The sequence below is a fragment of the Impatiens glandulifera genome, chromosome 1 (genome assembly GCF_907164915.1).
Source record: "Impatiens glandulifera chromosome 1, dImpGla2.1, whole genome shotgun sequence".
NCBI lineage: Eukaryota > Viridiplantae > Streptophyta > Magnoliopsida > Ericales > Balsaminaceae > Impatiens > Impatiens glandulifera.
The window spans coordinates 112627700-112679405 of record NC_061862.1 but is presented as its reverse complement, the minus strand read 5'-3'; the positions used below and the strand labels follow the sequence as shown (position 1 = coordinate 112679405).

The 51706-nt window shown below is 32.7% G+C and overlaps 2 protein-coding genes across 2 annotated transcripts; one reads left to right on the top strand and one right to left on the bottom strand.

The window, feature by feature from the left end:
- The first annotated feature begins 21622 nt into the window (after positions 1–21622).
- On the top strand, positions 21623–23772 carry LOC124920271 (chlorophyllase-1-like). Its single transcript, XM_047460759.1, has 2 exons — positions 21623–21872; positions 22948–23772. The coding sequence occupies exons 1-2, from the start codon at positions 21660–21662 to the stop codon at positions 23626–23628; spliced, it is 894 nt and encodes a 297-aa protein (XP_047316715.1). The 5' UTR covers positions 21623–21659; the 3' UTR covers positions 23629–23772.
- Positions 23773–39040: 15268 nt separating this feature from the next.
- On the bottom strand, positions 39041–48841 carry LOC124919592 (chaperone protein dnaJ C76, chloroplastic). Its single transcript, XM_047459861.1, has 7 exons — positions 48527–48841; positions 48369–48449; positions 48132–48169; positions 47890–47969; positions 46715–46798; positions 41183–41291; positions 39041–39468 (listed from the first exon to the last, which is right to left on the bottom strand). The coding sequence occupies exons 1-7, from the start codon at positions 48815–48817 to the stop codon at positions 39327–39329; spliced, it is 825 nt and encodes a 274-aa protein (XP_047315817.1). The 5' UTR covers positions 48818–48841; the 3' UTR covers positions 39041–39326.
- Between the last annotated feature and the right edge of the window lie 2865 nt (positions 48842–51706).

Sequence of the window (51706 nt, the reverse complement as noted above, 5' to 3'; positions counted from 1 at the left end):
TTGGTGGTTGTTTTGTTGAAGGATAAGAGATGTGTGAAACTGTGATTGTGATTGGTGGTTGGTTTTTGATGAATAATAAACATTTGAAAATGTGATTAAGATTGGTGATTGGTTTACCGAGGGATAAGAGGCATGTAAAAATATGATAAAGAGACATATGAAAAAGTGTGAGGCACAATATGTCAACTAATTAACTAATTGGTAATAAATATTAAATACAATATATATATATATATATATATATATAAATTCACAAAATTATAAAATTATTTCAACAATCTCAAATGGTCTAACGGTTAAGTTGTTCACATTTTATGTTTAAGACCATGTTTCGAATACAAAAATTGCAAAATTAAATGTGAGTATTATAAATATTTGATAGATCGATGTTAAAGAATGCATTCTTGAGTATAACATATGGAGACACAACTTTTAAACGAGACATAAAGGGCATGTGCAAGTGTGAGAACACGAGATTGATGTTCGGTGGTGGGTGGTTTGTCAGACGATGGGATAAAGAGGCATATCAAAAAGTGTGAGTCACAAGATGATGGTCAATTGGAGAGGGGGGGGGGGGGTTTAGTGGTTGGTTTGACGAGTTATAACATGTGTGTGCTTAATTGGTATTGGTTGTTCATTTGTTGAAATGGGGGTAAAAGAGGTCGTCTAAGATTGGTGGGTGATTTGTCAAGAAGATAAAGAGGCATATGAGGGGATACATAGGCATGTGAAAAATTATGAGTCACAAGATGTGAGTGAATTGAGGGATTAGTGGTTGATTTGATGAGGGGATAAGAGGTGTGCAATCGATTGGAAATTGGTCGTTAATTTGTTGAAGTGGAGGTAAAAGAGGTCGACTAAGATTGGTAGGTAGTTTGTCGAGGAAATAAAGTGACATATAGAAAAGTGTGAGTCATAGGTCGACTAATATGTGGTGGATAGTTTTCCAAGTAGATAAAGAGGCATATGAAAAAGTGTGAGTCACAAGAGGTCAACTAAGATTTGTGGGTGGTTGTCGAGGGGATAAGAGGTGTATGAGGTCACAAGATGAAATATCGATTGACATTTAGTGGTTGGTTTGCCGAAGTGAGGGTAAATATAATCAGTTTTCTAAACAAATTAGATATTAATGGTTAAAAATATATGAATGAGATGTTGATTGACCGAAGTGGTCGATTGGGGGATTGATTGTTGATTTGTTGAAGTGGGGGTAAAAGAAGTTGCGATAAGAGTAAATATAATGAGATGTGAGGTGGGGATTTATGGTTGATTTGTCTGGATAAAAAGTCGATAATAAAAGGAGATATCGATGGTTAAAAATATATAAATGAGATGTTGATTGACCGGAGTATAAAAGTGTGTGTGAGATCACAAAATTAAATGTCAAAATTAGGATTAGTGAGTGGTTTACCGAGGGATAGAGAGGCATATGAAAAGTGTGAGTCACGAGATGAAAGGTCAATAGGAGAGATTGATGTTTGGTTTGACGAGGGATAAGAGATGTGTGAAAGTGTGTGTAATGTCATAAGACGAGATGAGATGTCGATTGAGATTTAATGGTTGGTTTGCCAAAAGGGGGGAATAATTTAAGAGGTTGGTATTGTTAAAAATATATGAATGAGATGTTGATTGACCGAAATGTAAAAGTGTGTAAGGCCACAAGATTAGAGGTTGATTGTAATTGATGAGTTATTTATCGATGGGACAAAGAGACATATGAAAAAATTTAAGTCACAAGATGAGAGGTCGATTGATGGATTATGTGGGGTTGACGAGAATAAGAAGTGTATAAATGTGTGTGAGGTCACGAGATGAGATGTCGATTGAGATTTGGTGGTTGGTTTACCAAAGTGGGGGTAAAAAAAGAAGTCTCGGTTATATAAAAGAAGATGGTAATAAATGAGATATTAGTGGTTAAAATATATGAATGAGATGTTGAATAATCGAATTTTAAAAGTGTGCGAGGTCATGAGATTAAAGGTTGATTAAGATTTGTGGGTGATTTTCCGAGTGAATAAAGAAGAATATGATAAAGTGTTAGTCACTAGATAAGAGGTCGATTGGTGGTAAAAGAGATCGTGATAAGGGTAAAAATCATGAGATAAGAGGTGAGATTTGTAGGGATAAGAGATCGGTAATAAATGAGATATCAGTAATAAAACATAATATGAATGAAATTTTGATTGATCAAAATGTGAAAATGTGTGAGCTTACGATACTAGAGGTCGATTGAGATTGGTAGTTAGTTTGTCGAGTGTGATAAGAGGCATGTGAAAAATGTGAGGTCATGATATGAGAGGTCGATTGAGATTGATGGTTAATTTGACGAGAGATAATATGTGTGTGAAAGTGTGTGAGGTCACAATATGAGATATTGATTGTGTGATTGGTGGTTGGTTTGTCGAAGTGGTGGTAAAAAAGGTCACGATAATGAATAAGAGATCAATAATAGTGTAAAGCACGTCTAACATTATTTTAGATAAGAGTAAAATGTATGACAAAACTTTAAATAAAATCTCTGGATCAATCTATAGTAATTAACAAGATAAATCGTGTAATTGACTCAATTCTTATTAAGAAAAATATTACATTTCTTTAAAGTGTTTTTCAGCTCATAAAATTATTTTTTGAACTTTAAATATTTAATAAATTTAAAAATATATGTTAATATTAAATTTTGGATTGAATTTAATTTTTATAAATTAAAATAAATTTTAAATTAATTAAATTTGAATAATATTAATTTTATCTAAAATATTTACAAATGAATAATATTTTATTTATATTCTCGTGCAACTATAGGACTACAAATGAGTCAAGCCGCTCGTGAGCTGCTCGCAAATCGTCTGGTCAAAGCTCGACTTGATCTTAACTTTGACTGAGTTCGAGTCGATCTCGAGCCAACTCGTTTAATATTCGAGTCGAGCTCGAGCTCATATAATACTGGTTTGATGGCTTGTCGAGTTTTTTCGAGCCTAATAATATATAATATATAATTTTATTTATTTTAATATTAAAACATAAAATCTAAAACAAATATTTTTTTTCTTCACTCTCTTTTCAAAGTCTATATGGCAGGCCCACAATTCACATTATTATATCTTATGGCTAAAATTAAAAAAAAACATAATTCTCTAATACATAATCATATCCTACATACTTTTCATATTCACTATTTTTCTTACTTATTCACAAAAGTTCTTCATTTTCTTCATATTATCTATAATTTACTCAATTTCTCACTCATTCACAAAGTTTTTTCATTTCTCCATACTATTTCTCATTTATTCAAATGACGTGGCACAAAACAGACATCGCTAGGAAATCGACAAGAGACAAGGAGTTGACGAAGTAACTAGCGATGAAGGCGGCTATAAAATCTTCTCCAGCTACCGAAGGTGCGAAGAAGTCTCACATGTTTCGCTAGGAACAATTGCTTTGAGAGATATCCATAAGTACCAAAAGAGTATGAAACTTTTGATCCGTAAACTTCCATTCCAAAGATTTGTTCGTGAGATTGCACAAGATTTCAATACAGATATTAGGTTTCGGAGCTTCCCCAAAGTTGTTCTCCAGGAGGCAGTTAAGACTTATTTAGTTAGTCTATTTGAAGACACTAATCTCTACGTCATCCACGCAAAACGGGTGACTATTATGTCTAAAGATATTCAACTTGCGAGACGTATTCGTAGTGAGAGGACTTAGAGACTTTATAGGTGTTTAATGATTATGTTAATAGTCATATTTTTGTTGATTATCAACTAGTTTCTCTCAATAGACTCCACTTAAAATGTCTATTGTGCCTTTGTTAGATCGATATATTATGTTATTTGTTATTGTTGATTAAATATTAATTTGCTTTAATTGATTTTTCATTTTAAAATATTATGTTTTAATGTTGAATAAGTATGAAAATTTGATATTTTCATTTTGAAAATAAATTTTGGTTTGAATTCAAGCTCGAATTCGAGTTTAAAATTTAGTTTTAGTTCAAATTTTCGAGTCAAACCGAGCTTGTAGATAAATAGTCGAGTCGAGCTTGAGTCCAAATTTAGAAACTCATTCGAGTTCGAGTTCGAGTCGAGCTAATAAATAATTAATCGAGTCGAGCTTGAGTTTAAGCTGATTCGAGCTCAGCTTGACTCATTTGCAGCCCAATGCAAATGCAAATACACGATATTCATGCTAGTTGTTTTAGTTTGATAAGTTTAATTTTTCTTATTATTTACTTAAAAATATATATATAATTAATTAATTATAATTTGTATATAAATTTTCATTCAGATAATATATATTAATTATAATTGTTAATTTAATATTTTAATTTAATAAAAACTATATATATATATATATGTTGGAATGAGCGCAATTTATTGCCTAAAAAATATAACAATTTTTTTTCTCCCTTTTAATATGTTCGCCATCGATGTGATGTCACGTACTTTTCTAATTCATTCTCTCTCAATTCCCTACATGAAGCGTATCCACCCAAGAGCTTAGGTGGGCACACTTAAATTTTTTTCTTTTATATATATTTTTTTTCTAGGATTATCTTATCATTTTATTTACAATTTAATTAGATAAATATCTTAAATTATTAATTTAATATTTTAAAAATTCAGTATTATTTATTTAAAAATTTTATATTTATATTTTTAATTCTCACCAGAGATATAATCTCGTATATTTTTTTTTATCTACTTAATTTATGGTTAATTTTATTATATTTATAACTAATTTGATTTTATTATGTTGGATTAAATATTTTAACTTTGAGAATTTAATTTTTTTAATTTTTTTTAATTTTTTTTATTATTTCTTTATAACTTTTTAATAATACATTTATTTAGTTTTAACACTACAAAGCAAACATTTTCAGTAATAAAAATATGAATACAGAATTTCGTAAAAAAAATAGAGAATGATTTTTTTGCCGAGTCTTTGATAATCTATATTGAACGAAATTTATGTAAGAATATATATTTTATTATAGATGAATTTTATGTTTTAAAATTCAGTAGAGTTTAACTTAGGTAAATATTATAATATAACATTTTTTTAATATATAATTTATCACACAAAATTTAAGCTCACCCTGATGCAAATTCCGGATTCGTCCTTGCTCACCTATTATTTCTCTGTCAAAGATATGCTAGTTATTTAAATAAATATATATATATATATATATAATATAATTATATTTCATTTGTAAAAAGTCTTATCTAATTATTTATTAATTGTTCTAGATACTTAGTTATGATTTATTTGAATGTATTCCCTTGTAAAAAGTTTTATCTGATTATTTATTAATTGTTCTATATACTTAGTTATAATTTATTTGAATGGATTCCCTTCTAAATAAATATATATTTAATATAATTTATATTTCATTTGTAAAAAGTTTTATCTGATTATTTATTAATTGTTCTAGATACTTAGTTATGATTTATTTGAATGTATTCCCTTCTAAATATAAAAATAATTGAACTGATTAGTGAATTTATGTAATACAAAAAAATAGTGAATGGTTTGGATTCACTATATGAGTTAATAAAATTTAGCCATATCAATGAGGTTAAATGATCACATACTTTGACTGGAATTAAGAATTGAATTTAAATTGCAATTTTAAATTGGTGTGAAAACAGAAAAAACAAAGCCCGATAAAAAAGATTCAAAAGGTAAAAAAACCTATAGCTATGTGTTAGGGTCTCCAAATTAAGGCATCGGTCTTAAAACAATTCCAGCAACCTTTCTCGGCACCCTTTCTCGGTCCTATTGTGCACATGGGCCAGATTTCTGTTTGTTATTTTAATATTTTGTTTTGCTTTCCCTTTCTATTTTACAAACCGAATTCTGTTATTTTTTAGTAGTTGTTGTAACCGAATATTCTGGGGCAAGACAATACCTATATAAGGCTGATCTTTCTTCCCCAAGGACCCATGAATGGAATAATGAAGATATGAATTTCGCCCGCATTAATCTATTATTATTTATTATGGACTGTTTGGTATAGACCAATAGTATTTCTCTTCTCACCATTGGTTCTTCTATCCCCTCATCCCAAATTCTCTATTAAAAACCTTCCGCTTCCCTTTGATTATAGAATTTCCACCGGTCCTAGAGATCAAGAACTTGATTCTTGAGATCAAGAACCCATAAATACACCTTACGAAACAAGTCGTAACATTCTTGGTATCAGAGCAAGACGATCCTCAAATGAAAGAAACCCGATAGTAACCAAAGATGGATGCTCTTAAGACCCTACTCGAAGGCCTGACCCAACAATATGCCTCCATGCAAGCTTCCCTGCAACAACACATGACTGAACAGGTTGTTGTGCACAATTCCTTTCAACAAAATATGGACAGAAGGTTCAATTCTGTTGGAAAAAACTTGACATCCATTGAAAGTGGTACGTTTAATAATGGCCAAGATCCCTGCACCCGACCCTATATTAATGCTTCTTACTACCTTCCTTCAATCCGGCTCACAAATGTTAATATTCCTGAATTTGATGGGACTAATTTGGACGGCTAGCTCATATTTGTCGAGCAAAACTTTAGGGTGGGCAAGACGAATGATGCCACAAAACTGGACATTGTCCGCACTCACTTTTCAAAAGAGGCAAGAACGTGGCATGACTCATATTTGTAGAACCGCAACCATATGGAAGCCTTGACGTGGGGTGTATTCAATAGAGATCTCTTGCTGCGATTCGGTCGCAGACCCTTGTACAACGCTGAACCGCCGTTGTTGCCCAAACCATGCAATGTTAACACAGCCTGACCGAGCACAAACCGGAAAATCGATCCCAAGGAAGACCTGTGTTATACTTGCAATGAAAATTGGGAGCCCAATTATAGGTGTAAATCCAAAATATTCATGGCCTCGGCTAATCAGCAAGAAGTCCAAGAAGTCCATGAACCCGTCCAAAATCAGGTTTTTATGATCCACCTTTGCTGCTTGAGACAGGGGACGAACATGTCATTTCTTTGCACACATTCACGGTCCAGCAGGGTACCCCTCGGTCGCAGGTCAACATAATACAAGGCAACCAGCTAGAAAAGACCTTGGAAAATTATAATGTTGCTGTCATAGTACAAATAAAGAGTAAGAACGAATGCCAAATTGTTTCACTTGTTTTGGAAGACACTCCTGAAAATTTCCATCACATAATCAAAGGGCTTAACCAGCAACCCAACAACCGACCACAAGCTAGGAAGGTTACTAGAAGACATGGCTATGTTGTTGCACATGTGTTGCTGGTTCAGAAAAGGGACTGGGCTTGGTTATTTGAAGACATTATAGAGTATGCTCGGGAGAAAAATGGTCATTTTTCTGCACTTGGCGTGTTGGGCCGAAGGAAGGACTGATTGTGGAGCGGGAAGACTGAAGGCTTTTAAAGAAATACGGTCCTAGACTCCGACTCTTGATGGACCTGCTGAAAATCCGACCGGACAACAAGAGAAAAAAGTTCTCTTTTAAGATAGGGGCATGCACATTAGAGGCTCGCCAGGCCACGGTCTTTTTCGTCGAGGGCGACAAATTTTGACGGGGGAGATAATGTTAGGCTCTCCAAATTAAGGCATCGGTCTTAGAACAATTCCAGCAACTTTTCTCGGCACCCTTTCTCGGTCCTATTGTGCACATGAGCCAGATTTCTGTTTGTTGTTTTAATAATTTGTTTTGCTTTTCCTTTCTATTTTACAAACCGAATTCTGTTATTTTCTAGTAGTTGTTGTAACCGAATATTCTGGGGCAAGACAACACCTATATAAGGCTGATCTTTCTTTCCCAAGAACCCATGAATTGAATAATGAAGATATGAACTTCACCCCCATTTATCTATTATTATTTATTATGGACTGTTTGATATAGACCAACATTATTTCTTTTCTCACCCTTGGTTCTTCTATCCCCTCATCCCAAATTCTCTATTAAAAACCTTCCACTGCCCTTTGATTATAGAATTTACACCGGTCCTAGAGATCAAGAACTTGATTCTTGAGATCAAGAACCCATAAATACACCTTACGAAACAAGTCGTAACCGAGTTAAGTTCAGTTCAACTCGTCATATATAAGGCAAGTAGTTCGGGCTTGGTCGGTACTCAAAAAGGCAAATAACTTCAAGCCTTGTCCCGCTCCGACGGCCCGACGAGTCATATACTTTAAAGTACCCTCCCTGCAGTGTGCCCTTCCTTTCATTATTCGGTCATGCAATACTTATTGAATACAAAGAACCAAATGCATTTCGACTCCGTCTCCGTTCTAAATCGACTAGAGGGTTCAAATCGATGTAATTGAACACCGCTCTGTGGGTATTAATTAAACATAGGGTAAGTGGGAAAGGGGCAACATATCTTACTAATTATAAGTGAGGGGGTGAGATAGGCAACAAGTAGCTTTCTTCCAAACCGGCCCGGCCGTGAAGAAGAACGAGATCGTTGTCGGTGTTGACTTGGATCTCGGAGCGAATGCTTCGATTCATAAGCTTTCGAGCCCAACCTATTTTTATTCGAACTCCCTTTACTTGTAGGAGTACATCTTGGATCTGTCGATTATGTTATGGTCGGAGTCCTACTCATGGTGACTTGGTCGAATTGGGAGAGGCTGTAGGTATTATTGCAGGTCAATCTATTGGAGAACCTGGGACTTAATTAACATTAAGAACTTTTCATACTGGCGGAGTATTTACCGGGGGTAGTAATTCTCCGTGGGTCTACGTGGTTGGTAGATTTCGACTGTTTTATCATGGCCTAGCTTGAGTGCTAAAAAACCCATGCATCTTACCAGAGACATACCCGGCGTACGAAGCAGGAGGAAATCGGTACCCGCGAGGTTGGCGAAGTCGGCACAAGAAGTAGGCGGAGTAGAGGCAGCAGTTGCGGGTTTAGGTGCGGCTAAATTGGAAAGTGTACCGACTATTTTTTCGTGAAAGGGCCGCTTCGCTTGCTTCTTGTATTTATCCAATTCTTCATTCCTCTCCGTCGAGCTATTAAAGGTGAAGGGAGGGGGGGTTTACATACAACCGAGTTTTTTAGTGGTTTATGATTGAATCTCAAAGGAATTCTTATCATTTGGTAGATCCAAGTCCATGGCCTATTTCGGGTTCAATCGGAACTTTGGCAACCACCGTAGGAGGTGTGATGTACATGCACTCATTTCAAGGGGTGCAACACTTCTCAGTTTGGGCCTTCTATTTATCCTATATATCATGTTTGTATGGTGGCGCGATGTTCTGCGTGAATCCACGTTTGAAGGACATCATACCAAAGTAGTACAATTAGGACTTCGATATGGTTTTATTCTGTTTATCGTATCGGACCACTTGATAGATGAGGCCAAAGTCAGGAAAAGTAGAGTATTCATCCTCTCAAAGCCCTACTTCCTCTTTCAACTTCTGAAGAAGGAAAACAAGACGACTGAGAGCATCAACTACCTTAATCTCAACACCAGAACGATGCTTAAACCTGATGTCGTAGGTTCAAATCCTACAGAGCGTGATTCCGAATCAACAGACCCCACCCATTACCGAGATATGACAACTCTTTTTTTAAGAAATAGTCTCATTGTAGAGAATCCATTTTTTATTTTGGAACGACCAACTAACACTTTAACTTTTTTAACTTATTAAATTAATTTACATTAATTGCACCAAATATATCGAATGATAAAAAGTCTCGCACGATCGCTCGAAGAAAGAAAATCTTCGCTATGTTTGGATTAGAATTTAGTAGGTATTATATGATAAGTTTACTCGTTTGTATTATTTTGTTTTTTTATATTAGAAAGTTGGTTAATTAATTATTTGTTTAAATTTATAGGGTGATATGAAATTTATCAACACGTTAATAATAGTTTTAGTTTTTTTAGATTCTTAACACTTCATTATAAACTTGGTGTATATGTTCAAATATTGAGAAATTAGTATATGTTTCAAATTTAGTATAGATTTTTAATGCAACCACAATTTTTTTAATTTAAATATGTAATTTTTTTAAAAACGATCTATAGTTAATTATTTATTATTTTAAAGCAATGTCAATAGAGTATATGACTTGATATTACAAACTAACAAACGAATTCATATTAGTTGAAATACCTCATTACCAACCTATACATCCTAATTTATTTATTTTGTATTATCCATTTAATTATTAGAGCTTAGGAAGATATTCAGGCGAGTTCTTTCAACTACAATAAAACCTCGATAAACTAATAACCTTGATTAATTAATAAATTTTTATAGTCCTAACTCGAGATCATTAAAATAAATTAATAATTCGTTAAATTTATAAAATAATATATTTTTATTAATGCATATAAGTCCCCTATAATATATAAATTCATAATTCAATATTACATTAAAATTATAAATATTTATTCTAAGATATACTTTTATAATAAGACTTTAAGGTAATTTATTCTAAGATGTACGGTCATGGTTGATCTTTTAACACCTTTAAGATAAGACGCCATGATATTACTGTATACAACACTTGTAGATATTACTATATTTTTTAGTTTCTACTTATACAATATTATATACGGTATACGTACATGACTACTATATACTACTATATGTACATGTACATGAATGTGTTTATTTAATTATTATTTATATTCATGAACCTAGTTTAAATTCATGAATGAATTAGGTTTAATAATATTCATGATTGTATTTAATTTATTTAAATTTATGCATCTATAATTTAATTACATTTAGGAATTTATTTAATTTACTAAAATTCATGAATATCTCGATAAATTAATAAATTATTAATTTTATTAATTTATCGAATAATTAATATTTCAATTAATTAATAATTTTTCCCGATCCCAGATGTATTAATTTATCGAGCTTTTACTGTAGTTATATAACTTTCTTAGAGTAATGATAAAGAGAACGACGTTGGGCAGATACTACACAACAATCGTTCACCTGACATTTACGTGGAAAAAAAATAAGTTACAGTGAAATTTTTTTTATCATATAAAATTTTAGAAAAAGAAAGTCATGTTCGAAATATAATGTTCCAGATCAAAGTCATATTCAGAACGAAATGCTCCTGAACATGACTTTCTCTTTCTACCTTTCTCTCTAACATTTTGCATTTATAATTTTATCTCTTCAACTTCTTATATAATAATTTTTTTTACCACCGTGACTTATTTTTTTTACGTGCTTGTCAAGTGGGGTCGCTGAAGAGTCGTTGCCCCCATCGTTACTCTCTCTATCATTATTCATTTTTTTAATATTATCAAGGCCTTGTTCGTTTGGAATTATTTAAATAACTCAACTCACTCAACATCTTTTCACTCACTCTCTCATCAATCACATCACTCAATTCATTACTCAAAATACTAAAATATTATTTATTTTAAATTACTATTTATTATTTTATTATTATATATCAATACCTTTTAAGTAATTTTATCAAACATATTCTCACCTCTTCAAAATAATCACAAATTATTATTTATTTTTTCTCCTCTAAATTATTAGAATAACCCAAATTCGAACCAAGCCCAAGATTCTAGATATTTTAATTATTACTTTTCTAAACATTATAAAGAGAATAATTGGAAAAAAATGACAAAGGTTTAATTTGGATAAAGAAAAATTGTTTTTATAGTAAGAAACTAGCATGATCCTTATCTACTTATCCATCCTTAGTTAGATTTCCTTTTAAGTCATTTTCAATTAAAATATCTTTTTGTCCCAAGAATACTGAATTTTTTTGATAATTAAATATAAATGATAATGACACACTTGCATTTTTTAAACGTGAGCATGTAGGCTTTGTGTCGTTGCCAAAATATATTTGAACACTCTCCCTCTCATTTGAATTTATTCCCTTCTAAATACAAAAATAATTTAACTAATTAGTGAATGCTTTGGATTCACTATATGAGTTAACGAAATGAAGTTGATTATAAAATTTAGATATATTTGAATATCAACGAAGTTGTAATGTTTTAAATGATCACATGCTTTGACTGGAATTAAGAATTGAATTTTAAATTACAATTTAAAATTGTTGTAGCTATATTTGGGTTAGAATTTAGTAGGTATCATGTGATAAGTTTACTCGTTTGTATTATTTTGTTTTTTATTTATATTAAAAAATTGGTTAATTAATTATTTGTTTAAATTTATAGGGTGAAAGAAATTTAACAACACATTAATAATAGTTTTAGTTTTTCTAGATTCTTAACCATTATTTATAAACTTGGTGTATATGTTCAAATATTAAGAAATTAGTATGGTGGCTAGTTTAAAAACTCAACTCCATAATTAGAGTTAGGGAACTGGGTTTGAACGATTTATTTTTGTAATTTACTTAAAATTATTTTTATTTTAGTAAATTATGTTAGATTTATTGGACTAATATATATAAATAAGGTGTTTGGGCTATTGTTTATTCAGAACCCAATTGATAAAGTGATCCACTAAAGTATTTTGGTTATTGGGCTAAGTCATGTTTGGTTATTAGTATGGTACGATTTATTATGTGTAGAAACCGTCAATTTATTTATTATTTATGATGGTAAAATAATAAATAAATAAATAAATATAAAAGGGTTGTGGTTCCCCGATTCACAAGAAGCCAGTTTTCATTTTCTCATTAACCTCCATCGTAAGAGAGAAGAAGGGAGAAAACCGCTTGTAGAATTGGAAGAGCAAACCCAAACTCAAAGATCTTCATCATGAATTTAGGTACGCTTCCGCTTGTTTAATCAACTTATGGACATAGAGAAATTTATGTATTAGGATTGTGATTCATCCATGTTAGATATTATCGATTTATAAGATTATAGATTAAAGTCTGAAAGAAAAGAAATCTAATATGTATTTGTTTAGAATCATGAATTTAGGACTAAAGAAAATTCCTACAATTGGTATCAGAGCCAATCTCTATGTTAGTTTGTTGATATTAAGATTTTTTTTTTATGATATCATATTATGATTAAATCATGAATTAAGATATCTAGTAAAGATGATTTGAAGAAGAATGATTTTTTTAGGGTTATCGTAGTAAAGATGATTTGAAGAAGAATGATTTTTGGGTTTGCGATTCTGGTTATCATTATTTTCTGTAAATCTTTAATTTATTATTTAAATAATAAATTAAATATTAAGTTTTTAAAAGTTCAAAATTTTAATTATTTATTTAATAAATAAAGATTTTATTATAAATAAATCATATAACCTCAATTAAGGAAATATATAACCGATATATATTATTGAGATATATATTATTGAACTCTAATTAAGGATATATATATTATTAAATATATGTATTTTCAGAAAATGTAACCGATATATATTATTGAGATATATATTATTGAACTCTAATTAAGGATATATATATTATTAAATATATGTATTTACAGAAAACTGTAACCGATATATATTATTGAACTCTAATTAAGGATATATATATTATTAAATATATGTATTTACAGAAAACTCTGTAACCGATATATATTATTGAACTCTAATTAAGGATATATATATTATTAAATATATATTATTATGTGATATATATTTATTTATTTGGAACATAAAAAATATAATTAAAGAATTATATATATATATATATATATATATATTTAAAGAATTATATTTAAAATATATATACGGGTTATATACCTCTTTCATAATATTATTATGACGTAAATAAAATAATATTAAGAAAATAATTAAGAATTTAAGGAATTAAGAATTTAATTAATAAATTCAATTCGGCTTTTGAGATTTAAGGAGTTTATTATTCTAACTAATCAATTGAAACAACATATTACCAAAGTAATCTGTCTTGTGAATGTTGATTCGGTATATAGATTTTAAATGATAAATACGTCTGTAATTCATGCGGATATTATATCGGTCCAAAGATAGATTAATATTGTCGGGCCGAATTACAGAAGTACCTGTGATGATGAATATGTGACGATTATTCGGTTCCATGTGAACAATAATTCAATCCAAAGATAGAATCATTGTTTGACAGGATTTATTGTCAGTATTTGATCATTGCACAAAATATCACTTACAAGTTAATATTTCTGTCCAAAGACTAAATATTAATGTTGTGCTAGATATTTTTTTTTTGTTGATGGAAAAATCTCAATGTGAATTTATTAATCAAGATGTGAAAAAATGTTTTCATAGTATTTTTTGTTTAATTTCAGTTAATGCTTCCGCATCTACAATATCTGCCAATGTCAATTCTATTCCTATACTGAATGGAAATAACTTTAAGGATTGGAAGGATAATGTTTTGATTATCCTCGGGTGTTTGGATCTAGACCTTGCGCTTAGGATTGATCGACCCATTATTACGGATCAAGATTCCCTTGTTGAAAAACAGGACCTTGAAAAATGGGAAAGATCAAATCGCATGTGTCTAATGATCATTAAGCGAGGAATTCCAGAAACGTTTAGGGGTGATATCTCTGAAGTCACTAATGCTAAGGAATTCATTGAGGAAATTGAGAAACGTTTTGCAAAAAACGATAAGGCTGAAACAAGCACGCTTCTTGCGAGTTTGACCTCAATGAAGTATAAGGGAAAAGGAAACATAAGGGAGTACATAATGGAAATGTCTCACCTTGCTTCAAAACTAAAAGCACTAAAGTTAGAGCTTTCTAATGAATTGCTCGTGCATTTGGTTTTGATCTCTCTTCCTGCACAATTTAATCAGTTTAAGGTCAGTTATAACTGTCAGAAGGAGAAATGGACTCTTAATGAGTTAATTTCATATTGTGTGCAAGAAGAAGAGAGATTGAAGCAAGATCAGACTGAAAGTGCTCATTTGGCTTCAGGAAGTAATTTCAGAGATAAAAAGAATAAAAGGAAGAACCCTAAAGAAGCTGCAGGTGGTCCCGTGCAAAAGAAACAACAAACTAAAGAAAATGAGGAATTTAGTTGTTTCTTTTGTCGGCAATCCACACACTTGAAGAGGGACTGCACTAAATATCACGCATGGCGTGCAAAGAAAGGTGAATCTCTTACTTTAGTTTGCTCTGAGGTTAATTTAACTTCAGTACCGAGTCACACTTGGTGGGTAGATTCTGGTGCTACTACTCACATTAGTGTTTCTATGCAGGGTTGCCTGAGCTGCCGAAAGCCAAGTGATGATGAAAGATTCATTTTTGTGGGCAATGGCAAATTAGTTGAAGTTGAGGCTATTGGGAATTTTAGATTATTATTAAGAACTGGTTTTTATTTGGATTTGAAAGACACTTTTGTTGTACCGTCTTTTAGACGGAATTTGGTTTCTATTTCTGTTTTGGACAAATTTGGTTATTATTGTTCATTTGGAAATGGTCAGTTTAGTCTTTCTTTAAATTCAAATATTATTGCAAATGGTTCTTTGTCAGTTTATGATAATCTATATTTACTTGATACAATTGCCTCATATAATGAAACTTTGCATACAAGTCATCGCGGTACTAAAAGAAAATTAACAACTGAAAATTCTGCATCAATTTGGCACAAGCGTTTAGGTCATATATCTAAACACAGAATTGAAAGGCTTGTAAATGATGGAATTCTTGATTCTCTTGATTTTTCCAATTTTGAGGTTTGTATTGGATGTATTAAGGGAAAGCAAACAAACGTAAGGAAATTGGGTGCCAACAGAACTACAGACGTCTTAGAACTCATTCATACTGATATTTGTGGGCCATTCCCTACGGCTTCTTGGAATGGTCAACGATATTTTATTTTGTTCATAGATGATTATTCAAGATATGGCTACCTTTATCTCATTAGTGAGAAGTCCCAAGCACTGGACGTGTTTAAGGCATACAAAGCTGAAGTAGAAAATCAGCTTGGTAAAAGAATTAAAGCTATCAGATCCGACCGTGGTGGTGAATACTATGGTCGATATGATGGATCAGGAGAACAACGTCCAGGACCATTTGCTAAATTCCTAGAGGAATGTGGAATTGTACCTCAATACACTATGCATGGTTCTCCTCGCATGAATGGTGTATCTGAGAGACGAAACAGAACTCTTAAAGATATGGTAAGAAGCATGATTTCTCATTCTACTTTACCGGAATCTCTCTGGAGAGAAGCAATAAAGACTGCAGCATATATTCTCAATAGAGTTCCAACTAAAGAAACAACTAAAACTCCTTATGAGCTTTGGACCGGTAAAAAGCCAGTCCTAAAGCATTTTCATATTTGGGGATGTCCAGCAGAAGCAAGGCCTTATAAGCCTCATGAAAAGAAATTGGACTCCAAAACAGTTAGTTGTTACTTTATTGGATATTCTGAGAAATCAAGGGGTTATAAGTTTTTTGTTCCCACGAACAGAACTATTTTTGAGACGGGAAATGCAGTGTTCTTTGAGGATATTGAGTTTGAGGGGAGAAATACTAAGGAATTTGTATTTGAAGAGGAATTTGTTCAAATTCCTATAATTGCTACTGATGATAATCATGAATTTATTTATGATATTAATCAAGAAGTAATTCCAGAACTTCAAGACAATAATACAAATTTTCCCATTGAAAATGAGGTAAACATTCCTGAAGAACAAACTCAACAACCTCAAGAACAAATGCCATTACGGAGATCCACGAGAGAAAGGAGAAATGCTATTTCGGATGACTATATTGTATTTCTCCAAGAACATGAGGATAGCGTTGAAATGATGGAAGATGATCCTATCAACTTACATCAAGCAATGCATAGTTCTAATTCTCATAAATGGATTATTGCCATGAATGAAGAAATTAAGTCTATGGAAGACAATGACGTTTGGGATCTAGTCTCATTACCTGAAGGTGCGAAACCTATTGGTTGTAAATGGATATTTAAAACCAAAAAGGATTCAAAGGGTGATGTAGAAAGATATAAGGCACGTCTTGTTGCAAAGGGTTTCACTCAGAGGGAAGGTATTGATTTTACAGAAACCTTTTCCCCTGTTTCGACAAAGGACTCTTTTAGGACGATCATGGCATTAGTGACGCATTTTGATCTTGAGCTACACCAAATGGATGTTAAGACTGCGTTTCTAAATGGAAACATTGATGAAACAATTTTTATGAACCAACCAGAAAATTTTGTGGTGGGAGATCCAAACAAAATGGTTTGTAAACTAAAGAAATCCATATATGGTCTCAAGCAAGTTTCTCGTCAATGGTATCACAAATTTCATGAAAGTATTATCTCGTTTGGTTTTGAGAGTAATTTAATTGATGATTGTGTATACCACAAATTTAGTGGGAGCAGACATATTTTTCTGATTTTATATGTTGATGATATATTGCTCGCTAGCAATGATACAGGCTTACTGCATGAAACTAAAAGATTTCTTTCAACTAAGTTTGAAATGAAAGATCTTGGTGATGCCTCTTTTGTATTAGGAATTCAGATACATCGAGATCGTTCTCGAGGTATACTTGGATTGTCACAAAAGAGTTACATTGAAAATGTACTAAAGAGATATGGCATGCATGATTGTAAATCAGGAAACACCCCCGTTGTTAAAGGAGACAAATTTTGTCTTCAACAATGTCCTAAGAATGATCTTGAAGTTAAAGAAATGCAGAAAATTCCTTATGCATCTGCAGTAGGAAGTTTGATGTATGCACAAGTCTGTACTCGACCAGATTTGGCATACATTGTCGGAATGTTAGGCAGATATCTGAGTAACCCTGGTATGGATCACTGGGTAGCAGTCAAGCGGGTTATGCGTTATTTGAAAAGAACTAAAGACTACATGCTCACATATAAGAAATCGGACCAACTGGAGATCGTTGGATATTCAGATTCGGATTTTGCTGGATGCCAAGACAGTCGGAGATCCACTTCAGGTTATATCTTCATGCTTGCTGGAGGAGCAATCTCATGGAAAAGTATTAAACAAACACTCATTGCTTCTTCCACTATGACCGCTGAATTTATAGCATGTCATGAGGCATCCAATCATGGAATGTGGCTGGGGAATTTTGTCACTGGGCTAAAGATTGTGAAAGGAATTGAAAGACCACTAAAGTTATTCTGTGACAATAAATCAGTAGTCATGTATTCGAACAACAATAGGAGTTCAACTAAGTCAAAGCACATTGACATCAAGTTCCTAGTTGTTAAAGAAAGAGTTCAGAGTGGTCATTTATATATAGAACATATTGGTACAAACTCTATGATTGCGGATCCGCTAACTAAGGGATTACCACCCAAGGTCTTTTTGGAGCATACTGCTCAAATGGGTGTTATGTTATTTGAAGATATTCAGATTTAGTGGGAGTTTGTTTCTATATATATGTATGTTATAAAGACTTATTGATTACTGCAGTTTATGGATAATAAAGAATTTTGTTACACTCTGTTTATAGAAAATTTTGATCTCATTAGGGACCAGTTAGAAGTTGACATGATGGATCACACTGGATGTCATTTCTATGCTACACATCCGTACTATGATCTATGTCATTTAATTATATTGATATTCGTGATCATTGATGGGTTGAATTACGAACTAATGTAATTAAACCGCTTTGGTTCAATGTTGATATGATTAATGGACGAGATTGATTTAGAGTGACTTTAAATTATGATAGCCACATTATTTGCGCATAAAGATGAACACATGTAATTATATATATTGTCCAAGTGGGAGATTGTTAGATTTATTGGACTAATATATATAAATAATGTGTTTGGGCTATTGTTTATTCAGAACCCAATTGATAAAGTGATCCACTAAAGTATTTTGGTTATTGGGCTAAGTCATGTTTGGTTATTAGTATGGTACGATTTATTATGTGTAGAAACCGTCAATTTATTTATTATTTATGATGGTTAAATAATAAATAAATAAATAAATATAAAAGGGTTGTGGTTCCCCGATTCACAAGAAGCCAGTTTTCATTTTCTCATTAACCACCATCGTAAGAGAGAAGAAGGGAGAAAACCGCTTGTAGAATTGGAAGAGCAAACCCAAACTCAAAGATCTTCATCATGAATTTAGGTACGCTTCCGCTTGTTTAATCAACTTATGGACATAGAGAAATTTATGTATTAGGATTGTGATTCATCCATGTTAGATATTATCGATCTATAAGATTATAGATTAAAGCCTGAAAGAAAAGAAATCTAATATGTATTTGTTTAGAATCATGAATTTAGGACTAAAGAAAATTCCTACAAATTAATTTTAATTAATTTTAATTATGTATATATTAATAAATTTAATAATATTTGTTTGTTCAACTACACTGTATTTATAACCACAATTTTTTTAATTTAAATATGTATTTTTGAAATAGTTAATTATTTATTATTTTAGAGCAATGTCAATACAGTATATGATTATTGATATTACAAAATGACTAACGATACATTAGTTAAAATATCTCATTACCAACTCAGACCATCTCCAACGGGCACGCAAATCCCATTATGCGTGCCCATTCTTCCTCCAACCGGATCCCATACTTAACGCAAAATGCGTTTTACTGATTCTCTCCACCGGATCCCATACTTAACGTAAAATGCGTTTTTACTGATTCTCTCTCCACGCCAACGTATATATGCGTTGGTACTGTTCCTCCCCATTTTTGGTCATTTTTTCAAAATAGCCCTAATCTATTTTATTATTATTATTTTTTATATAACTGTAAATATTTATAATACAAATTGATCATTCAACTTATTTTTTTCACTTTTAAAATAAGAAGTTATAATATTTTTTAATTAAATCATTAAATTGTATTATAGTTGATATTTTATTTAATTTATTTTATATTTTTACTTTATATTTTATAAATAAAATTTTATAATTGTATTATACTTGAATTGATACATTAATGTTTTTTTATTAATAATATTTGTTTTAATATAATATGTTTGTTTATTTAAATGTATTATTGAATTATTTGTTGGTATGAATTGTTGATATATAATTAATTTTATTAAATGAATGAGAATAGATTGAGGTTAAATATGTAAAGTTAATAAATATATAGATAAAGTTAATAAGGTTAAAAAGTTAGTGTAAGAAAAGAATATTTTAAGAATATTTTTTTGAGTTTGAAAATAGGTTTTTGGGTTGGAGATGAATTAGTGTTTGATGTGATGTTTACTGTATTTTAAGTTTGAGAATGAGTTTATGAGTTGGAGATGGTCTTGTACATCATAAACCTAATTGATATTACCTAATAAAAAACCATTTTTATTTTTTATTTTTTTTATTATCCTTTTAATTTTAAGAGCCTAGAAAGATATATCAGGCTAGTTGGGATTCTTACAACTAGTTATATTTCTTAATGCTATCTAGATTCTAGATATTTTAATTATTATTTTTCTATTGATTATAAAGAGAAGAATTGACAATAATAAATTTATAAGATTTAGTTTGGATAAAAAAATTTGTTTTCATGGTACGAAACTAGCATGAACCTTATCTAGTTATCCATCATTAGTTAGATTTCCATTCAAGTCATTTTCAATTAAATTATCTTTCTGTCCCAAGAATACTGAATTTTTTTGATAATTAAATATAAATGATGATGACACATTTGAATTTTTTAAACGTGAGCATTTAGGCTTTTTTTTGGTTGCGGCTATTTGAACGTAGCTAGTGCATTTACACATATAACGAGTACAAAAATTACGATAAAAATATCATAATAATTTTAATTTTATTTTTAACCGTTTTAAGTTTATGGACGAGTCAACCCACAATACGACCCAAATATCTATTTACTCTCACATATATATCTAAACTAACCACAACTCTCGATGCGACAATCCAGACACTTTAAAATTAAGTATTATTATATTTATAGATTAAGAATCGAAGTCTGTCATACGCCTTCTGCAAATCAACCTTGATTGCCAACAAGTGCATTCCTTGCTTCCGTCTCATTCTATAGATAATCTCTTGAGCCAGAATTACACCGTTTTAGGACTTTGGGGATGACAATTTGAAACCGTCCCGCGAAAACCGAACCGAATTGTTTCGTTTGAGATGTTTTTTCCCCGAAACCGAATGGAGATGGAACGGGGATGGTATTTGTGTGACTCACCCCAATTCTGTCACAAACACTATAAACACAATTAAATATATAAAATGACTAATATATTTATTTATTAATTATATTTTATAAAAGTCGTAAGTTTATTTTTTTATAATAATATAAAATTTCAATATATATTATATTAAAAAAATTATATAAATTTTTTTATTTTAAAAATATTTTATTAATGGTTGTCCCGCGGAGATTCTCCTAAACCGAACTAAACCGAATGAGCGGAGATAGTATTAAAAAATTCTCCGAAATAAAAGCGGAATTTGATGATAAATGCATTTTCTGTCCCGAATCGCTTCATTGTAATCCCTGACCATAACCAAAATATATATATCAAAGTACTTTTTTTTCTCGTTCGTCAGATTTAGGAGATTATAATTTAATTCATTAAATAAAATATTAAAATACTTTTTATTTATTATTATATATTAATACTTTTAAATATTTTATTAAAAAATTATAATAATATAGTCCGAGGTAGGAGTCATTATTGCCAGCTAAGAACACATAAATATCCATGTATAAATAATACACTAGCCACACAAATATTTTAGGGGAGAAAAAGGAAAGAAAAGAAAAATACCGAGGGAAGAGAAAATGGGTACGAATGTGTTTGAAAAAGGAAGCTACTTGGTGGAAAGTTTAAGTGTGAAAAGTTCAGAATCAAAGCCAATTTTGATTGTGACGCCGACAGAGGAAGGAGAGTATCCAGTTTTGCTTTTCTTCCATGGCTTCTTAATCACTGACTCTGCTTATTCTAAGCTACTCCACCTTATCTCTTCCCATGGCTACATTCTTGTGGCTCCCCAGGTATCTATCACTCTTTTCAACTTGTATTAAATTGTTAAATCCTCGAAAATCTGGCTTTAGTTGAATTAAATAAAAAAGAAAAGAAAAGAAAGGAGTTTGGGAAGAGTATATTTATCTATATATTTTAAATGTTGAGATTGGGTGAGTCATAAGGGCTTGTCTAGAAAATGATTTTTTTCAGGGTTTTTTTTAATAAATATTTACAGAAAACTAGTTTTTGGGTTTAGTTATCAAAAATATCATATTATATATATATATATATATATATATATATTTATATATATATATTTATATATATATATTTATCTCTTTTTAAGAGTTAATAAAAGATAATTTTGATGGTTGAAATGATGATTGTATTTTAGGATAAAATTTTGGAAAAGACTAAAAATCAAACGAGGACTTGTTCAGATTTGTTTTTCTAAATATTTGATTATTTAAAAATTAATGATTTGGGATTATTTTCAGAAGGTTTAAAAATATTTTTGGAAAATATTTAAATTTATTAATATTTAATGATAGAATAAAAATAATATTTATAAGTATTTTCACAAATTAGTTGAGTGAATTATGAATAAAAAAAAGTAATGAGATGATATTTTTAGATAAGATTATTTCAATAACTATATCCGAATATGCTCTTATTCTTTTTTTATTTTTATTTTTATTAATTATAAACATATTTACTTTTTAATAAATAAAATAAGAAAATTCTATTGATTATATTAAATTTGATAAAACTAAAAAAAATCAGTCAAAGTCAATTAATAAATAAATAAATAATGATTTCAATTTAATTATCAATATATATATATAGACTAAAACTAAATAAATTGAAAAAAAAATGTACCATACTAGGAGATTCATGAAAAGAACAAACATTAAGAGGGAAGAATATGTGAATAATGATAGTGATGGAGTTTATATATTAAAAATGAAAAAGAGTCTCGAGCTGGTTATGTTGACTCTAAATATAGTTAGACTAAATTAATTTCCAAATTTTGTTATTGGACACATGGCATTTTGGAGTCTTAAAAAAAAGCCAAAATATTTACATATGTAGTGGTGTTTTCAGTTGAGCACAAGCATATTCACAAGCGGAAACGAGGAAGTAAAATCCGCAGCCGGCATAACAAACTGGCTAGTCTCCAGCCTCGGCACCATCCTCAGTTCAAACAACTTCAAATCAGTGCCTAACCTAAACAAAGTAGCCCTGGCCGGCCATAGTCGAGGCGGTAGGAACGCATTCGCCCTTGCTCTAGGCTATGGAGGCAGCTTAACTCTAAAGTTCTCCGTCCTAATTGGAATAGACCCCGTAGCAGGGTTAAGTAAGTGCCTCCAAATGGAACCAAAGATCCTCACCTACAATCCTAAATCCTTCAATATCGGGATTCCTGTTGCTGTTCTTGGGACGGGTCTAGGAATAGAGTCTAAATGTTGTGGTCTTATGCCAGCATGTGCGCCTGAAGGAGTGAACCATGATGAATTCTTCGATGAGTGTAAGCCACCGCGTTGGCATTTCTTGGTCAAGGACTTTGGACATATGGATATGTTGGATGATAGTTCGAAGAAACTATCTAGTTGTATTTGCAAAAGCAATGGAGGGGATTGGGAACCATTTAGGAAGTGTTTGGCTGGGATCTTGGTTGCTATAATGAGGGCGTGTTTGGATGATGTTAAAGAGGATATTCAAGTTATTGTTAATAATCCCTCTGTTTCTCCAACACCAATTGATGTGCAATATGAGGAAGAATAGAATTTAAATAATTCATGGAGGTTCATTATTTGTTATTTGTTGTATTGTTCAAGTACTTTGATTATGTTACTTTTTTATCTAATGTCAATTTGTGGAGTGTCTCATGCCTTGTAAGTCAATAAACCTTGTATATTTTGTCATGAATTTTAACTCTAATTTATGTTTTGAAATCTAATTATGTTAATGTTTGTTTGTCAATTTTGAACACTTAATTTTTTTTTTTATTTAACATTTAAAATTTACAACTAAAAATTTGAAGAGATGTAACTTATATTTTTTTAGAAAAACGGTTTAATTTCATTTTATTAAAAAAACCCAAAAAGTGGGAGGGTCGATAATTAAAATTACTAAGCAAATCCTAGTTTTGATTGTAAGATGACAAACAAACGATCCAAAAGTTTCTAAATGATAACAGTTAAACCACATTACAAACACATATTAAAACGAACAAAGACTACAATCTATACAATGTGTTATCTTCATGTCCGTCTTTTTGACCATATTGCCTTCTTCCATGACCCCTTCCTCTCTTGTTCTTCATGAAGGAAGATTAAATTGAAGCAGATGATGATATTTGTCTGCTACCATTGTTTAATTTTCCTTTATATAAACCCGTACTAATATGATAAAAGATATTCTTCTTCAGGATTTCAGAGTTTTTGTCATTATTTTTATCTGCTTCAGTTTTACATGTTTTAAGATTAACAACCTTAATTTTTTCTTCGCTTTTCCCCTCTGTTATATCTTTGATTTCATCTCCTACAAAGATGAATATACTATAGAAGAATTAATAATTATTAATGTCAATTAATTGGGTATAAAGTTAGTTAAAGTTAAATTGATGGTATGGTTTGATAAAGGAAGCTATAACTATATATTGGTTACTTAGTATTAGTTATAGAGTTTGTGATATATTATGTATTTGAAATTAGTTCAAATACCTTTTAGAATAGGTATGAGTTTTTTTTACCTATATTGAATTTTGTGAAAGTATAAATACTCAATAAAAAATCACAAATCCCTTGCATGTTTTCTCTCTCATTCTTTTCTTGTTCTTAATTCTCTTACTCTCCGTAACCGCTCATAATTTCTTCTCAAATCAAGAATATTTCTTCAAGTCTACATGGTATTAGAGCTAGTTCTAATTTAGCATTGTGCATAATCGAAGGAATCGACATATAAATGATGAATACCAAAGAAACAACAAACAACAGAAGTCCTAACCCTAACTGTGGTCCAAATCATGTTTCTACAACTAATTAGCCTCAAGCTACTCATTAATCAACTTTAATCAAAACAAAGTATAACAACGATCCGTTAGTGATTCATCTAGAAGATCATCCAGATTTGACTCTAACTACAACGATTCTAACTAGAGAAACCTATTTTGAATGGTGTCTTAGTATTCAACTTTCTTTATCGGCTAAAATTAAAATTGGATTCATTGATGGAACGTTTCAGAGGAAAATTGATTAAGAAGATGGAAGACAGTGGGGAATTGTTGACTCAATGGTTCAAGCATGGATAATGAATATTATAGATGTTAGACTACAAAGAAGATTCTAATCGGCTAAGACCAATCGTGATATGTGGTTGGAAGTGAAGTCAAGATAGGAAGGAAAAAATCAAAGGTCCAAGAATATACTATTTATAGAAGGACATTGTTATTTTTTTTGAGAAATGGCTTACGCCATTAATTAAAAAGACCCGAAAAGGGTAAAAGAAGTACAAAAGCTGAAATTGAGCTTACAACAGTTTGCTCAAAGTCAACACACGGTGGCCATATGGCATCCACAGTTGGCCTAAGAAACGCACACGAACATGAAATCATAGTAGAAAAGTGAATAAGGAATGAAACTAACAATCAATCAACTAAAACAAGACTATAGGGGTTGATTTCCTCGGACTCGTCTCTCTTGTCTTTGCCCTTGTTCTTTCTTTCCTTCTTTCTTGTCACCCCTCTGTCTTTTTGGGATATATTTCCGGATAGAGTTCCGGCTTCTTCGTCTTCGCTAGCTTCTCTTGTCACTTTTTTTTTCTTTTGGGCTTGAGATTGGAGTTGAGTGTATGAGTTGTTTCCCTTAAGGTGGTTTCTCTAACAACTTTGCGGTTTTCTTTGGTTTCAGAGCTCATGGTTTTTGAGATGTTTTGGCTTTCGCTATCATCCACGTCGACGTCGAGCTTTTTGAACCTAATTAGTGGGAAAAGGGCCTCGGTCAGGCTCGGTGGGATCGAGATCAGTTTGGTTCTCGTTCACGTGTTTGTTGTGGTTTTCATTTGCTTTGTGGATTTCGATATAGGATTTCTTAACCACCTTGAGATTCTCTTGCTCGAGGGTGGCCACAAGTTTCTTTTGCTTTTCTCCGTACTCTTTTTCCAGCTGCTCGTACATGACCTCAATGACAGCTATGTTTCCATTGCGACATCTTAACTCGAATTTTTCCGGTTTTGTACTTATTGAATCGATCTCAATGCAAACACGAGCAAATATGACTCGTTCAAACGAGTCAAAATTGGGATCGAGCTTAAGAGGCTTTCCAATGAGTCCGGTGAGGTAGGGAAGTGCTTTGGCATTACAAAGGTGCGGTAGAATGTTGATTAGTCTCACCCACACTTGTTTAGATTGTGACAGTTTGCTATTGATGAAGGATATTGTTATTTTACAACAAGAAGAAAATGATCTAGAGGAATACTACTATAAGTGTGGAATTAAGCATAAAGTTTTGAAGCCCAATTTGGTGTTCCTCAATGTTATGTACAAAAAGAGGAAGGAAATCACATAATGGTGAAGATGTCAATCAAATCGTATTATTATGGAAATGTCAACTAAATGGCCACGAGATCATATCATGGTGGAAATGTCAAAGATATCACATGATCTTTACCATAATTATGAATTCTAAAAGCCTATATATATACATTGTAAACGAGAAGAGAGGGGTGAGACTAAAACCTAGAAAAAATAGAGAGAGTTAGAGTTTGTAACCCCTATTATAACTCTATTGAATCGATTTCCAAAAAGTAGGACGTAGGAGATTGTTGGTCTGAACCTGAGTAAGATTCTTGAGTTGTTATTTTGTTATTTCTTACTTTTATTCTATTGTTCTGCATTCCACTATGGTTGCTATTGTCCTACTTTCATTCTTAGGGTGATACCTGGGTAAGATTCTTGTGTCGCTATTTTGTTCTTTCTTACTTTTACGTTATTATTTTACATTCCACTACCATTGCTATTATTATGATTTCATTCTTAGATGATAGTTTATCACCACAATAAGGTAAGACTTCTTTTAAATGAAATGTTCAGTTTGAAGCTACTAATGAGATGCAAGTGTAGAGGAACAAAAACTGACAGTGATGGATGTTTTCTTGAAGTTGAAATGCTCTAAGACAAGGAAGAAAACAAATTGTTACAGTTCTTTATGGGACTTAACGATCGTTATGATTATGTTAAAGATCATATTCTAATGTAAGAACCATGACTAGTTGTGTATAAAATATTCACAATGCTATAAAATGTGGAAAAGAAGAACTACTTAAGAAACATTAAATAAGATAGTTCTCATGTATGTAAAGGAAGGAAATGATAGGAGGAACTATTTGAAAAAATATAAGTCCAAGAACTTACTATGTAGTCACTATGGTGGAAATATTCGTTTGAAAGAGAGTTGTTTCAAACTAGTCGGTTATCCAGAGTGGTGGAAACAACCAAAAGAAAGACATAATGAAAATCAAAGGAAGAGAGTCAATGTTTCTAACAATGAATCTTATCAAGATGTATACGATGATGTAATGATAAAAGAGTACATGATGTATAATGACTTTCTCAACAACATGATGGATGTAAAAGGAAAGTAGACGGTTAGAGCATCTTCAAGCGAAAAATTTGTAGGTAAGTATTCTAACCTTAACATACATGAAAGTTTTCATACACACATGAGTAGTAATAACTCAATAGGTGAAATGTAAATGACTATTGACTTAGGAGCATCTTGTCATGTGTGTAATGGTAAGAACCTATTGAGTAATGTTAGAAAATTAGAAAAACATAGACTCATGTACTTGGTAGATGGATCTTACAAAATCAATAGATGATGTTGGGTGTGAATGCGATTGAAGTTTGACTCAGCTCCTCTTGTTTATCGATTCCATTGCACCACTACCTCACCAAAGGCGGCAACCCTTTCTCTAGTCTCCAAACACCACAAAGGCGATTGGGTGTGCTCTGATACCATGGTGCGACAGAATCGATAAATAAGAGGAACTGAACCAAACTTCAATCGCATTCACACCCAACAGTGGTATTAGAGCTAGGGTTTAGGGTTTGTAATTGGAGTTTGAGATTGGGTTGGAGGATATAAGTTATCTTCACCAATAAGCGTAGATCTGTCTTTTATTTCTTCTTTAATCCTCTTACTTTTATTCTCTGCTTCTGCTGCTACTGGAGGAAGAAAGCCGTTGCCGCCTCTAGAGAAGAAGTCGTTGCTGTCCTATTCAACCGTTGTCGGTGTCGCATTTGTCGCGACCATTGATAATCAAAGCCACCGTCGTGCCGCTGTTGAGAAGACGAAGCATCAAATCCCCGAGCGGGGTGGGTAAGTCGAAACTTTATTTGAGTTTCACAAGGTATCATAGCTTGAACCCTCCTATTAATTTATGTCAATTGATTGTTGATTGCTTTTAATTTGTTTTATAGCATGTCTGGTGTTAATCAATATGATATGGTTATGTTTGACAGAAAACTGATTTTAGTATTTGGAAACAAAAAATGAAATGTGTTTTGATTTAGAAAAAATGCTTTAAAGATGTTAGTCAAGTTTATGCTACTGCTGGTACTGTTGAGAAAGATAGTGAAATGAATGAAAATGAATGTGCCTAAATATACTTGAACTTATCTAATTCTGTGATGAGAAAAATTGGTAATTTAGAATGTGCAAAAACCTTGTGTGATAAATTGTCTGAACTTTATACTGAAACTTCTCTTCCTAATAAAATGTTCTTACTTGAAAAGTTTTTTAAATTTAGATTGGATATGTCCAAGGACATTGAAGATAATCTAGATATTTTTACTAAACTTATTTCTGATATTAAGTTGTGTGGTGATAAGAACATTGATGAGTATGCCCCCATTGTCTTGTTGAATATTATTCTTGGTTCTTTTAATGATGTAAAGTCTGTCATTAAGTATGGTAGATACAGTGTCACTCTTGATATTGTTGTCAATGTTATTAAGAGTAAGGAGTTAGATTTGAGACACTCTAAGAGGGGTGAACAGTCTGGTGGGGAAGTCATGCATGTGAGGGGTAGATCTCAAGGTAGGTCGAATGCCCAAAAGAATGTCAGTAATGAGAGTTCTAGTAAGAAATTTCATCGTGCTAGTAAAAGAAGATCTAAGTCTAGGTCTAGTGCTAGAAAGTGTTATAATTGTCATGAGTCTGGTCATTTTATCAAGGACTGTCCTAAGCCTAAGAGAAATTAACATGTTGAAAATGCTAATGTGGCTGTTTGTGAGGACAATATGGGTGATATTTTTATGATTAATAATTTATATGATTATGCTAACTTGAACTCTGTGTTGTCTAATTCTTTGTGCAAATCTGATTGGCTAGTTGACTCTGGTTGTACTTTTCATGCGACTCCATTTAGAGATTTGTTTTCTACCTATAAAAAGATTGAACATGGTTTTGTGTCTATGGCAAATTCGAAAAATTGCAATGTGTTAGGAATAAGTGATGTATGCCGAAGGTTCTCTTGTGGTCCTGTGTTTAATTTAAAGAATGTGAGGCATGTTCCTGATTTGCATTATAATTTGTTGTTTTGTGCATTTCTTGAGAATGGTGGTTTGGAGGGAAAGTGGGTGAAAGATGTTATGAAAATTTTGTGTGGGTCTCTTGTTATCTTTACTACTAAAAAGATGAACAATCTGTATGTGTGTTATGCTGAGACTGCTTGTGACTCTGTGAACTCTGTGATTAGTGATAAATCTATTATTTGACATAATAGATTAGGTCACATGAGTAACAAAGGTCTAGAAATTTTGTATAAAGGTGGTCACTTTGGTAGTGATAAATTGTCCCCCATCCCTTTCTGTGAATCATGTGTGCTAGGAAAACAACAAAATGTAAATTTTCCCATATCCTCCTACCCAAATATGTCTAAGTGTACTGATATCGTTGAATATTTGCATGTTGATGTGTGGGGTCCCTCTAGTGTTGCTACACATGGGAGGAACCGATATTTTCTGTCCATCATTGATGATTATTCTAGGAAAGTTTGGGTGTTACTAGAAACATAAGTCTGATATTTTTTGAAAATTTTAAGGAGTGGAAAATTTTGATTGAGAATCAAACATGTAAGAGAATCAAAAATCTTAGGACAGATAATGGTCTTAAATTTTTTAATAAATAGATGAATGATTTATGTGTTACCTAGGGTATTAAAAGACATATATATGTGTCGTACACACCACAACAGAATGATGTTGCTGAGAGGATGAATAGGACACTTTTAGAAGGGTGAGAGCTATGTTAGCGTCATCTGGGTTGTCTAAGAAGTTTTGGGGGGATGCTTTGCATACTGTTACTTATTTAATAAATAGGTCCCCTAGTGTTCCCTTAGGAGGGAAATGTCCTCAATCTTTGTTTTCAGGTAAACCTCTTGATTTGAGTAACTTGAAAGTTTTTGGTTGTGTTGGCTATGTGCATCAGAAGGTTGACAAGTTGGAGCCTAAGTCCAAAAAATTTGTGTTCTTAGGCTACCCTGAAGGGGTAAAAGGTTATAGGCTTTGGGATAGAAGTGAATATAGGCTTAGAATTATGATAAGTAGAGATATTGTCTTTAATGAGAATGATTTTCCTTACTTGTCTATGTCCCCCACTCCGGTTAATGATGCTCCTAATAAGGTGGAGCATGTGCATGTAGTTGTTGATCAACCTGTTGAACATGATGTGAATGTTCCCAATGAGGTGGAGAATGATAATGTGCATAATAATGATGATTTGCATGATTCAAATGTTTTGTCTAATTCACATGATTTGTCTGATGATTTGCATGACTATCAACTTGTTAGGGATATAAGTAAAAGAACTGTTAGAATGCATGCTAGATTTAGGGATGATAATTTGAATGATTACAATATGTCTGAATTTGCTTTTAACATGTTTGAATCCTTAGACTGTAATGAGCCTAACTCTTACAAAGAAGCTTTGATGCCTAAGTTTTCTACTAAATGGACTGTTGTTATGAATAATGAGATGAATTCCCTAAGAATTAATGATACTTGGAAACTTGTTCTTAAACCTCATAATTGCTCCTTAGTGGATTGCAAGTGGTTGTATAAGGTGAAGCAAGAGTCTAAAAAAGTTAGATTCAAGGCTAGGTTAGTAGGCAATGGAATATCAAGTTCGATAAGTGCATGTAATCTTTGTTGTTTAAAAGAAGTTCTTCTGATCATTGCCTTTACTTCAAAAATATAGACTCTTTGCCTGTATTTATTTTGTTGTATGTGGATGACATGTTGATTGTTAGCCCATGTCTGAAGTCTATTATGCATGTGCAAAAATCACTTTGTGAAAATTTTGACATGAAAGACTTAGGTGATGTTAAGAAGATTTTGGATATTAATATCATTAGAGATAGAACAAAAATTTCTCAGTGTTGAATCAAAGTGCATCTGTTGCTAAAATTTTGAGTAAATTTTCTATGTCTGATGCTAAATCTGTGAATGTGCCTCTTGCTTCCCATTTTGTGTTAAGTAAGGATCAGTTTCCTAAGACTGAAACTGAAATAACTGAAATGAAGAATGTGCCTTATTCTAATACTATAGGATCTGTTATGTATCTCAGTACTAGGACTGATATAGCATATGCAATTAGTTGTTTGAGTAGATTTATGTCTAATCCTGGTATGCCTCATTGGAATTCTTTGAAATGCTTTTGAGATATTTAAAAACCACTATTGATGTTGGTTTGACTTTCTCTAAGTGTTTTGTAGATATTAAGTTGGTTGGTTATGTGGATTCCAATTATGTTAATGATAAGGATAATAGAAAGTCTACTACTTCCTATGTGTTTACTTTGGGTGGCTCTTGCATAAGTTGGAAGTCTCAACTTCAACCCATTGTTGCTTTATCTACTACAGAATCTGAGTATGTAGCTGTCACTGAAACTTTTAAGGAAGCAATTTGGCTTAGGGTTATTTTTCTAAAATTGGCTTTCTTGACAAAAATGTGGTTGTGTTTTCTGATAGTCAATCTGCTATTCAACTGTGTAAAAATTCTATTCTTCATGATAAAACTAAACACATTGATGTTATGTTTCATTACATTCGGGATATTGTTGAAAATGACATTGTTAAGTTAGAGAAAATTCATTCCAAATTTAATCCTGCTGATATGGGTACTAAGTGTTTACCTGCTGAAAAATTTATTTCATGTCAACGGATTTTAAACTTTGACTTAGGGAAAGCTCTTTGAGGTTCGCCCTTTGTGGGCATGGCATGCTTTGTGATTTTGCCTTCAATCTTTGTGATTTTCCCATGCTTTGTGCTCTTGTGTTTGATCCTTGTGATTTTCGCATGCTTTGTGCTCTTACATTTGATCTTTGTGATTTTCGCATGCGTTGTGCTCTTGCGTTTGATCTTTGAGATTTTCCCATTCTTTGTACTCTTGCGTTTGATCTTTATAATTTCCACATGCTTGTGCTCTTGCGTTTGATCTTTGTGATTTTCGCATGCTTTGTTTTCTTGCGTTTGATCTTTGTGATTTTCGAATGCTTTGTGCTCTTACCCTTGGGGCTTGTTTGATCTATGGGTTTTTGGGATAAAACCCAAGTTTTATCTCAAAACTCAACCATCCCATCATAAATCAAATAAATCATTTTATTAATTAAAATACCCAAATTACCCTTACTTAAATATTTTATTTTATATTAATAAAAAATAATATATATATATCTTATATTTATTTTATTACATTATAAAATTTATTTTTATATAAATTAAATTAATAAATTATTTCATTTAAAAAAATTATATTAAATCTAAATAAGTTTAAAATATAAATAAAATTATAACCTACTATATTATCTAATATACCATTTAAATTTTAAATAGTTTAAATATATTTAAATAAAAATATTAATTAATTTATAAATATATCTCATTTAAATTAAATATTTATAAATAAATTAATTTAATTTTTTTTGATATAAACTAACTTTAAACAATTATTCTAAATAAATATTCTAAAAAACTTGTTTGAATTTTGGTTATTATCTTATAACATTTATTTCATGTAAATTTTTTATATTAATTATATTAAATTAAAATAAATACACAATATAAATAAAATTATAATATACTATATTATTTTATGTAATATTTAAATTATAATAGTAGTAATTTATAAAATTAGTATTTATTAAAAATTTTATTTATGTATTAATAAAAGTTAATATTAACCTATTTATAATTTTTTAATATTTATTTTATTATATGTTAAAATTTTATTTAATATAAATTAAATTATTTCATTTAAAAAATATTATTAATCATAATATATATATATATATATATAAGGGAGGGGTATACTAGGAATAAAATTAAAAAAACCAAGTTTTTTACTAATTTCATCAAACTAGGGTTATTTGGAAAAAAACCCATAATTTATTCAAATAACCCCTTCATAAAACAAGCTCTAAGTCTTTGTGACACGGGTTTACCTTGAGTATTCTCTTTGTTGCCTTGGTGGTAATAAATTAACGATGATGTGTCTTGTGATTTCGTGATTGTGTTTTGCACTGTTTTGGACCAAATGTGGAGATTGTTGGGTATTGGTTGGCCCAACACTATGGCCCAATCTATAGTAACCCACTTACTGGACTTGACCTTATAATGTAAATAGATACTACTCTCTTGATGGGAGGCAGACGTCAAACTCCTTCGTGGTGTTTAGAGACTAAAGAAAAGGTTACCGCCTTTAGTGAGGTAGTGGTGCAACATGATCGATAAACAAGAGGAACTGAGTCAAACTTCAATCGCATTCACACCCAACATATGAAATAGGGTCAGTTAGAATTTCTAATAAAATAATACTTAATGGAGTCTTATTTATACCATGTTTTATGTATAACTTTATTTTTACTGCCAAACTTATGAGAACAAAATAGATTGTATTTTTTTCAAATTCAATGTGTACTTTATAAGACCATAAGCTTTCATTGATTGTTGAAATTGGGAAGATGACAGGGAATCTTTATTTCATCCCAGATAATAAATGTATCAATGATGTATTTGATGAAATTTCTTTAATTCTCAAAATAATATTTCTGATTATAGTTTGAATGAAACATTTAGTAATAAGGTTGATGTTGATTCTCATATTCTTCATAAAAGATTAGGCCATCCTTCAGATTTAACAATTAAAACTGTTTTTCCAAAATTTGTTGTTAACAATAAACTTACTTCACATGTCTATTGTCTAAATCACATTGATTACCTTTCAAACATAGCACTACTAAAATAAATATTTTTTGGAATTAATTCATGTCAATTTATGGGGGTCTTATAGAGAAAAATCAATTCTAAATTGTTCATCTATGCTCACAATTGTTGATAACTTTTTTAAGTGTACATGAATTTATTTGATGTTTAACAAAACACTTGTTTTGAAAAATACAACAATTATTTACACTTGTTAAAAATCAATATGAAACTACCGTTAAAATTATTGAAACTGATAATGGACAAGTGTTCTAATTTGTTCAAGTATCTTTGTATAATTTATTAAACAACATGTGCATATACTCCACAACAAAAGAGTTAAGAAAAAAACATAGATATTTAGTTCTAGTAGCTAGATATATCATGATTGATTCTAACATGCCTTCCAATTTTTGGTCATATTTATTACTCACAAAAATATATCTGATTAATTGTACACCTATAAAACGACTTTATTGGAAAACTCAAATTTATATTCTTAATAAATCTAATCCAGATTATAATTTTCTTAAAATTTTTGGATGTTTGTACTATGTTTCAAATGTTTGTCTCAAAAATAAAAATTCACACACAGAAGAAATAAGTGTATTTATTTATATCCCATGAATAAAAGGGATATAATGTATATGAATTAGAAACTTAAATTATATCTGTTTTCTAGAGATGTGATCTTCCATGAAGAAATATTTCCATTCATGAAAGATAATGATTCATTATATTGTAATAGAAATTCATTAATGTGTCATTCTTCTTTTATGATAAAATGGAAGATGTAAGAAAAAAAAAATATCAAGAAAATGATATTTTTGAACTTTCTGCTGACATTCAAACTAAAAATATTCCACTTGAATCTTTTGATAACATTCAAGTTGAAGATTCCTTGCATCCTATAAAGCTGAGAGTTCATTAAGAAGAAGTTTTAGGGCTTTCCACTCACTATATTTAATGCAAGATTATACCAAACATGCTCAAGTATTGAAAAAAGATACGAAGAATTATTTACCTGCAACATTTCCTTTCACTACATTATGTAATGACTTAGTTTATGCAAATTGTTTTATGAAACATTGATCAATCAAATGATCCAGTTTCCCATAAATAAGCTACTTCAAATTCAGATTGGATTGAAGCAATGAACGTAAAACTTGATACTTTGATTAAAAATATTATATGGACTTTTACATAATTACCGAAAGGTAAAAAAGAAAATAGGTTGTAGATGAATTTATAAAACAAAGTTTCATATTGATGGTAGTATAAACAAATATAAAGCTCGTTTAGTGGCAAAGAGATATAATCAGATGATGATGTTGATTTTTACCAAAGTTTGCAAAAGTGAAAAAGAATGTCACTATTAGATTATTACTTGCTTTGATAGTTGTAAATAAATGACATTTGCATTAGATTGATGTAAATAATGCTTTCTCGCATGAGTGTATTGATGAAGATGCATACATGTATATTCTAGATGGTTTGAAATGTGAAGTTTCAAATTAAGTATGTAAACTCAATAAGATTTTATATGGACTAGAGTAATCCTCAATGCAATGACATTATGAAATTTCTAAAAGTCTTTCAAATATTAGTTTTTTACAATACGAAAATGATCATCGGTTATTCATTAAGAAAATAGGAGAACAAATACTTGTTTACTATTATATGTTGATGAAATCTTGTTGGCAAGTAATTCTTTATAAGATATTGAAAATGTTAAAAGTGTTGTTGATTCTAAATATTCAATTAAGGATCCTGGCAATGCTAAATTTTTTTTAGGATTAACAATCAAACATAACGAGACAGGTATATATATGTGAACCAAAGAAAATATATTCTGAATCTTATTTTGACTTATGTTTGATTACTTCTAAATCTGCAACAATTCCTATGATAAAAGGGTTGAAACTTGTTAATGATCTTGTTAATAATGAATTATGTAATGTTAACCAATATAGAAGACTTGTTAACATGTTATTATATTTAAATTCCACTCAACCCGACATTGTTTATTGTGTTCAACAAATAAGTCAATTCCTTAATAAATATTTTAAGTCCCATTTTGTGGCAGCTATACAAGTAGTCAAATATTTGAAAGGAACTCTATCTTTAGGAATATTTTATTCCTCAAATAATTGTATTAAATTATCTGTATTGTTAAATAATTGTATTAAATTATCTGTATTTTATTTCTCAAGAAAAATTGTTTTAAATTGAAGAAAAAAAAGAACAAGAATAAAATCAGAACACAACTACTACTTCCAAGTTCCAACCACAAAGAAGGTAAAAATTATGATAATATTGCTATGTTTGATGATTTCCTTATTGTTTATTATAATAATGTTGAGAATGTTAATGTGTCTTGTGATGAATGAGATAAATTGGATTGTAGACAGTGTTGTTTCTACTCATGGTACATCACGACAAGATTTGTTCTCAACTATGAGGTTGGTGATTTTGGTATTGCTCGAATGAAAAATATTGGTCAAACTAAAGTGATTGAATTGGTAATTTTGTTTTGAGATGGCCAATGGAACTACTATTGTTCTAAAATAGGTTAAACATATTCCTGATATTCGTTTCAATCTTTTATCAGTTGGAAGATTGGATGATGAAGGTTTATGTAATTATTTTTTGGGTGGTGAATGAAGCTTAAAAAGGGATTAATGGTTGTTGCTAAAGACAAGAAATTTTTGAATTTGTATATTGTTCGCTTGAATTTCTAAATGTTATATCAACACTTATGAAACTGATTCTTCTTCTTAGTTATGGCACAAACATTTGACTCTTATTAGCGAGATATACTTAACTATGTTGGTTAGGAATAATGTGCTATGTGGATTTTAAATGTGCATTTAAAGAGATGTCCATATTGTTTGACTGGAAAATAAAGACGAGTGTCATTTAGATCATCTTAATCAAAAAGAAAGTCAGAATTACTAAACTTGGTGCATTATAATGTATGTGATCTAATGAAGTTAAAATCACTTGGTGGCGTGTACTACTTTGTAACCTTAATTTATGAATATTTCCGAAAGGGTTGGGACTATACATTGAAGACGAAGATCAAGTGATAGACACATTCAAAGTGTTTCAAGCCTCAGTTGAGAGTGAACTAAAAAAAAGTGAAATATATTCGAATGGATAACATGGGAGAGTACATTGGGCCTTTTGATGAGTATTGCCGATATCAAGTTATTCACGCCAAAATCGCCTCCAAACACAATTTAGTTAAATGGGTTGGTTGAAATAATGAATAGAACACTAGTGGAAAGTGTGAGATGTGTACTTTCATAAGAAAAGTTGTCAAATTACTTTTTGGTGAAGCATTGAGTACATTGGTACATGTGTTAAATCTCACACCATGTGTTCATTTGAACTTTAATGTGTCAAACTATATTTGGAGTGGTAAAAATGTCTCTTATGATCATCTTTGAGTATTTGAGTGTATTGCATACGTGCATATTCTCAAAGATGAAAGGGCAAAGTTGGAATTCAAGACCAAAAAATATGGGTTTGTTGACTATGGACTAGATGAGTTTGGATATTGGTTATTTATCCAATTAATAAAAAGTTTATTATGGGGGATTATACCATTGAAGATATCAACAAGGTTGATGAGGTTATACTCACTCAAGTAATTGAGGAGATTGTTGAAATGAATGCAATTCCAGTTGCTCCTAACTCGATAAGCAAAAATAACGATCAAACTGAAAATTAATGTATGAATTTATATGATGGTAATCCTTTAAATACTAATGATTTTGTTGATGTTGACTCTAGCAGTGAACTTAATTTTGGAAATAAAAATGATGAGGAGTCCATGTCTTCTAATGAAATAAGATAGTCTACTCGAGTGATGCGTCATTCAGTTAGATACCCATCAAATCAATATGTATTTTTCGCTAATGGTAGAGAACCTGAGAGTTTTCAAGAAATATTGGAAAAAATGGATGAATGCCATGGAAAATGAGATGCAATCTCTTAATGTGAATAACACTTTTGAGCTAACAAAGCTACCTAAGGCAATAAGGCTTCGAAAAATTGATATTTTTTCGGTTGAAACAAGATGAGCATAATTCACAACCTAGATATAAGGCTCGGTTGGTTGTAAAAAGTTTTGCAAAGAAAAAATATGATAATAGATCAGATATGATTACAAAAGTGTTATCACAAAATAAGTTCGAGTTATGTCGCTCAGTTGTCGGGTTGACATTGTTCTCTAACTAGTCTGTCAAGAGAGTTTGTTGAGTTTATCCTCCTAATTGAAGAGACCTAATTTGGTGTGGGCTTTATTTAGGCCCAAAGTGTATATAATGTGAAATGTGCATTATTTTTTATTGAAGTTATCTGGATTTTACATAACAACAAGAGAGAGCAGAGCAAAAACAGATTCAGAGGTTTGAGATAGCAGTTGGAGAAGATTTTTGTTTGTTAGAGTTTGCACTGTTTGATCGACCTCAAACGTTGATAGCTTATTGGTTATTTATGAGGCGACGTTCTGAACGATAGAGAACTATTTTCTGAGACTTTCATGTCAGTTCAATAAAAAACCATAATTATCTTACTCTTTATTGCTTTTAGTTGTTATTGTCAAGATTATTGTGTGATTTTAATTGCTTTTAGTTGTTATTGTCAAGATTATTGTGTGATTTTAATGTAATTGATTAGACTCTAATTTAGTTATATTTAAAATAACTCTTACTTGTAATATTGTTAATATAATGAATTATTATTAAGTGGCATGTTCAAATCATGTGATTTTTTCACGCTAAAATTTATTTTGCATTATCGTTTCAATTTTATTCTTTTTTTATCCCTTATACTCCATTAGTTGAAAAAATGTTATGTTTTAAAGATTACATATTCTCATTACAAACTTCTATTTTCTAATAAAAATAAATGATAAACTGTCAAAAAAAGTTATTTCATCAGCCAATGACCATCAATAACACACTAACAACAATCTATCCAATAAAGAAAATTAAGGATCAAGGATTAAAACTACAACATTTAAAGTCAAAATGTGATCGGAAGGATCCTTCAACTATAGATGCGGGGCATAAATTCCACCAAAAACGAAAATTAAAATAAATCAAACATCGATTTAAATAAATATCTACAATCAAAAAAGAGAAAACTAAAGACAATAACATAATACCCTGTATTCTTTGATTTCCTCAAAAAATGTGAGTCTACAAATGTTAAAGCCAGTCTACATTTCCGGTGGAAGCTTTTTCTTGCTTCTTAGGCTTCCGATAACGGTTGTTTTCAAATTTTGCTTTTACAATGAGGGAATAGAGTAACTCGGCTTCAACAGATGTATCAAATGGCATACCCAAGATACTGCAAGATAACAATAAAACAAAAAACACTCAATTCCTTGACAAATATCATGTTGAAAACATAACTTTATTAACTAATACATATCCAAAAAATACAACAAAAGACTAATCAAGGAACACTAATGAAGATTTAATATTTAGCCATGTTACAATACATATTTGAGTTGGTATAAATATTAAATAGATAATGAGTGTTTAGTTGTTAGTTTTGTTTTTTGAAAAGGTGTTTAGTTGTTAGTTATAAGGGGTGTAAACTATTGAATTGACATCAGCCATAGAAGAAAACACAGAAGAATGGTGATGAGAGAATCAGATGAACAGTCCAAAGGTCTACATAAGAAGAAGAATCAAACTATTCAATAACCATTCAACATGTATACATATTGCTAGCACATGCTAGTTGCTAGATTAATAACTACAAACATAACTGCTTATAACTAGCAAGTAAACACTCATAATTTATACAGTTTATATTAGGCATACACCATATACCATTGGAAAGGTATACCTAGCTAGATATCAATAATAATAAAAGAAAAATGGTTTAAACCTAAGACCTAATAGACATTATTATAACGTTTAACCAACTAGACTATGTTACTTTCACAAATTAATAAATGTTTTCATATAACATAAGATATACAAGTTGAATAAAAAATAAGAACAAACTTTTTTCCACCTAGGGCATCCATTCTTTCTTTGGGACCGGCCTGCCTGGAGACCATTTGGAATTATTTATAAGCTGGATCTAAGTCTGGGTTGAGATGATAAAGTTTCAATAAATTTCTTTAAATATTTTCTTTTGTTATGTACCAGATATCTAATTATCCAGACATTGATTCAGATAAATAGTGTTACTAAAGATAACTTAATTACTAGGGACATTTGAATGAGAGACTGTGAATTGATTTGTGTATTGACTGAGAATGAATTATAACACCATCTATATACCACTGAAAAGGCACAAATGTCTAGTTTTCAATAAAGAAAACTGTTTCCATAAATAATATTATACAAACAATCTATCATATCGTTATTTTAAAATCTCCAACTAATTAAGACCTCTTAGTAAGCTAATAATTTATTGGTAATTAAAACTTTTTAATAATGCTACATAATATTTTTAGGAATATTATATATTTTTTTCATTTCTTATTTATTTAGAAAGTTAGTATAACTCACCGTAGTTATTACATTCATTTTAACTTAAAACTTTTTAGTGAAAATGAACTAGTAACTTTAGTCACATATCTTTTAATACTTATAATTTATCTTGACGGGGTTGTTGCAAGTTTCATATTTAAGTTATGACAAGTTGCAAGACACTAGATAACTTGCAGCTATTATCCATAAAAGGTCATCTGTATTATTATGCAAAGCCACAAGGGATATAGGATAACTAAGTTTCATATTATAAGCTATAACAAGTTGCAAGACACTAGAATGAATTAGGAGGACATAAAAGATTTGGTACATTTAGAAACACTTTTCTGAAATTGGAATTTATGAATATAAAAATCTGGATTAGATAGTTGAAAAAAATATGTTTCCAAAGAAATTTATGATGTTTTCTCATACAAACTCAGCTTGAGTTCTAGAATTTGTTTTCAAATGAACTCTCTATTACCAGCCTAAAAGTATGAAAAAGTACATTATGTGTAAACATGCTCATTGGTTGTCAGAAACATGAAGTGCCATAGTAGTTAAAGTCTTACCAATCTAGTAGTTCCTCCAGAATGATTCTCTGTGAAGGTGTTACATAGTGAATACAACTTCTTGGGCACTGCCCAACAGCAAGCTGGACTTTATAGTCTTCACCATGTCCTGATAGAAATGCATAAACAAGTTATATATATATATTGAAAATGACAGGATGGGGACTGTTGAAATTGAGTTGATGGGTCAGGCCCAATTAAATAGGCCCAATTAACTAAAGTGTCAAAGACTTAAGTTTGTTAAGTTTGTTAAGTTAGTTAGAACAAGTTGTTTATATATATATATGAGTAATTCACACAAGGTGATTAGAGATTTAAAAGGTGTGATTGATATATATGAGAACGAGGTGTAACTGAAACGTTTAATTGTGATAGTGGAATCGAGTTCGTAACAGAGCTCGACGGAGACGTAGACCATCTTTTTTGGGTCGAACTCCGATATCAAATCTTGTGTTGTTTTATTGGTTTCTTGCTGTTATATTTCTTAAGTTCTTTGATTGATTAGGAGGGAAATTCCCTACAGTGGTATCAGAGCTCAGTTTGGGCAAGATTAGAATCAATCTTGAAGAATCTTGAGGAATCTTGGAAAGGTCTTTAATGCTGGCTAATGATACGGATAAGGAAGATTCCGGCTCAGGCGCAGAAAGAGACAAAGTGGACAAGGTTCAATATTATACAAGAAAGAGATCAACACAGAAAACGGCACCCTGGGAATTCCAGTGGCAGTCCATCTCAAACATGAAGACCGACATTGACAAGTTCGATGGCAATGGAGACTTTCGCATTTGGCAGCGGAAAATCAGGGCTCTCTTGGCACAGCAGCATCTTCTGCGAACTCTAGAAGAACCAGTCTCATGGCCACTAGAGATGAATAAAGATCAAAAGATCGAGATGACGGAGACAGCGATTGGTACAATCATTTTCCATCTCTCAGATTCTGTAATTCGGTTGATAGACAATGAGAAGACTCCGGCATCGATGTGGAGGCGCCTAGACGAGCTGTTCCAATCCAAATCTTTGATTAACAAGATTTACTTGAAGGAAAGGCTGTTCAGTTACAAGATGATGCAAGAAAAGACTCTTACTCAAAATCTTGATGAGTTCTTGAAACTCAATATCGAGTTGGCAAACTCAGGCGAGAACGAAGCAATGAGCAATGAAAACCAGGCAATAATCATCCTCAACTCTCTTCCCGAATCCTACAAAGAAGTCCGTAATGCGATCAAATATGGACGAACAAGTATCACTCTTGAAGAGGTGATTTCGGCCTTGAAGTCGAGAGAGTTAGAATTAAGAACATAAAAGAAAGCGAGTTCGAATGGTGAGAATTATATGGCCAAAGGGAAAAACTTCTTCAAAGGGCAACCTCGCACCAATAACAAATCGAAAGACAAGAAAAACAAAACATCACAATCAGAATCTACGGAAACAAGAAAATGCTATCATTGTGGAAAGGTTGGTCATCTTCGAAACCACTGCTATAGCTGGCTAAAAGATAACAAGAAAAAGCAAGTGGAGACTAAAGAATCAGCGAATTATGGTGATGGCTATGATAGTGGAGAGGTCTTAATGGCGTCAATGGAAGATACTAGGAGGGACTGGGTTCTTGATTCCGGTTGTACTTTCCACATGACGTACAGAAAAGATTGGATCTCTAATTTCCAGAAACTGAGTGGTTGCAAGGTGCTGATGGGAAATAGCAATGCATGTCAAGTAGAAGGTATTGGAGATGTCAGCATAAAAATGTTCGATGGTGTTGTAAGGGTTCTGAAACAAGTCAGGTTTGTGTGCCTCAGCTGTCACGAAACCTCGTCTCTCTCGAGATTCTTGATGACTTAGGATACACAAATCAGATAGTGTCGGGGAAGATGAAGATAATGAAGGAAAACAGGTTAATGATGCAAGGTATCAAGCAAGAAGGTTTGTATCAGCTGATTGGTGAAACTGTGTCGAGACAGTCTGCACTTGTAGTTTCAGATGAAGACAAGAAGGCCACGATATGGCATCGGAGGCTCGGTCACATCAGTGAGAAGGGTTTGCAGATTCTCAGCGACAAGAATATATTAGGCTCAGATAGAGTCAAGGGTCTAAGCTTTTGCGAGCATTGCGTGTTAGGCAAACAGCATCGGCAGAAATTTAAGACCGGGGTTCACAAGTCCAAGGGAGTGTTGGAGTATGTCCATTCAGACTTATGGGGTCCTGAGAAAACATCGACGCATGGAGGTAACTCGTACTTCTTGTCAATCGTAGAGTATTATTCTCGTAAAGTATGGGTTTATCTTCTGAAACACAAAAGTGATGCTTTTGAGAAGTTCAAAACATGGCAGACTTTGGTTGAGAATCTGACAGGTAGAAAATTAAAGATCCTAAGAACAGATAATGGGTTAGAGTTTTGCAACGAAGTGTTTGATAGTCATTGTCGTGAGCTAGGGGTTCAAAGAAATAGAACAGTTCGATCCACACCCCAGCAAAACGGAGTTGCTGAGCGAATGAATCGGACTTTGTTAGATAAGTCTCGATGCATGCTTTTCGGGGCAGGTTTGTCCAAGTCTTTCTGGGGAGAAGCTGTAATGACAGCAACATATTTGGTGAATCGATGTCCGTCGACAGCAATTGAGTTCAAAACTCCTGAAGAAATGTGGACTGGTAAGCCTCCAGATTTGTCTCATCTTAGACCATTTGGATGTACAGCCTTCGCTCATCAAAAAGAAGGCAAGTTAGAGCCAAGAAGTGTGAAGTGTGTGTTTCTTGGGTATCCTCAAGGAGTGAAAGGTTATAGGCTGTGGTTAAAACAGTCTGGTGGTTTTAAAACCATAAACAGCAGGGACGTAGTATTCAATGAAGAAGAGTTTGTGTGTCTCTCTCAGAATCAATCTAATCAAGGTGACTTGGGTAAAAGCGAGCAGGGTAAAATCGAGCAGGGGACTGGTCAAGTGGAGAGTAATGCAGGGGATCATGGTCAGGTGGAGCCATTGATTTCAGATCAAAACACTGAAATGGTTGCTGATAATCAGGAGGAATTTACTGGTACAGATGTTGAACCTGTTGTGGCACAAGACGAGGAAATTACAGCTCAGTCGGAAGCTAGTTATCAACTCGCAAGGGACAGGGAAAGGAGGCAACCAAAACTCATCCAGAGGTATGGGTTCTCAGCTTATACCGATATGTTGGCATATGCGTTTATGACAGCAGTTGAGTTAGACAAAACTGAGCCGGAAGATTTCAAAGAGGCTTTGAGTTCTAGTGATAGATCAAAGTGGATGGAAGCTATGAAGGAAGAAATGAATTCACTTTATAAGAATTCAACTTGGGAGATTGTTCCAAGGCCTGTCAAACAATCTGTAATCAAGTGCAGGTGGATCTATAAGATCAAGGAAGGTATTTCGATTCAGGAGGGGGTCAAGTACAAAGCAAGATTAGTTGCTAAAGGGTTCTCTCAAAAAGAAGGAGTGGACTATAATGAGATCTTCTCACCAGTTGTTAAGTACAAAACCATTCGGATAATGCTCTCGTTGGTAACTCAGTTCGATCTTGAGTTAGAACAAATGGATGTTAAGACTGCGTTTCTTCATGGAAATTTAGAGGAAACCATCTACATGGAGCAGCCAGAAGGGTTCAAAGTTCAGCAAGAGAAGAACATGGTGTGTTTGCTTAGGAAGTCGTTGTATGGACTCAAACAATCACCAAGGCAGTGGTACTTACGGTTTGATGCGTTTATTACTCAACAAGGCTTTATGAGGAGTAGCTATGATACTTGTTTATACTTTAGAGGGAAGAATATATTTGAAGCTGATTATCTTCTGTTATATGTAGATGATATGCTACTAATCAGCAAAAAAGCTTCAAATGTGAAGAAGTTGAAAATTGTTCTAAGTTCCGAGTTCGATATGAAGGATTTAGGCAAAGCTGCTAAGATTCTTGGGATAAGGATTAAGAGAGACAGGAAGAATGGTGTAATGACTCTCAGCCAGCAAGGCTATCTCGAGAAGGTGATTGACAAGTTCAAAATTCAAAGAGCCAAGCCAGCAAAGTTGCCGATCACGAATCAGTATCTGATGTCGTCTGTGAACTCGGCAAAAACCAGGTTAGATCAGACTTACATGGAAAAGATTCTGTATTCAAGTGCAGTTGGGTCTGTGATGTACTCAATGGTCTGTACCAGGCCAGACTTGGCACATGCGATTAGTGTCTTGAGCAGGTTTATGGCAAGTCCAGGCCGTGAACATTGGCTCGCAATGAAGTGGTTACTAAGATACATAGCCTCGACTACTAATGTGGGGATATGTTACAAGAAAAGAAGTGGAGCAGAGGTTAGTGTAATTGGTTACGTGGACTCAGACTATGCAGGAGATAAAGACTCAAGGAAATCAACTTCGGCTTTCTATTTTTTGATGAACGGTAACTGTATCAGTTGGAAGAGCCAGTTGCAATCAGTAGTGGTCTTATCAACAACAGAAGCCGAATATATCGCAGCAACTGAAGCTGTAAAGGAAGCAATGTGGATTCAGGGTCTGCTACAAGAACTGAAGGTGTTCGAAGGACCTGCGACGGTGTTCACAGATAGCCAAAGTGCACTACACTTGTGCAAGAATCCCGTGTTCCATGACAGAACAAAACACGTGGATATAAAGCACCATTTCATTCGAGAGAAGATAGCACAAAGAGTGATTTCAATCAACAAGGTTGGAACAGAAGATAACCCGGCTGATGTTGGAACCAAGGTACTACCTCTAAGTAAATTCAGACATTGTTTGGATTTGCTTAGAGTTCAAGATATTTAGTGCAATAAAGGCTTCGAGCAATGAAGTGATGAACATATTCGATTTCACTAGAACAAGAGAAGGACCCTTCAACCCAAGGTGGAGATTGTTGAAATTGAGTTGATGGGTCAGGCCCAATTAAATAGGCCCAATTAACTAAAGTGTCAAAGACTTAAGTTTGTTAAGTTTGTTAAGTTAGTTAGAACAAGTTGTTTATATATATATATATATATGAGTAATTCACACAAGGTGGTTAGAGATTTAAAAGGTGTGATTGATATATATGAGAACGAGGTGTAACTGAAACGTTTAATTGTGATAGTGGAATCGAGTTCGTAACAGAGCTCGACGGAGACGTAGACCATCTTTTTTGGGTCGAACTCCGATATCAAATCTTGTGTTGTTTTATTGGTTTCTTGCTGTTATATTTCTTAAGTTTTTTGATTGATTAGGAGGGAAATTCCCTACAGGGACATCAACTGGAAACATTTAAGAGCAATCAGGTGTAGATTCTGATGAGAAATGATAGAGAATTTGGAAGAGGGGTGTGAAAGAGAATGACATGGCACAATCTGATTGACTGAAAAAATAAAATAAAAATCTCTCTTTCATTACATTTTTTCATTTTTCCAGACAATGACTTGATGCAACATCATTCCCTCTACCATTTACTCCCCAATTTCCCTCCCCTATCACTCCTCTCTCTCTATATATAATCATTTTAATGGTGCATGAAAATGATTAACCATAAGTATACATTTATGTGGCCAACCTTGAGAAGTTGCACGAGCAGTTCTGGTTGATGGAGTGAATGAGAAGGCATGAGCTGCTGCTTGTACACATGAATATGGACATCCTTGTAAATTGAAAGAATGGGTCAGATAAAATGTGAGTTTTTAGAGGGATTAAAGACTTCTATTTCATTTTGTATTGATAATGAATTATACACTAAATACTAAGATATAGATAATTACCACTACTCTACCACATTACAAATAAACTAGTTTGACAATTCCCCCCATACCTCTCAAACTAGTTTTACTCTTCCTCAACTAATGGCGATAAATTTCATTCAATTAAGGACATTCATTGAACATAGGGTCCATGTGGAGCTTATTATCCAGAGTGGCATCTGCTGGATAGACATAGACAGCACGGACGTATTGCCAAAACTTTTGGTTGTTGTCTTGTGGAAGGTATATCATGATTCCTTGATGACGAAGGTGAGTCTCTGACTCAACAGAAACCACCAACAAATTTATGAGTACATATCTATATACCTTTCGTATGAAAGGTGACACCACCTTCAAACGCCACCAACAGACGATCTAATTTAGGAAAACTCCTCCATCCAGAAGAGCAATTTAACAAACTTATAGGGTTTATACAAGAAGAGATAAGCAACTAGGGTTCATAGCTTAAGGGATAGGAGAACAAGATAAGATAATAGATGAGAAGCTATGGTTCAATGAGAAGGATATAAAGTAATAGATTGAGAAATAGCCTAAGCTCGATATGCATAATCTAATAGCTACTACCTCCATTTATAATTTTAAGTTAACATCATCTAACCAAATATATATTCTTCAACTAATGGGTTTAAGTCAGGCCATCGAGGTCTGATCTGTCGTGTATCTGGATTTGGGCTGAACTCACTTAAAATACACCTAGCTAGTTTCCAAACTGGATTCCACACTGATCCACGTCCAGATGAACAAAATATAGATTTATCAAATGAAATCAGCATGTGTTTGTTTCCTAAAGACTCGATTCCCATTTAGAACGCCTTAAGTTGAAGTGGATGTGATGGGTGTAGGGGTCATGCTAGCATCCTCCATTCAAAAAAAAAATAGTATGTGTTTGTCTAAGATGTGGTGAGACAGTTATTAAAATTTATAAATCAGCTTTGTGAATTAGTACACGATTAGATGGAGTGAAGGACCATACCATTGCCAATGCACATAATCTCATTAACAAAGATATCATATGCCTCACATTCTGGCTTGTCAAAAGGATCAAGACATTCCCTACATTAGTTTTCATAGTTAACATTACATTGAAATGACCACAAAAACAAAATAAACATAACAACAGAAGCATCAGTTTTTCATAAAATAAGAACCAACAGATGGAATAATAATCAACATATGTTACTAAATTTAAAGTAGAAGTAGATAACAGTGATTTACCTCTCAATGATCTCTGTTTTATTATACTTGGATAGTATCTGCATAGATAATATCATTATTTGACAACATTTTCTTTTGTTTGGTATAAGCATTTTTCAGGATCATTATCTAGATTTTAGTGTTTTCAAATGAAGTCAAATTTTCACTTTTTTGGATCAATTTTTGAAGAGTAAAAAGTGTAACCCAAAATCTGCAGGGGAAATCACAGTCCAAAGTAAAATAATCTTTGAAACACACCTCATAAGCCTCAATAACTCGACGTATCATAAAATCCGAATCCCCAACATCTTTTCTCACATCCGGATGGAACTCTTTTACCTGCAGCAAGAAGCCAAACCAGAAATCGCTACACGGAAGAGCGGCAAGAGATGATGATGATGATGTATACTACATACTTTGGTTCGGAAAGCGGCTTTTAGCTCGTCGGAAGAACAACCCGGTACGATTCCCAGGACATCGTAAGCTGAAGTAGGGGACATAGGAATATCATCCCGTCTTTTCTCTCTACAGCTCACTGTGAAAGGAGATGGGGAAGCACTGGTATGGAAACGAAGTGGGTTTTTCAAGGTTAAGTGGCGAAATTGTCCTGAAACAGATGAGGAAGTATTATGATTAGCGTGAATCGGAATGGTGTGTAGGACATAGCCAATTCCGATGGCCTTATTATGGGAGGAAGAACATCTCATCTCTCTATCTTTTGCATAGCCTCTCTTGTCCGTCCACATTTATACGGGAAATTTGATGGTAAGTCGATAATTTGATTGCGCTCGTCGTGATTTTATTTTTTTTGGGACGATTTTGCCCTTGTCGCGAAATACTAAGTGACTTAGCGTTTCGCGAAGTAACGATATGTGAAATGTCCAGATTACCCTTACTATTTAATATAATTTCCGTACTTTTTTTTTCATTTCATTTCTTCTCCTTCTCTCTTCCCGCTCTTCTCCTCCTTCTCTCTAAACTCCGGTGGCGGCGGCAATCTCGTCGGAGATCTCGGCGGCGACGGTTCGTTCGAAATCCACTATGAGCTCCACGACGAGCACGAGCACTGTTCCAATAGGTACGTGTATTTTAAGCATGTTTTATTGATGTTTGGTTTCTTCGATTGTTTAGGGTTTTCTTCCCGTTTCGCTAAGTGCCTAGCGATTCGCGAAGGCCTTCCTGTTTCGCTAAGTGCCTAACGATTCGCGAAAGCCTTCCCGTTTCGCGAATGCCTTTCCGTTTCGCTAAGTGCTTAGCGATTCGCGAAGTATTAATTATCCGTCTCTAAATCAAATCATGTTTTTTTATTGCAGCTGAAGTTTTCGTTTTCTATAATGGAGAGTGGAAACTTGATGCTGATATAATACTATATTTTGATGCATCTTCAATCAAAACATTTGATCTACCCCAAAGTACTCGTTATGCTGAATTACTTGATATACTCTACGATAGACTTAATGTGCAGATATCAACATACGATTTAGTGCTCCAAGTGAAGTATGATATTCTGAATATCAGAAATCCAAAACCTGTTTTTATTGATAATGATGAGGATTTGAACACATATTTATCACGCTTGATTTTGGGTCGAACAGTGTCACCATTGTGTCTATCTGTAGTGGAGAAGTCAACATTTACTAAAGAAAAGATACCACTACTTACATACCCAACTCAAGAAAGTATACTACCACCACAACTTACTCAAAAATTTGTACCACCTGTTGTACCCTCGGAATTCTTTGTTAAAAGTCAAAATGAAGCCGGAGAAAGCTCTTTGCCTCACATCCCACTTACTCAGGACTTGTATGTTAATAGTGGTGAAAAAGCATCAATACCTATACAACCAAGTACAAGAAGATCATCATTGGGTACACCAACTAGTGCAAGAAAGGCATCAATGGGTACACCATCTAGTGCAAGAAGATCATTAATGGGTACACCATCTAGTGCAAGACGATCTTCAATGGGTACACCATCGACAGACCCGACAGACACATCACTGCCAGACCCCTCATTTGCGATGACATTAACCAGTGAAACCGTATTGGAAGTCGGTTCGTTGTTTGAAAATAAAAAAGAACTTCAACTTGCTCTATGTAAATATGCGATGACCAATCATTTTGAATTCAAAGTGGAGAAGTCAAGAAAAAATCTTTAGGAACTCAAATGTTTGGATGAGACATGCAAGTGGAGCTTGCGGGCTGTGAAAAGTAAGTTTTCTGAGATGTTTGAGATCCAGAAATTTGAGCAACAACACTCATGCTCAGTTTTGTCGAGGCCCAAGAAAAAATGCAAACACCAGCATGGGTTATTGGGCAGTGCGTGAAGAGCAAGTACATGGACCATCATCATAACCACTTGCCTAAGAAAATAATTGAAGACATGCAGTCAACTTATGAGATATTTTTGACTTATAATAAGGCATGGAGGGCAAGGGAAAATGCTTTAATAGCTGTGCGAGGAACGGTAGAGGATTCCTATGGAATACTGCCATCATACCTTTACATGTTGGAGAAGTGTAATCCTGGTACCATAACCGACATACAGACAGACGAGCTCGGCCACTTCAAGTATATGTTCATGTCCCTAGGCCTCTCAATTAGGGGTTTCAAATCCTTTTGTCGTCCTGTATTATGTGTTGATGCTAGTTTTCTTAAGCACAAGGTGGGTGGTCAATTATTGGTGGCTATTGCATTGGATGCGAATGAGCAACTATATTCTGTCGCATTCGGCGTTGTTGATTCAGAGAATAATAACTCTTGGACTTGTTTCATGCAAAAACTGAGAGACGCAATTGGATTAGTTGATGATCTCGTCTTCGTATCCGACAGACACCCAAGCATCGCTAATGCCTTGTGTGTTGTTTTCCCAGTAGCAGACCACGGTGCGTGCACATATCACATAAAAATGAATATTGTGGCCAAATTCAAAAGTGATAAGTGTCATGCGGAGTTTGATTCAGCTTCAAGGGCGTACACTATCCACGAATTTAATCGGTGGTTTGACAAGATCAAGGTTAAAGATCACAGGATTGCTGCCTATTTGGAAGAAATTGGGTTCCAAAGATGGAGTAGAGCATTTTTTCCCGGTAAGCGATACAATCAACTCACAAGCAATTATGTTGAGAGTTTCAATAGTTAGAGCAGGGAAGCCAGAAAGTATCCCATTTCAGAAATGACTGAGTATTTAAGATTCACAATACAACATTGGTTTAACGATAGAAGAGAAAGAGCGTCTAATCACGAAGAAGTTTTATCTCCCATAATTTCCTCATTTGTCTGTGCCTTCACATCCACACCCACACTCTTCTCATCCTTCACCTTCACTTTCAGATCAACCTCCACATCATCCACCTTAGCCACACCATCCAGCTTCTCACCGTCCTCCACTTTAGCCTCATCATCCATCTTCTCATCATCCTCCACCTTTAAGTCCTCCACCTTCTCATCGTTCTCTTTTACATCATCCTCCACCTTCTCATCGTCCTCTTTTCGTTCATCCTCCACCTTCTCATCGTCCTCCACCTTCTCATCGTCCTCTTTTCGTTCATCCTCCACCTTCTCATCGTCCTCCTTTACATCATCTTTCTTCCCATC

Bases quoted from the DNA above. Each gene is read 5' to 3' on its own strand.
- LOC124920271 (XM_047460759.1), top strand. From the start codon at position 21,660: ATGGGTACGAATGTGTTTGAAAAAGGAAGCTACTTGGTGGAAAGTTTA. The intron at 21,873-22,947 runs GTATCTATCACT...TGGTGTTTTCAG, and splicing joins ACATTCTTGTGGCTCCCCAG to TTGAGCACAAGCATATTCAC.
- LOC124919592 (XM_047459861.1), bottom strand. From the start codon at position 48,817: ATGAGATGTTCTTCCTCCCATAATAAGGCCATCGGAATTGGCTATGTC. The intron at 48,450-48,526 runs GTATGTAGTATA...TTCTTGCTGCAG, and splicing joins AAGCCGCTTTCCGAACCAAA to GTAAAAGAGTTCCATCCGGA. The intron at 48,170-48,368 runs GTGTGTTTCAAA...TTATCTATGCAG, and splicing joins GAGTTATTGAGGCTTATGAG to ATACTATCCAAGTATAATAA.